At 32.5% G+C, this 72,089-nt stretch overlaps 5 protein-coding genes and 1 pseudogene across 5 annotated transcripts; 4 read left to right on the top strand and 2 right to left on the bottom strand.

Moving 5' to 3' along the window:
• LOC145575671 (putative pinene synthase pseudogene) overlaps positions 1–222 on the top strand; it is a 1,912-nt pseudogene extending 1,690 nt beyond the window's left edge.
• Positions 223–14,778: 14,556 nt separating this feature from the next.
• Positions 14,779–19,975, bottom strand: LOC145575670 (sesquiterpene synthase-like). Its single transcript, XM_081633493.1, has 6 exons — positions 19,717–19,975; positions 19,232–19,604; positions 18,920–19,138; positions 18,750–18,804; positions 17,789–18,037; positions 14,779–15,075 (listed from the first exon to the last, which is right to left on the bottom strand). Exons 1-6 carry the CDS (start codon positions 19,973–19,975, stop codon positions 14,779–14,781), a joined length of 1,452 nt encoding a protein of 483 aa, XP_081489619.1.
• A 7,778-nt stretch (positions 19,976–27,753) lies between these two features.
• On the top strand, positions 27,754–28,253 carry LOC145575669 (uncharacterized). Its single transcript, XM_081633491.1, has 2 exons — positions 27,754–27,777; positions 27,891–28,253. Exons 1-2 carry the CDS (start codon positions 27,754–27,756, stop codon positions 28,251–28,253), a joined length of 387 nt encoding a protein of 128 aa, XP_081489617.1.
• A 604-nt stretch (positions 28,254–28,857) lies between these two features.
• Positions 28,858–30,335, top strand: LOC145576832 (zinc finger BED domain-containing protein RICESLEEPER 4-like). Its single transcript, XM_081634538.1, has 3 exons — positions 28,858–29,758; positions 30,121–30,185; positions 30,296–30,335. The coding sequence occupies exon 1, from the start codon at positions 28,886–28,888 to the stop codon at positions 29,456–29,458; it is 573 nt and encodes a 190-aa protein (XP_081490664.1). The 5' UTR covers positions 28,858–28,885; the 3' UTR covers positions 29,459–29,758; positions 30,121–30,185; positions 30,296–30,335.
• Positions 30,336–35,090: 4,755 nt separating this feature from the next.
• LOC145575668 (sesquiterpene synthase-like) lies at positions 35,091–39,968 on the bottom strand. The gene is made up of 9 exons (XM_081633490.1): positions 39,965–39,968; positions 38,568–38,603; positions 37,567–37,673; positions 36,698–36,971; positions 36,197–36,569; positions 35,998–36,096; positions 35,581–35,721; positions 35,326–35,464; positions 35,091–35,219 (listed from the first exon to the last, which is right to left on the bottom strand). Exons 1-9 carry the CDS (start codon positions 39,966–39,968, stop codon positions 35,091–35,093), a joined length of 1,302 nt encoding a protein of 433 aa, XP_081489616.1.
• A 23,842-nt stretch (positions 39,969–63,810) lies between these two features.
• Positions 63,811–65,532, top strand: LOC145575667 (dirigent protein 1-like). Its single transcript, XM_081633489.1, has 2 exons — positions 63,811–63,967; positions 65,006–65,532. Exons 1-2 carry the CDS (start codon positions 63,811–63,813, stop codon positions 65,530–65,532), a joined length of 684 nt encoding a protein of 227 aa, XP_081489615.1.
• The last annotated feature ends 6,557 nt before the right edge of the window (positions 65,533–72,089 follow it).

The raw sequence follows: 72,089 nt of genomic DNA, 5'->3' as shown, positions 1-72,089 counted from the left end.
GATCCAAAGGAAAGACTTGTATTTCTAGATGACATACATCGGCTTGGAATTGCATACCACTTTGAAAATGAAATTGACGACATTTTTCAAAAGTTCCACGAGAAGATGTACGATGATAGTTCCTATGAGAATGATCTTTATTATGTTTCTCTTCGCTTTCGTCTTCTACGCCAACATGGCCTCAAAGTTTCATGTGGTTTGTCACCATCTTCATCACCATGATCATATTGCTCTTGCGTAATATTTTTAGATTATTAACACGATATTTGCTCGTATTTTTTTTTTAAAAATCATGCGGTAAGACTACACATTCACTAGCTACATTGCATTACAGTGTCATAGGAATATGTTTTACACTCTAATGAGTGCATTTTTTTTTTTAACTGTGAAGTCTCTAGAAAGTTCTAATCTATCCTTTCCAAAAGATAAAGATCAAAGATTTTGAAATTGAATAAAACTCCTCTTTTTGAAAAATCCTTGTTCTATTCGAATTCAAAGACATTCATATGTGATTTTCGTGCCTCATAATTTTTATCAAAATATTAGATGATTGGATATCCATTTAAATTATCTTTCCAATGTTATACATGATCCCAATTCCAATCTATAACGAAAAAGATATGAATGAAATACAAAACTCTATCCAAAACTGTCACTGTCCCACTATTTTGACCATAACTTTTATTCTACAAAAGATATCAATTTGATTCTAATTGGGTTGAAAAGTAGACTTCAAGATCTTTCCAACTATATATTATTTATTTTATTTTGATTTGTGGATCAAAAGTTGTGATAGAAACATAAACCATAGAAACTTTTGTCTATGGGCCACAATTGTTTTGTCGCGCTGCGATAGAACTGTCGCGCCACGATAGAATTTTTTTATTCCGATTCGGATTTTGACTCTTTTATGAACTTTTAACCCTCTTTATTTTGTAAATGGAGGTCATGTTCATGCATTTTCAATTATCAACAAGCTTGATCAATACCAATAATCATCATCTAATCCCCTCTCTAAGCTTAAGCTTTTCTCTCTCTTTTCATTCTTGTTTTCTAGCCTAGCCTATGCACATCCCAACACACATACTTAATACTCTCCCTAAAAAAAACCATACCTCCTTCACGAGCCTTGAATACTCTTATCCAATCTCGAAGTTGCCTTCGACATTGACGCGAAAGGTTGATAGTTCTGAGGGTTTGGTCCCAAATCCATATTTCAATTTATATTTGAGTTTTTTTGTTTGATTTAATCTTTCTTGAAGTTTACTAACGTGTGTATTGTTTTGATAGAAAGAGATACGAGGCATTAAAGTAAGTAATTCGATTACTTAGTTATTCTTTTGATATAGAAATCATGCTTAGAATATTATTTTAATTCCTAGTGTCATGTTAGGATGCCTTTATGATTTTTAGTATGATATTAGGATGTTTTCATGTTCCCAGTATCATGTTAGGATATTCACTAATATTTATAATATCATATCGATAGTATCATGTTTAAGCTAAAGCTTTTATTTTTATTATTTAGCTTAGTAACATGCTAGGGTTTGTTATTAATCTGTTTAGTATCATGCCTAGGATCTTGATAACCACGTTTTGATGATTTTGATTATGATGGTGATTGTTGTATCAAGTATACATTTCTTGATTATTCATGATTGATTGTTCATTCAATATCTAATCTTATCACACAAGTTGCAAACCCATAATTAACAGGTCATCTTCTGAGGTGCCTGCCTCCCCTAACCCCGCCTCCCCTATTTTATTTGTAGACATACTACAAAAGAACCAAACTTTTCAGGAAGAAACATTTCTCTATAATTCTCTAGTTATCAACTTTGTCAAGTAGGAATCCTATATGTAGACATCATAGAAAATACATCGATGGAAAGAGTGATAGAGGAAAAACTATTCTATGAAGTTCATGAATAGATTACTGATAAAGTGATACAGGTCATGTTTAAAATCCCTTATGAGTAAAAACCCTTAGCGAGAAAGTGCACACAGTTAAATCTCATGAGTCATCATCTATAGACTTCAGTTTCTAAAGTCAAGAGTATAAGCAATTCCTAAGCAAAAAGAACTTGGAATGTTCTCATATATAAGAGAGTTTTAAATTATAATCAAAATCCTACATTGATAACATTCTTGCTTTAACTGAATGCTAAAGCATCGATAACATTCTGACCCGCCATTGAACAATTAGCCATGGATCGTTTTAACATACTTCCTATTAATCAAACATTAAGAAGGATGCAAGGCCTTTTCTTTTCTTTTCTTTTCACAAAAGAGAGCAATGAACCCCCTCTATAACTCACTTTAATCTGAGATGGTTCAAGAAAATTTCTTCCAACTTACCAAGTAAAATTCGCGGTGGTTTGTAGGGTTTTTGAGTTCCGGTTTTGGGAATGGTGGCCTGTGTTTAGGGGGGTTGGCAGGGTTAAATTGTGGTGGCTGGCATGTAGGTAGGGGTAGACATGATAATCACGTAAATAATGAATCGTATCAACATTAAACTGTTTAACATTATTTCAACACAAACTTAATGCATTCTTTTTCTTATCATTCGTTGTCTAATAAATCATATAATTCTGAAAGGCTGAATATTTTACCAAGGCATTAAAATTCTAACATTTTCATTAAAATACTTTCATCAAGAAATAATGCATTCTGGTTAGCTACGAATTGCATAATTGAATATGTTGTAACGGATGTGAGAAAAAACAAATTAACGAATGCAAAATAAGAATAATTAACACACAAATTTACGTGGTTCACCAACAGTGTGTTGGCTACGTCCACGGGCAGGCGAGAGAAAAGCTTTATTGATCTTGAGGAACTTCCAGATTACAGATCAGATTTGACAATGTCAATTATCACCAGACTAAACTATGAATAAACCCCTAACTAGGTTTATACATAGCTTCCCCAAATAAGATAGATCAGATAAATGCATAAGAAAGACTTACGTAACCCTAATGAGTTGTGTGGGCTCCACAGTGCGCAAACGGAGAGCTCTCGCTCACCATTGAGCGAGTTGTCGCTCGGCCCCCAGCCGAGCTATCGTTCACCCCCAGCACACCTTCAACCTTCGCGAGCTACTAAGAGAGCTACCCGTCGAGCTCCAAATTCGTCGCAACTCCACATGCTTCAGAAACTATTGAGCTACGTCTCGAAAGCCTATATTTGCTGCTCCTAAACTCGATTCAAGGCATTATTTCAACAGAATAAGTTAAGCTTCCGCAATCAAAATTAATATGTACCAAATTAATTTTTCAATTCACAATACACAATCACCCTAGCACCCAAATTTCAGCTAACAATGTAAAATATGATAAATTAAAGAAAAACCCAATTGAATATTAGCAAACAAGAGTCTAAATTAATCAAATTCTAGTAACTAATGTAAAATTTGATTTTAAAGAAAAACCTTATTGAATATTAGCAAACAAGAGTCTAAATTAATACAAATTCACTGTTAAAAATCCAAATTAGAAGCCTGAAAAAGGAAAATTAAGATAAAATAATATTAGGCGAAAAAAAGGAATTAATTACCTAAGCAGAGGTAGGAGAAGGAAAGAGGCGTTAACCAAGGAAAGAGTTGGAGGAGAGAGAATGAGAAGTAAAAGAGCTTTGAAGAACAGCCATTGTTGAAATATTTGCAGTTTCTTCAAGTGTGTATTTGAGTGTGGGAGTAGAGTTGCGAAGTGTTGAATGATTTTTTTCCTCTTCTTTCTTCCTTTGTTCTAAAAGGGATCAATGGGCGGGTCGGGCCAAGGTCAGAAAAATTTTCCCATTCAGTAGACCGGGCTAGGTTCCACTTTCGGGCTGTGCCAAAAAAACAATTAAAATTGCATAAAATCGATTTCCCAAGCCCGCCCAAAATTTTTAAAAAATCGGGCCAGGCCCCGAATAAATTCGCCCAAAGCCTGCCAAAAATTGGGTCGGGCTAGCGGGCCAGGCTTAACTTGATCAGGTCTACTTTGTTCAGGAATCAAGATGATGATGTTGTAGATAAGAGTTTGTAAATGAGCCAAGGCCCAATAAGAATCGCCTAATTTGGATTCGTGGATTTGTGTTGGGTGATTAGGTTCCAGTCTCCTCCCAATTGCTGTTGCGGGGGATCGAGCACACGATCCTCCCTACCAAGTGTAGTCCCAACCACCACTACACCAATAGTCAACTGGTTTTTCAAGTTAATTGATGAGTGAGTCCTTTTTTTATTTTTGAACTAATTTAGCCCATCTCAATACGGGGCATTTGGTAGGGAAAATAGGGTTAAGGAGGATAAGAATATAAGATAGTGTAATACGAATAAAGAATTTCTTCTTACTAGGGTAATAATTCGGGTAAATGGTTCGATTTTACTGGTTTCGGTTTATAAAGAATTAAAATAATTAGAGAGTCAATTTAGGTCAGTTAGGTTTGGTGTTTTTTTTTATATATATATATTTATTATTGTGGTTTTTATACGGATATGGTCCTAGTTAGGTCGGGTTATAATCAGTTCAGGTTTCCTTAAAAAAAAAAACCAGTTCAGGTCATAATTAGTTTGGGTTGAACTGCATGGATCGGTTGAAAAATGGGTTTGGATTCAAAACAAGTCGGGTGAAATTGATTCAGGTCATTATCAGTTAAGGTCATAATTGATTTGGGTTGACTTGGGTCAATTTATAAAGGGTTTTGGTTCAAAAAATATCAGGTGAAATCGGGTTTGGTTATTATCGATTCAGGTCATAATCGGTCTAGGTTAAACTGAGTTGGTTTGAATGTCTATCTAATTCGAAGCAGGTTTTAGTTCAAACTCGAGCTACCATTTTGATTTAAAATCGGGTTGGATATTTATCGAGTCCGGTTAATTTGATAACGGGTAGGAATAGGTAAGGTTATAATCAAGTTAAGTCTTAACTAAGTTAGGTTTATCAAGTGGTGGGTTGAAACAGATTGAGGGCATATCATAAGTCATATTCTCAATACATTGGGCATATCATAAGTCATTAGTTCTCACTAGGGGTATCAATTTGGGTAAATGGTTTGGTTTTGGGTAGGGTTTAGATTAGACAAGTCATGGGTTGCTAACGGCTTCAATGCAACGGGTTACCGGTTGAAATGGTTTGAGTTAATAAAGTTGTAAGCTTTAAATGGTTTGTCCATAATAGGTTACGAGTATATAAATAGGTTGGTCACAACAAGTTACAGATTCTAAAAAGTTTGGTGTCAACAAGTTATGAGTTGTAAACAGTCCAGTCTCAACGGGTTACGGGTTTGTAAACAATACGCTTATAACTAGTTATGACTTATAAATGGTTCGGTTACAACGAGTTACGAGTTATAAATGGTTCAGTCCTAATGAGTTACATGTTGGAACGGTTCGAGTTTATCAGATATTTTCCAGGTTTAAACGGTTTCAATTTAAATTAATGGGTCAGGTTACTATCTGGTTAGGACATATGTAATCGGCTCGAGTTGTAATGGTTCGGCTTGATAATGGGTTCATTAAAATTATAGGGGTTATTTTATCAGTGTTAAGAGGTTACTCTGTTAGTATTATAGAGGTTACTCCGTCGGTTTTATATACGTTAATTCATTCTTTGTAGGCGGCCACATGAGTGCAACCACAAAGAAAACTGTAGGGAATATTTCAAGCATCCCACACTTGAGTCCCACTGTGATCAAACACTTAAGCATGGTGGCGTCCAAAGGGAAGGAAGCTAGAGTAAAAGAGTCGCCAACAAGTTTTAGGAACTTATAAACCGTTCACAGGGTGAAGGTTACACCCCTTCACGATCCATGAGATCCCTAACTCCATAGTGGTCTGGAACCATGACTGGATATTCGGGGGTGAAGGTACAAATCCAACCTAAAAGAGATTGAACTTGCCCTAAAAATAGGCCTCTACTTTATTCTTCTCATATTCATGTGCGCTTTCTGACTAACATGCAATCAATAGGTTAACCCTAAACCTATTTAATCTATGTTGGTTGAATATTAATGCACAAACAAATCTATTATTGGCGATCACTTGAATTATAATCATATTAGCCTAAACAAGATTATTAATTATCTTATTAAGCGTGATTACAAGTACAAATTTCCTTTAAACATGCATAAAAGGCGTGATCAAGAAATAACAATAATATATATCAAGCAACATAACAACAATCATCATCATAATAATATCAATCTCATGAAAGCATAATAATATTAGCAAGATCCTAGGCGTGATACTAACAAGATTAATAACAAATCCTAGCATGTCACTAAACAATAAAGATCAAAGCTTTAACCCTAACATGATACTAACATGATATTAGGAAAGAATAGGAAGCATCATACTTGACATTAGAAATCTTAGTTAATACCCTAAACATGGTACTAGGAAGCAATAAAACATCCTAACATGATACTAGGAATCAAAATAATCAAAGCATGATTTCTATATCAAAAGAATAACAATTAAATTACTTACTTGGATGCCTCATATCTCTTTCTAATAACAAAATACACACGTTAGTAATTTCAAGGAAAATATTAAATAATTAAATTAAATAATTGAAATAGGATTTGGGACCAAACCCTCAAAAATTATAAACCTTTCACGTCTAGGGCGAAGGCAACTTCGAACTTGGCTAGGTGTGTCTAGAACTAATGTATGTGGAATTTTGTAAGAGGAAAGGTTTAGAAAAAAGAATAAAGAGAAGAAGCTTCTAGCTTTTAGAGAGAGAAAAGAGATGATGATGATTGTTGATCATTCTTGTTGATGGAAAACGAGGAGATACGACCTTTATTTATAGAAAAATAGTCCAGAAACAAATCAAGTCTCATACGGAATAAAATTGGCATCTGTCGCCGGGCGACAGACATTAGCGCTAGGCGACAGACTCTGTCATTTGGCGCTAATTAAAAGACAAAACGCATTTGTACGGAATCCTCTTCTTAATATGATTAAGCAGCAAATTTCGTGTTTATCAAATTAAAATCAGGTTTATCATAAAACACTTATTTTATTCCAAATAAAACTCTTTAAAATATAATTATCAATCCTAATACTATTAGAATTTAAAAGAACCTTCTAAATATTCTACAAGATTAAAATCAATCCTAATAACCTTAGGAATAATAATAAATAGGCCCTCCTCTAGATCATTGGGCCACATATAAAATTCATTTCGAGCCCAATTTAGTATTTTGACCACAACTTCCTCATTATTCATCGGAATTGGGCTTATAATATATCGTTGGAAACCTCTTTTCGAGCCTGATCCAACTATACTACTATTGAACCCTTATCATGGAACAAACTAAACTGGACCGGCTATTTTCATAAATAGAGTATATAAAAAGAAATATTTTCAAAAACAGAAAGAGAGATATTTTAATAAAAACAACCGTATCACTAGACTTTCCACACTTTCACCTCGTTCGATAATCAAATGACGTGAAAGGTATTCATCATTGGATTTGGTTTTGGGGAGACACGTTTGGGTGTCTACAAAAACGTGCTGATTTTTCATTCTTAATTTTTTTTAAAAAAAATTGCTCTCTTACCACCAACCATAGGAAAACCACCATCCAACCACCTCGATCCATAGCCACCAAACCTCCCCTCCTTCTCTATAAAAAACCCCTTTCACCACCACCTCTCCCCTGTACGCTAATCGCCCCCACCAAATTCCTCTCTTTGCTTTGCCATCTGCTTTTCCCTCAAATCCACCCGAGACAACCATCTCCACCCAAAAACTTCAAGCACCAACATTGCCATCCCTTTGCAACCTTGGAATCCACCCTTATCACCCCCGTCTCAATTCTCCTTATAAGGAAAATTTGTTAGTTACAACCATTTTAAAGTATGGATTTTTCCAATTGCAACTTGTAGACACCCATTTGTGTCTCCCCAAAACTGAACCCAGTGATGAATACCTTTCATGTCATTTGATAATCGAATAAAGTGAAAGTGTGAAAGGTCAGGTGTTGCGATTAGTTTTTATTAAAAATTCTTTCTTTCTGTTTTCAAAAAAACAACTCTATTTTATGAAAACAGTCAATCCAGTTTAGTTTGGTCCACGACAAGGGCCTAATAATAGTGTATTTGTATGGGGCTTGCAAAGATCTTTCCAACGATATATTATAAGCCCAATTCCGATAAATAATGAGGAAGTTATGGCCAAAATACTAAACTGGGCCCGGTTGATCTTTACATGCGGCCCAATGATCTAGGGGAGGGCCCAATGTTAATTATTATTCCTAAAGTTATTAGAATTAACTATAGTCTTCTAGAATTCTCTAGAAGGTTCTTTTAAGTCCTAATAAAATTAGAATTAATAATTATATTTTGATAAGTTTTACTTGGAATAAAATATTATTTTATGAAAAGTACGATTTCAGTTTTCATACGGACTTTACAAGTCAATTTTGATTGATAAGTGGACTCCGTGTTTGAAAGCGCGTAGAAATCCAAGTTGTCGCCAAACGACAGGCCTGTCGCTACGCGACAAGCCTTGTCGCCACGCGACAAAGCTTGTCGTCAAGCGACAAGGTCGGTTTTGCAGCGACAGCGTGGAATTTTATTCCTTATCAAATTCTACCTATTTCCGGACTGTTTTCTTATAAATAGGGTCCTGAACCTCCGTTTTTATTCATCAACAATCCATCATCAATCTACAACAATCATCTTTCTCTCTCTAAAGCTAGAAGCTTTCTCTCTCTCTATTCTTTTTCTAAGCCTTCCCTCAAACAAAATTCCGCATACATTAGCACTAGACACACCTAGCCAAGTTCGAAGTTGCCTTCGCCCTAAACGTGAAAGGTTATAATTTCTGAGGGTTTGGTCCCTAATCTCTATTTCAATTATTTAATTTAATGGACGCCACCATGCTTAAGTGTATGATCACAGTGGGGTTCAAGCTTGGGGTTAATGGCTTGAAATATTCCCTACACAACTATTTAAAAAAATTTTACAAACTGCAACCCAAAAATACTACTAACTTGTCAATTGCAACCCAATCCTTTTTTTCCTTGATTTGTAAGTCGAACAATATCCTGTTTAGGTTTTAGGGGTCATAGTAGCGCTTAAGGATCCAAATCGAGCTCGGGATTGACAAAAAATTAATGTTAGTGCCTCATTTTGCCTATTAAAAAATATATCTATTTATGTGCAAATATTCTTTTTGCTACGAAATATTCTCGGGTAAGGTTTTATGGGTCATTATAGTCCTTAAGATACCAAATTGAGCTCGAAATTGATTAAAAAAAACGTAAGTGATTCAATTTGTGTGTTTAAATTGACATTATTGAACTCGTGATTGACATGATTGAACACGTAAAATGAGGTATTTACGTTATTTATTTATTTTTTGTCAATTTCGAGCTCAATTTGGACCCTTAAAAGCTAAAATGACACATAAAACCTTACCCGAGCAAATTTTGTGGCAGAAAAGAATAGTTGCATGCAAATCGATATACTTTTTGATATGCAAAACGAGGCACTTAGGTTAATTTTTTGCCAATTACGAGCTCAATTTGGATCCTAAAGGGCTAAATGATCCCTAAACCTTAACATGACATTTCTTTACTCAATAAATAGAGGAAAAAATTGGATTGTGTGACAATTAACAAGTTATTAGTACTTTTAGGTTGCAATTTACAATTTTTTATTAAATGGCTTTAATTTGCAAAATACAAACTTTAAATGGTTGTAATTGACAATTTTTCCCTATCAACCACCCAACAAAAACTTTCAAAGAGAAGGAGAGAGAGAGAGAAAATGAGAAGATGACCATTGAAATTATGAAAAAAATTGTGTAGAAAGTACTCACTATGAGTCCGCCTACAAAAATACCCCCTTCTGCTATCTTCTTCCACCACACACTTCCTACTTCCTCACTTTCTCTCTCCTCTCAATTCCCCCAAATTTCATCATCGTCATTCACGCAATTTCCTCGTCCATCGATCGATCGCGTACTTTCTCTCTCCTTTCAATTCCTCCAAAATTCATCATCATCATTCACGCCGGAGAATCGACGCTATTTTAAAGCAACATAAAAACATTAAGATTAATCCAAAAAGAGCAAGCAGAAAAAACAATATGAGGAGAGAAAAACTTAGCGGGGGATTAATTGATCTGCAATTAAACACCCAAAATTGGAGTAAATTTTAGGTAAAAATAGAGGAAAATAGAAGAAATAAGAGGAATTGAGAGAAAAGTAGGGAACATGATGATTGTTAGGTGCAGGAAGTTGTAGTGGTGTTTGATGATTGTTACTGCTGGTATGACTACTATGACGAAGAACGTTGGTATGACTACTGGTAATGCAATGAAGAACACTAGAAAACGAAGACGAAATAATGCAGATACTCGTATTAGATTAATGGGGATAGATATTAGATTATTTATGTCATATATTAGATTACTATTGTTAGATATTAGACTACTAGTGTCATATATTAGATTATTATTGTCAGATATATTGGACTCGCGGTGAGTTTAGTCTCACGCAAAACATTTCCTTGAAATTAAGGCCCCAAACAAATTAGGGAAGGGCCAACGGCTGTCCTCACAGACCAACACGAGTCCTTCCAGCGCATTTTGTCCTAAGTCATACGCACCTCGAGAAAAGTTCCCAGGAGGTTACCCATCCCAAGACTACTCCCAGCCAAACACGCTTAACTATGGAGTATCTTAGCATATGAGCTCCCTAAAAGGAAGATACATCTTGTTGATATGAGTAGTATATCAAATCCTTTTAAAGCAATCATGAGGGTTATTACATACACCCCCACTTGAGAACGACAATGCCTTGAAAAGTTAGGGACTCCAGTATTACGTCTAACAGCAACTGGGTAGCCAAAGTGTTACATCCAGTCTGGTTATGGCAAAATAGCCCCAGAATTCTCCCCCGCTAGGCGACTAACATAGGATTAATTATCCACGATCAGCACGCGGTCGCATGGTTGCTCTGATACCATTTGTAACACCCCAACCCCAAACAAATTAAGGAAGGGCCTATTTTCACGAAATGCGCATCAAGGACCAACAACTGTCCTCACAGACCAACACGAGTCCCTCCAGTGCATTTTGTCCTCACTCATGCGCACCCCGGGAAAACTTCCCCGGAGGTCACCCATCCCAAGTCTACTCACAGCCAAGCATGCTTAACTATGGAGTATCTTAGAATATGAGCTCCCTAAAAGGAAGATGCATCTTGTTGATATGATTAGTATATCAAATCCTTTTAAAACAATCATGAGGGGTATTACATTATTGGTGAAGACTCAAGAGCAAGGGTAATGAGGTAGTGACGGTAGTGAATTGGTGGGTGAGGAAAAAGAAATAATAAGAAAAATGGCGTGGGTGGTGGGAGGAGAGGAAGAAGAAGGGGGACAAATGCCACGGAAGGAGGAGAGAGAAAGAAGTAGGGAGAGGAAGACAAAGAGAGGAGGATAGGAGAAGTGTTTTTTTTTAATATTGATTATTAGAATAATAAAAATAAAATATTTTTTAAATTTTAAACCAATTAGAACGTGACACGTGGATTTCCAATTGGTTAACAAGAGGTGGTGACCTGCTTGTGTTGCTACGAGTAAATGGGTATCAAAGGTTGGATTATTATGGAATAATCAAAATGTGAGATTATTTGAAGAGAATCGGGGCAAAGGTTGAATAATTCTAGGCTAATTTTCCTTTATTAAAAACTAGATTAGTACCCGTGCGTTGCACGATGGTGATAAATAATTTTTTCGTATTTCTTTTATATATTTTTTTATTGATAATTTTTACTCCCTCCGTATTTTAATAAGTGTTACAATTTGACCGGCACATAGTTTTAGGCAATTTAATTGACTTAAATAAAATAAGAGGTAAGTGGGGGTAGTTGGAGTATTAAAAAATTATAAAAGAAACATAGTGAGGTTAATAGTTTATTGAAAAGTAATGAATGTGAGAGGAAATATATAATAAAAAAAGTATTAGTGGGTTTGGATGGGGACCATGAGAAGAGAGAGATATAAATTTATATATAGCTTTTTGCCAAAAAAGGAAGTGTAACACTTATTAAACACACGGTCGGATTTGGTAAGTGTAACACTTATTAAAACACGGAGGGAGTAAACATGACTTGACACCCTTTTTTTTTTTTTAAAAAAAAAAACATGTATATTATCCCTTTTTTAAGGTTACAATTAAATGCTATAATATTATTTTTTATTATGTTATTGAAAATATACTAAAATGATGTTTAGACAAAATATGTTAATATTGCATTATGTAATAAGCTTATACGTTTAGAGTGGAAGCACACCAATATTGATGTCAAAGTTAAGTTTCGGATTTTTAGTTTCAACCTACTTGGTCCTAGTTTTTAGCAAGTAAAATGAGAAGGGAAAAAAAAAAAACAAAAACAAACAATTTATGACATCATATGTAAATTTGGAGGAATTTTTTGACTTTTATCACCAAAACAAATCACAAAATTGTTTTTTACTACCAAAAATTTTAAAAGTTTTATTGTACCAACAAAAAAAATTAAAAGTTGATTTTACCACTCGCCGTAAAAAACCTAACGGAATATTTTACATTCTTCGATTTTCGTGCCAAACACATCATCTTTAGGGGTTTTGGGGGGGCATTTTGGTCCAATGGAACCAATTTGAGGTCAGAATTGACAAAAAATGATTGCAAATGCTTCCTTTTGCGTGTTTTAAAATACCTCAGTTTGCGTGAAACATGCAAAACGAGGCATTTTCGATCATTTTTTGTCATTTCTAACTTCAAATTGGATCCGTAGGGCCAAAATGCCGCCCTAAACTTATGAACAACATGTTTTGCGCACGAAAATCGAAGAATTTTTTTTAACCGTTAAATTTAACAATTTTCTTAACAGTAGGTGGTAAAAAACAATTTTTAAAATTTTTTTTGGTGGTATAATAAAACTTTTAAAATTTTTGGTAGTAAAAAACAATGTCGTAATTTTTTTTGGTGGTAAAAGTCAAAAAATCCAATTTGGAGGGAATTTTTTTAATGAGAGTTTGACACATAAGATATTTTAGTAATTGATGACATCAACATCTTTTGCTTTAGTAACTGTTATTACTAGATTAGACCTGTGCGATATATGGATTCATTGAAATAAAATTGCTTATTTCTATTATTATTTTCCAGTATATACTTATAAATTAGATCATTAAAACTAGGGGTGAGCATAACAGGGTACCCTATAAAAATTTCAGGAACCGAAACCGGAACCTGTTGAACAGGTTCCTAGGAATTGGGAACCGGAACCGGAACCTACAGGTTCCGGTTCCGATTTAGGGTACCCTGTATTATAAGATACTCACTAACTTTTTGTAGATTTTTTAATAAAAAACCGGTTAGTCACTAATTTATAATGTTTACAGCTCGCAAATAAGACAAACTAATAGTAGTTATCTTACAAATTTAATATATATATTTTTATAATTTCAATTTTGATATATATTATTTAAAAATTTTGTACAAATTAGTGTATAATTAAAAATTAAGTGATATTTTTATCAGGTACAGGGTACCCTACAGGTTCCGGTTCCAAAAAATTGAGAACCTGATCCGGAACCTGTTACAACAGGTTCTCCAATTTGCTACCCGGAACCGGAACCTCTTGTACAGGTTCCGGTTCCGGAACCTGCGGTTCCTAACAGGTTCCGGTTCCGATTCAGGGTACCCTGATTTTTTGCTCACCCCTAATTAAAACATATCGATCATCATAAATTACATGAGCTATAACAAAAAATAAAAATGAATGTCAATCTTATTTAATCAAACCATATGCAAACGAATTTATATACTCCATCTAATTTAAGAGTTCAAAATACAAAATAAAAATACTTGTAATTTAAAGATCCTTGTTGAAGGACCAACTCGTCAACTAAAAGATTAAGCTAATTGTTGAGGCCTAGGATTATATTTTTATACTATCAATTTTAATTTAAATAAATAGAAGCACCTTGAAAATACAAAACAATGATAACACTTATTGACGACATTAATTCATTTTTATATAACAAACATCCATATTATTAGTACATGACTTCATAGCTATCTAGGTTGCTTGCACAATCCTTTGTAAAAGTAGTAAAAAAAATAAAAAAAATAAAATAATAAAATAAAAAAAAACTCGTAGTTACCAATTACCTAAAAAGTTTAAGTTTAATATTAATTTTTTATCAACCAAAATATATATATATATATATATATATATATATATATATATATATATATATATATATATATATATATATATATATATATATATATATATATATATATATATATTGACACAGTCAAAAGATTGAAATGAAAATGAATGAAAAAAAAAACCAATTCCTAAAAAAAATAAAAATAAAAAATAAAAAAATATATGACATCATAAGTGCATTTGACGGGAATATTTTTTATGAGAGAGCGACACATATACAGTTTGGGGAGAGGATAATGTCATCAATTTATGTTTTATTAATAGTTAATAGAATAGATAAATAAAAAGTGAATAACCAAATGCAACGGACATTGACACATATAATAGGAATATTTTACTTATATTACATTATTACAACTCAAATCATAAACCCAAACTAAAGGTAAATTACTAAATCTGCTTCCATTTATTTACAACGATTAGATATTTTCTATTCATACTTTGTCAAATAGTTGCAAATAATTTGAAACAGAGGTAATTATTTAACATACACAAAAGTATAATGCATAGATATATACATGAAATTAAAATGGCATGTTTGACTAAAAAATTATGCCATAATAATAGGATTAACAAGAATAGTGGCAACTTTTTCTTTCAAGAATTGGCCGATAGTATAGCCATCTTCATCGGGGTGATAAAAGTCATATAATGTCCTTGTTACGTTGACAACTGCGAGTAATATACAGGTTGGAACAATTCTTGTCCCTATTATTTCTTCATTCATGTCCTTCCATGCTTCTTCAATGTGTAATTGGAGCTCCTTCGTAGCATCTTCCTTGGAGATTCCAAATTGATCCATGTAACAATCTATTGCAGATGAACCATGACTTCTAGTCTTCTCGAACTAAAAATTTCCATCAAAATTAAATAATAAGATTGGATTAAAGGCATTCGAGTATACCCATTATGAAAAGTGGTGGAACTTAGAAAGACAAAAAAAGTTAATAGAGTAAAATAGTAAACTTTTGAACTAATTTTTCATGGACATGATTTATATTTTAAGTAAAATATAATCACGTACGATCTTGGTGTTGTAAGTTAAAAGAAAATTAGAAAGTATTAGAAAGTGTTATAAACATTGTTGCTACATGGTAGGGATTAAACATGTGACCATTTACATCAAAAAAAAAATGATTTTAACCATCATTTCAATATAAAATCATTGATAAGTGTTTTCAAATAAAGGTAATAAAGCCAAATTTCCTTGTATTTCTTTAGTATTATTAGACAAGTAGTTATACGTCCGCTAGCTTTATTCTTCACAAGCAATATTATACCTTAGTTCATTGCAAAACTTGGGACACTCGGGACACGTACTCACACACACACATATATCGCGATGAGTTGACTTGGGCAATAAAGACATTGAAAATTGTGTGACCATCAATGAAATGGTTGTTTTTGCATGAGTTGTGGGTTAAGCTTAATGAAAATCCTAATGAGATCAAAACTTGTCTCGTAAGGCGACTTGTGGTTTAAATGGCTTCTCACTTGAGATAAAAGTGATTCGTGTTTGCCATGAGTGTGGTTTTGCTTGCATTCCCTTCCTCTCTTGTTGCCTTTCTTTGCTTTGATCCTAGCAAGTCCTTTCTACCCCTATTTTGGTTTGATATAACTATTTTGCTCGGAACGAGCAAAAGCTTAGCTTGGGGGGATTTTGATAGCATGCTATTTGGTATGATTATATAGTGATTTTTAGCCTTGAATGTATGAGGAATCAATGTCTTAGCTCATAAATCAATTTATTTTTATGTGTTTTTGTGTATTACATGCTTCACAGGGTTATTGTTTTGATGCATTTAGGTCCTAAAGAATGAACTACAAAGCATCCCGAGAAGTAAGCAAGGAATTTAAGATAATAAGGAAAAGAAGTGAAGCAAAAATGAAGAGGAAGAAGAAAAATTGAAGAAAGAAGGAAAGATAAGGCCAAGAAGACCCTGCACGGCCGTGCCATGCCTTGCACATCCGTGTTGGGGTAATCCAAATTGTGAAGTGCTACTGCCCAGGTCTGCACGTCCGTGCAGGACCTGGCATGCTCGTGCTGGAATACTACACATCAGTGCAGGATGCCCTGACCCAAATCAATAGCTATTGATTCTACATTACAAGGCCTACACAACCGTGCATAATGTGGCACGTTCGTGCAGAATGCCCAGCTTAAAACGGTAGCTACTACCTCCTTTTTTCCAGCTAGCACGGTCGTGCTTAAACCTGCACGCCCGTGCAAGAGGTTGCACGTCCGTGCCAGACCCCTGCATGTCCGTGTAGACTTGCTTTTGAGCCCGACTCTTGTTTTCTCCATCCTTTTTATTTGGGGGTCATATAAACACCTCCATTGAGCTTCTTTGTACAGATCTTCTTCTCTCCTAACTCCCTTAGGCTTATTCTCTTAGTTAGTGCATAGTTTTTCTCTCCCTTAGTTTAGATTTCCAAAACTCAATCATTGTACAAGAACTAATGGATGTTTGTTCTACCATTTTCAACAATTGTTCTCAACTTTGAAGCATCAATTTTAGTAATTTCTTTCCTCTCTCTTGTCAATTAATTTTCTGTTTTTCATCTTTGTTTAATTCTTGTTCTTGTTCAATCTTTATTAATTGTTCTTACATGTTCAATCCATCCTTGATTTATCTCTCTTCTAGTTTAATTGAATTCATGAAAACCCTAGATATAATTGTTAGAGTAATTTCCACCATGTTTAGTGAGTAGTTTCTTAGTTAGGGATTGGGTGAAAATCCAACCAAGCCATGGTTGATTGATTTAGATTCCTTCATGTTTTACTTTGGGTTGATGTCTCTTTGTGCTTGAATTGATTATTGCATGTATGTGTATTTTGGTGGCCACTTCATGCTCATGTGTTCATTCTTTTACTCACATTGAAAGATGGGGTTTAGTAGTGAGTCCTTTCTTGTGCAATTGGATTATGCTATTTTCATGACTATGGATGCTTGGTTTCAATGAATAGGATGCTTTAGTGTGGTAATTTCGGTAAGAAATCTCAATTATTTGTGCTTCATGCTAGCTTGGAACGATTGAGAGACAAACTCGAGCTAGAAACCCACTTCCTATTATTGAGACTTACTCTTTATCATGTTAGTGTTTGATCTAGGGAATACTTATGTTGTGACTTTGAAAGAAGACAACGTTAAGTTCCTATTCTATCACCCATGTATGTTCATGATTTATCCTTGTTATCGATTATTTGGTTTGGTTGGTGTTGAATCTCGTCTCCCCCAAATTACACTTTTTTTTTCGAAATGGGGATGCAGGTACGGTGCTCCCTATATGGGCTTAATAGGTCCGCCACTGGTGTGAACCTTAAGGAACATGCCAGCGAATACAATTGAGCTTCACCCACGGTTGCGCTAGAATTTTGTTTTCAAGTTAATGATTTACATAACGGCACACCGAATTTGTTCCATTGTTTATAATATTTACTTTTTAATCTTTTGGCTATTTCTTACTCGTGGCCTTGTAAACACCTTATTTTACAACATTTTTATTACTACTTTACTGATGATTCTGAGCCGCTGGTAAGTGAGAGTACATGTACATACCTTGTGGCTACTAATGTCATTCAAGACCCTGGCAAGTATGCATGAAGCTTTTAGAGCCTTTGTATTTTCGTCAACCCATTTGAAGACATGTTTTGATGCCAACTTCCCCATTCCTTGATATGCTGCAGTAACAATATAGAAATAGCCGGAGCTTATAATGCCATTTTTCATGTATTCTTCGTATGTTGGAACAACATTTTGATGATGCCAAACAGATTGTTGCAAGTAAGATTGACATATAGCTTTCATCTATCAAATAAAATAAGACATTGATTAATGTTAGTCATTGCTTGAATAATTTCACAAGGATACCCTTGTTGATGTTTGTTATCGTTCTGGGATTTCAGCGAGAAAAGAGGTTGACATTGGGTTGGCTGGAGGGAACGACGAGGCCCTCAGACCTGCGGATGTGTTACTTTATTCATGGGATCGTGGTCGCGATGTCTGTGTTGATTTGACAGGGTCTTCTCCTTTGACACAGTCAGGGCTATCTGACTTTATTCCTGGGCGGGTTGTGGCTGATGCTGCTCATCGGAAGCGGGTTAAGTATGAAGCTCGATGTCAGGCTATTGGATATGGTTTCATACCCTTCTCCTTTTCTTCACTTGGGGAATTAGAGAAGGAGGCTGTTGCGTTACTGAAGCGGATTCAGAGGTTCTCGACGACGCAAGACATTGGGGCTCGTGCTGCAGCTCATATCTTCACTAGGGTAGGTTTTGCTATAGCTAGAGGAGTGGGGGCCCAGATTGTATCTCGGCTTCCCACTAATTTATTGTAGGTTGTATGACTTTTGTTTTTGAGATATAATAATAATAATAATAATAATAATAATAATAATACGAGTATAAAGATTATGCTTTAGTATGTATGTACGTACTTCTTTTTTGAGATAATAAACAGCTTATGATCGTTGCTCCAAAGCTAAATCTTGCTCAATTTCTTCAACAGTATCAAATATAACTTGAGAAATTGCTCTCATGTAGTTTGGAAGTTGATCGATGCAATTTTTGTCCCACCTATTATTTCATCAATTAAGTTAAGATTCTAGTTAGTTCAATAATTAGGTAAAAATATAGATTTAATTAGGAGGACTATATATAACTTTCATATGGTACATTTATGCTAACGAACCTTTGAATCATTTCAGTGAAGGTTTTTAACTCTTCAATGGTTCCATAAGCATCATAGATGTCATCTAAGACCGATATAATGTTGAACATTTTGTTAAACAACATCCTTGCATATGAGTACTTAGGTTCGTAGTACATACCCAAAATCCAGAAGGAGGCCTCTACTAATCTGTCTCTCACAAAAGGGTATTTTGTGACCATATCTAAACTTCTCCACCACCTTAGCAGAGAAAAAGAGCAGTTTAGAAATTTGTCAATTATTGACATTAAAAAGATAAATCACCTTTATCTATAAGTTACTTGACATATTTACCTAGTATGATCTCTTAGCTCCTTGTTATGCAATATTTGAAGCAAGTTAAAATCTAACTTTGCAAATTTAAGCAAAGTTTCATTTTTGCAAGACTTTGACTCGTAGAATGAGATTTGATACCATGATTCTAGCCTTATACTACGTCGATGAAGGGGTAGTTTCAAGGCATGGGCTACTTGTTCGGCCATGGGAGAGCTTAATTGTGTTGCAAAGGAGGTTAGATGAGTAGTAGCAAATGCACGAGCTTCGTCGAGTGTTTTCTCTCTATGTACTTCTAGATATGATGCTTCATACAAGCTCAATAAGCCTTGAACATCAGTTGCTAGACAATCCTTAAAGCTTTTGTCCTCACATTTGAAGTTTTCAAATACATCTGTTTTTTTATACAAACAAATACCGTGTTAATATACGGAGTATTATCTTCTAATGTACGAAGCATATATTTGACATAAAACTATGCAAAAAACAATGTAATGGTGACATACCCCATGAAACATTGAATCCATGTTGTCGTAAGAGACGAAATCGTAGAGAAACATAGTAAAGATCATCCTCATAGGAACTATCATCATACATTTTCTTGTGCAAATTTTGAAAAGTGTCATCAATTTCATTTTCAAAATGGTATGCAACTCCAAGTCGAAGTATATCATCTAGAAATATAAGTCTCTCTTTTGCGTCTTTGTCAACGGCCAGAATTTCTTTGCGCACCACCTCTTTAAGCTCTTCTGCCTCTCGCTCCATTAGACCTTGGGTAACCTAGGCCAATAGTACGTAAATCATTTTTTTTTTTTTTTGAAAGAGTAAATCATTTTTTGGTATACGAACAAAATTAATATTACAATAATTAGTAATTGCTTTTCAAAAGACTTCAATGGTCTTCATTTCATCCGTTTCTTAATACATTCACACTCCGTTCTAAATTAGATTACACTTTTTTATTTTTTATTTTTTATTTTTTATTTTATTTTTTATATACAATAGCTAATATGAGATTTAATCTGTTAATTATCTCTATTTATCAATAGGAAAATTTACAAATTGCAGCCATTTAAGTTAATATTTTGTAAAATTGCAGCCATTTTAAAAAAAAAATTGCAAATTGCAACCCAAAATTTGTTATAAATTGAAATTGCAACCTAATTTTTCATCGGTTTCCGTGTCAAAAATTGTTCGGTTAAGGTTTTAGCGGCCATTTTAGACTTAAAGTTCCAAATTGGTAAAAAATTAACCTAAGTACCTCGTTTTTAAAAGCAAAAAATAGTTTTCCACAAGTCGATACATTTTTATAATGCAAATGGAGGCACTTACGTTATTTTTTTGCTAATTCAGAGCTAAATTCGGACCCTTAAGACCTAACATGTCCCCTAAAACCTTAACTGAATATTTTTCGACACGCAAACCGATAAAAAAATTGAATTAGTTTCATTTACATTTATAAGAACTTTTGGGCTGCAATTTGCAATTTTTTTTAAATGATTGCAATTTACAAAATACTAAATTTAAATGGCTGCAATTGACAAATTTTCCTTATCAATAAGTAAAAATTGCACTCCCCTAAAAATCTATTCGAATCTTTGACATCATGAATGCATAATTATCGTCGATGTTAATAATCTAATATATATATATAAATAAAGTAGGCTTTTTTCAAGAGTATTCGGCGCGCCACATAAGAAAATGTATTATTTTGACCAATTTAATAATTTATTTTAGAATTAAAAAATTCACTCGCCACCTAAGCAAAAGTGACGAATGAGATTTAAGAATTTTGCCACATAAGTAAAAACAACGAATAGTGAATAATTAAAATTTAACTTATTTAAACAACTAATAATTATCTTTTTTACATATATGATGCAAATATTTGATTGCAAATATCTTTAATCTCTCCCTAGAAAATATTATAAAAATTAGATATTAATAATGTACCCATCGAGACGAATAAAGCTTAATCTCATATGACTATCGTTGTCCTTATATATAGAGAGAAATTTAGAAGATTCTCCCTAAATAATTTTTTATAGTTAAAAGATTCTAAATGGGACTAACATTTTGAAAAAGAACGAGTATAATAAAAAAAAAATAATGTCATTTATTTTTGAATTAAAATTTAAATTGTCACCTAAGCAAAATTAATGAATAAGGTTTGAGATTTTATAATCAAGCGCCACGTAAAATAAATAAAACAAAGAAAGATAACTTTAGTGTTAAAATTAATATATATATATATATATATATATATATATATATATATATATATATATATATATATATATATATATATATATATATATATATATATCTTATGATACTAGGAATTTCATTCAAATATTTAATTAGTGATCTTCATAAATATACAAAATCTTGAATTAAATAAAATAATTTACTACAATCGTGCATCGCACGGGCTTACATCTAATATAATATCTATATTAATTCATCAATCTACTCATGAGTAGGATATTCATGGATAATTAGAGACATTATCCTTTTTAATTTAGGATATTTTGTGGTAGGATACCATTAGTTTAAGCAAGAATAAGAGCAATCAATATTATAAAAACATACTCCGTATGTGAAAACAACGGTGTAATTTTTATAGTTAAATTAGTATAATCATCTCTAAATTTTTCAATATGCTATCTATGAATTAATAATCAGCTAATAATTAAATTTGTAAAATAAAATAAAAAATATTACCACTGCAGATGCATAATTATCCTCGATGTTAACAATGTAATATCTATACTAATTCATCAATCTACTGATGAAAATGATCACTTAACAATTTATTAGTAAAATGTAAAAACATCACCATTAGTAGTTGTAAAAATAACACATTTATAAGATTTTTTTTTTTTTACTAATAGTGATAATTTATTTTATGCTTCCTATATTTTAAATATTAAAATTTTATCGAAAATAAAACTCTTAAATAACTTTTTATTTTAAAAAACCTATTTGAATTTCGCTAACTTAGAATCATACTAGTGCTTATTTGTCGTCTATATGGCGTGACACGTGGTGAAAATTTGAAACGTCAAGTATCAATATCTTATTTTAATCAATTAGAGTATACCATAAATGAATCTTAGTTTTGAAAAAACAATTTAAAAAGAATTTTATGATGTAATAATTGAACATTTATAAAGATATTTATTTAAAGATTATTTTGTTTTATCCACTAGATTAGCCCTATGCGATGCACGGTTTTAACAAATAAAATTGTAGTGTTGAACTCGCATATACTCTACAAATAATCTTCTCAAGTGAGACGTTAGATAACTAATTAATATATTACTTAAAATAGTGTTAAGTTTGTAACGATGACAAAATCACATATTAATCGGGTAATTAATGTTAATTGCCATAGATAAAATCATAAGCCTATGTTGTTAAGTGATATATTACTAATAATACAATCAATGCTTTCACTATAATTGAATTTATCAATCTTTGAAAGAAAAAAAAAACAGTATCATCAACAACAAGTTCAATAGTATGAGGATTAGTGAAAGTTGAACTAAAGGAAATATAGTAGTGGATGTTAATGATAAATTAATGGAATTGGAGTGAGAATTTGAGAGCATTGGATTTGGTATTAAGGAATTGAGGAGAGGGAATGATAAATATCTTAAATCAAAAGAAAAGATAAGTAGAAAAACAACTATCCATTAATATCCCTACCTTTTAGGAAAATAGTAGTCAGTTTATTTTTATTAATTTAAATAATTGTTTTATGTAAAATGTATCAGAGATTGGGATAAATACAAAAATAACAGTACCAATTCATATCCCATTATTTTAGGAAATAATAGTTTACTAAACTATCACATGATAATTTTTTTTCTTCTAAAATAAGCCATACACTTTTGGGCGGGAAATTTTTTTATAATAAGTTGACATGTGTATAGGTTTGGGGGAAAGATGACGTCAGCGGTTGTTACTTTAGTATTATTTATAGATATAAAATGTAGAAGTGTTTTAAAAATTAAATCTCTAAAATTCCATATTATCCTAAAATTACTTTTTTCATCATACTTAAATTAATAATTTTATCCGAATTTCGTTGTAGCATCATACATTATATTAATGCTTATTTGTGGCTTATGTACTACGACATTTGGCGAAAAGTTAGAATGTCAAGTGTCGATATCTCGTGGTCTGGCTGCGATACTTGACTATATTTATTAATGATATGATATATAAATTTACATTTTATTTTATACATATGAAATATGAGAAGTTTTATCGAAAATAAAACTCTGCTCTACAATAACATCTTATCCTAAAATTAATTTTTTTTAATTAATCCAAATAAATTTATCCAAATTTTTCTTATGTAGCATCATATCATATAACTAATATATAAAGCTAAACTTTTAGCCAGGCCACGAGACAGCGACACTTGGCATTCCAATTTTTCGCTAAGTGTCGCGTCACGTTGGATAGATTTATATAGACTTCAATTCGTAGGATAAAAAAGTTAGTTTAGAATTCTGTTTTCAATCAAATTTAGATAGAATTTTAAGATAAAATTTTTAGTTTAGAGTTTTATTTTCGCTAAAGTACCAATATTTCATACGTACAAATTAAATTATAATTTTGTTCAAAAAATAGTTACATTATAACTCTCAATAATTATCATATAAATTTTTTTTTGTATTATAATATTTTTTGGAGTGAAAGAAGTAGTTCAAAACGTATTGTACCACATCCATTTATAATATATTCTAATAAATTATAATATAATATACTTCACAATATAATATAATTTTATTACTGTGTGTAAACCTGTCAATCGGGTCGGGTCAGGAGTCATTTCGGACAGGGTTATTTAAGGTTACGGGTCTAGAAATGTTCAACCTTAGCCCAAGGTTTTGGGTTTGGGTCGACCCAATAGGCTTAGAACAGTTTTTTTTAGTTAATTTTTTTTGCTACTTTTTAGAACTTTCTAATATTTTATGCTTACTTTGCTATTTTTTGAAATATATTTAATCGAACATTTTCACCAATATTATTATTAGTCATTACATGTCTACTACATAGATTAAATAGTCACAAAAACACATCAATTTCTAACTAATTTTGTATCAATGATACATTTTAAAATTTGACATATAGTATAAAAATTTATCTTAAAATTTAATAAACATCTCGGGCATCGCACGGAGCACAAAACTAGTACATATATTATATTAAATATTAATGCTTACTTGTCTCCTTGTGACACTTGGCAAAAATTTGAAATGCCTAGTGTCGATGTCTCGTGGCTGCGGGACTCATCTTTATTTATTAGTGACTAGTTTTGTGCCCGGGCAATGCCCAGATGGTTGATAAAATTTTGGAATTTTTTTTTGGCTTAAATGTTAATTACGATCATATAATTCCTTTGATAATGCAGGATATTTAGACCTATAATATTATATCGCTTATTTAAATGTTAGTCTACTTTTTGTAGTTCTGTTTGTAAATAAAAATCTATATTATTACTGACTTGAAATATTTTATCTTACAAAATATATCTAAAATTCACTTGCTTAGCATCATATATATCACAATAATACCTATTTGTTGCTTACGTAGCGCGACACTTGACAAAAAAATGTAACGTCAAGTGTCGCTGTCTCGTGACCTGATTGCGAGATCTGGCTTTATTTATTAGTGATAATAGATTAGTCTCGTGTGATGCACGATTTGAAAAAATATTTTTTTTTTTAATTTTTTGATATCAAAATTAAAAACACAAAAAATCCCATAATAAATCAAATATTAAAAAAATTTAGACCTCACAGAAAAGATTAAAGGATAAAATGGATAAATAAGGGGAAAAATTATTATTATCATTAGAGAAAATTAGATTGTTTGTCAGAAATTGATACTACTCCCTCCATTTTTAATTATTTGCTCCATTTATCCATGTAGAGTTTTAGGAGAAATTGGAGAAATAATAAAATATGGAGGTAGTGGGGTTGGTGGAAGAATAAAAAATTATAAAATGAAAAAATAGTTGAGAGAATCAGAGGAGAGAGTATATATGAAATTAATAAATTAAAATATGATTTATGTTGGATCCACTAATTGAAAAAAATTAATTAAATATTGTAAAAAGTTTCCAAATAAGGAAATGGAACAAGTAATTAAAAACGGCCAGAAATGGAGATTGAAGCAAGTAATTAAAAACGAATGGAGTAATTTAGAGTAATAATGAACCTAACTAGAATTTTAAAGGAAAAAAGTAAAAATTATAAAATGATGACATCAGCCATAGTTTTAGAGGGAATATTTTTTAATGACAACTTGATATATGTCTAATTTTATGATAGGATCGATGATGTCAGCGGTTGTTATTTTAGTATTAATTATAAATGATATGATTACTTGTATGAATTTTGTTGGTTTACAGAGTTTTGAGATATCCATCAAGGAGGCTTGGAGAGTTTAGTACATTTACAAGGCTAAAAGAGCTGAGATTTTGTAACAAATCAATTGGTGATAGTGTGAATAACTCTTCATAGATATGTAAACAAGAGAAAGTCATTCTAACAAACTAAAACAAATTACGGTTAGTCCTTGGTAACAACAAAAGGAGTAGTAACACACTAACATTTTTTTGTTCAGGAATAACACACTAATTAACATTAATAATAAGGAATAACAATAATTATTTAAAAAAAAAAAAAAAAAAACTAATATAAGAATAAGAATAAGAATAAATATAAACCAAAACTAATAATAAGAAGAATAAATAAAAACCTCATTCGGGGGAGCATAGTTAAGGAAGTGATCGCCCCATAAGTTAGGAGGATAATTAGCAAGAGGACGAACAATTTCTGCTGTTTCATTCATACACTGCACATTATGATGCTTTGGGAGATTGTTTGGTTTACATTCCTCATGTTTCCAACGCTTAGGCTGCATAATGGAAAAATAAATGACTACATAGCGCAATGAAAAATAGTAGGGTGGCTTAAAATCTAGGCCTGAGCAGAACTATCTGATTATCCGATAATCCGATGATCCGATCCGCACCCGATCCGAAAGTTTAGGATAACCGATCCGAAAACATTTTCGGATCGGGTACCCGATCCGAATTTTTCGGATATCGGATCGGATATCGGATATCGAAAATTTAAATTTCGGTTATCCGAATATCCGAAATAAATTCGGATATCGGATCGGATATCCGACCCGAAATCCGAAAATTATCCATATGCCCAACAACAGCCCAAGCCCAACAAAAACTCAACTTACCCTAAAGGCCTAAACCCTAATTTCTAATCCGCCTCTCTCACCTCTTCTCAGTCTCAGTCTCACTCCTCTCACTCCTCTCGATCTCTTCATCTCTCCTCTAGACTCCTCTCTACTCCTTTCTCGGTTTCTCCATCTCCGACCACCTTCAAAGACTCAAATCCACCACAATCTTCCCTCACTCCTCCACCAGAAGCCGCGACGCCCCTCACTCCTCCACCAGAAGCGGCGACGCCCCTCACTCCTCCACCAGAAGCGGCGACGACGCCCCTCACTACTTCACCAGTAGCGGCGCCCCTCACTCCTCCACCAAGGTAACCCTCACTCACTCAATGTTCTACTGACATTACAATCAAAGAATTATAGATCTGTATATGAAACAAAATACATAAATCTTCCATCTTACCTTTTGAATATGTATGGCTATTAGACAGATAATGTATACAACTATTGGTTCTGATTCTATAAACCTTATCTCCTCGGTTTCGCTTACTTGGCATAACACATTACCTACATTCCTAATGATGCAATGTTAACTTTCAAGGCTGAAAAATCAATCAAATTAGTCTTAATGAGTTTGTTATATGGCTATGTTAATGCAAAGATTGTCATATAGCGCGACATTGTCAGAAAGGAACAATGTTCTCAGACAGATTGCAGAGGATTATTAAGTTGGGCATAAATCACATAATTTGATGTAATGTAGTGTGATTAATTTGGTAATTAAATTAGCAAGTTGGAATTTATTTGGCTATATTTGTGCAGAGTAATGAACGAAAAGAACAGAATATGTCATTATGTATTTATGTTATGGTGTTGTAATTTAAATTAGCAAGTTGGAATATATTTGGCTATAGTTGTAATTAAATCTTATTTTATTTTGTTATGGTGTTGTTGAACTGTTAATTTTCTGTTGTTATCTTGTGAGAAAATGTCATTATGTATTTATGTTTCTGTTCCTGTCAATCTGTCATCCTATGCTCCAGTATTGCTCCTACTTCTGCTGAATTGCTGATTTAAATTAGTCTGTGAAAGAACTTGTGATTGAAAAAAAAAATAAAAAATAAGTGAATCAGTTTTATTTTGTCAACTAATTTACATTTTGATTTATGTGTTTTAGATGGATGATGCTACTGTAGAATCTGCTAATGTAGCAAATCAAGCAAGTGAAGAGGAGCCCTTGGCATCAACCGCTGCCAATGAGGAGCATGCTGGAATTGAAAAACCACCACAGCCATAAAAAAAAAGGCCTTCAACCACGACTAGTGATGCTGATGAAGCTGAAAAAAAAGGTAAAAAGAAAAGATCTTGGCTTTGGGATCATTTTGAGTTAATATTAAAAAATGGGGATAAAAGATCAAAATGTGTGTATTGTTCTGTTGATGTTACTGGTGACTCTAAAAAGGGTACAAGTGCTATGAAAAATCATTTAGAAAGGTGTAAAGAATACCCTCCTAATGTAACCAAATCCCAAATGCTTCTTGCTTTTCAAACTGAACAAAGTCAGCAAACATTAGGAGATGTTAGTGTAGGTGATAATGCAAGTGGGGAAAAAAAGGGTAAACTAGAATTTTGGAAGTTTAGGCAAGACGAGGGTCGGAAAGCTTTTGCTAAAATGATAATAACGGATGAATTACCCTTTAGGTTTGCTGATCGTGAGGGTTTTCGCAACTTCATGTCTGTTGTTCAGCCTAATTTCATTATCCCCTCTCGTTTTACAGTAGCTAGAGATTGTTATCGTGTGTTTTTAGATGAAAAAAAAAACTGAAAAGTTATTTTAGCAAGTGTTCTTCTCGTATTTCTCTCACTACTGACACATGGACCTCTTGCCAAAATCTGTCATACATGTGTTTAACAGCCCATTTTATTGATAACAATTGGAACTTGCACAAAAAAAATTTAAATTTTTGTCCAATTAGTGGCCATTCAGGTGAGGCTATTGGTAAAGGGGTAGAAAAATGTTTGCTTGAGTGGGGTATCACTAAAGTAATGACCATTACCGTAGACAATGCAAGCTCAAATGATGTAGGGGTCCAATACTTAAGGAAGAGGTTACTAAGATGGAAAGATGGGACCGTTTTAGAGGGTAAATTTGTGCATATGCGGTGTGCGGCTCATATTCTTAATTTGACAGTAAGAGAAGGTTTGAAAGAATGTGATGAATCAATAAAAAGAATACGTAATGCTGTGCGATTTGTTAGATCTTCACCTGCCAGATTGCAAAAATTCAGAAAATGTGTGAATCAAGAACAAATTGTATCAAAACGTCAGCTTTGCTTGGATGTTCAAACTAGGTGGAACTCCACCTATTTGATGTTGGAGTATGCTTTGATTTTTCGTAAGGCTTTTGATTTGATTGAAAATTCTGATGGTGGGAAATTTTTTTCTGAGTTAACAAAGATGTCGGGTGTTCCAACTGATATAGATTGGGATCGTGTTGCTTCTTTTATTCCCTTTCTTAAGATTTTTTATGATGCTACTTTGAGACTCTCGGGATCTTTGTATGCTACTACTAATGTGTATTTTTTAGAACTTGTCACAATTGGCAAGATGATTAAAAAAAAGTGTGAAAGTGTTGATGTTAAGGAAAGGTCAATGGCTAATGGGATGAAGAAAAAGCATGACAAGTATTGGGAAAATGTGGATAACATTAACTTGATGTTGTATGTTGCTGTTGTGCTTGACCCTAGACGCAAAATGCATTATGTTAAGTGGGCTATTAATGATCAATATGATTCTGACAAGGCCACCCAGTTGTATAATATGGTGATGGAAACTGTGACTTCTTTGTATGAACATTATGCTGCTTTACAATCTCAAAATGTGTCGAGTGTTTCTGAAAATATTGATTTGACTTCAAAAGACTTGGAAAACTACAATGATTGGCATGATGTTGCTGATTTTGAGTTTGAGAGGGATATTGGTGGACAAACAGTTTTTGATAAAAAAAATCTGATTTGGACAAGTATTTGATGGATGATAGAGAACCTAATATTATCGGTAAGAGTTTTGATGCTTTGGGATGGTGGAAAAAAGGGGTGGATAGATATCCTATAGTTGCTCTAATGGCTAGGGATGTATTAGCCATTCCGGTCTCCACGGTTGCATCCGAATCTGCATTTAGCACCGGGGGAAGAGTACTTGATCCATTTCGTAGTTCACTTTCCTCACATATGGTTGAAGCTTTGGTTTGTGCCCAAGATTGGATGCGCACTACACGTGGTCCGCTTTTGATTGAAGAAAGTATTGATGACATACAACAAATTGAAGAGGGTAATACTTTTCCCTTTTTTTTTATGAATATTTTGAATGTTTATGACTGACTTCAGTTTATACTTTATTTGCTCTTTGTTTTTTTTTTTTTTTTTTAGTTTTTTTTTTATTGTCAAATGGTCTGATTATACTTCAGTATTATTATTATTTTTTTTTACTTCAGTTTATACTTCAGTTTATACTTCAGTATTATTTTGTATGTTCTGATGAATCTGATCAGTTTTATTATTGCAATTGTATGTTCTGATCAATTCAATTTTTGCAAGTGTATGTTCTTTGAATAATCTGATCAATTTAATTGTTATAAGTGTATGTTCTTTGAATAATCTGAACAATGTATTTTCATTGTGTTTTTTTTGTAGAGTTGTCGTCTCTTGTTGATCCGCCTTCGGTTTCCGTCATTGATGATTACTTTTAGAATTAGAAGGTAATACTTTTTTTAGTTTGAATATTTAAAAAATTATAGTTTAATTTTTGCATCTTTTTTGTCTATTTATCTTATGATTATCTAATATTTTGATAACTCATATTTTGTAGGGTTGTTGACTTGCCCCCTTCGTTGATCCGCTATCGGTTTTCGGCGTTGATGACTTATTTTTAAGTATAAGATAAAATGCATGTATTGTTAAGTTGTTAACTATTTGTCTATTTGGACATTAATGTATCTGTTAACTTTAAATTTTCTTTGTTACATAATTTGTACTTTTGTAGCAGACTAGCAGTTACCTAATTACTTTGCAAAAAATTAGTAATTTTATTTTGTATTTTGTAATTTTATTACTTTGTTTTTTTCAAAAAATTAGTTGTGGACAATATTTACAAGGATAATTAATTAATTATTTTTAATAGGATAATTACACATTTATTTTATCTCTCTTTGTTCAGGTTGTGAGTAACAAGAGGATAAAATGGGACAAAAAAAAAATAAAAAAAATCAATTTTGCCATTCAAAACAACTAGTAATCAAAGTAGTCAAATATAGGATATCCGATATATCCGATCCGAAAAGTTCGGATATCCGGATCTTCGGATATCCGAATTTTTCGGATCGGATACAAATAGCAAATATATGAATTTTCGGATCCGGATATCCGATCCGAAATCCCCTTTCGGATCGGATATCCGATCCGTGCTCAGGCCTATTAAAATCTACGTCACTGGAAATTATATAATCCTAGTAAAAATTAAAAAAAAAAAATTAAAACCCATTTCAAATTATTTATTATATTATGGGTTAACAAATAAATTGGAATTATATTATGGGCTAACAAATAAATTGGAATTAATTTTACATCCCTTCGGAAATTGATGGCAAGACGCCAAGACATAATTCAAACAGGTAACAAACAACAAGCATGAGTTTGAATAACCAACCTTCATGATATGACACTATATAAGATACGGTGGATGACCTTTACTTCTAACTTGCAAGTAAGAAAGCCATAAGGTTAAATAAAAACCATCCATATTCACTAATAACATGTAAAGCTGATTTCTGCACCAATCTACGAAATAATTAACTACACTTGACATTCCACATAGGCAACTAATAAGCACTAATAAGCCAGATAGTTAAATAAAAATCATCCATATTCACTAATATATTAATGCTTATTAAATTAGGGATATATATATATATATATATATATATATATATATATATATATATATATATATATATATATATATATATATATATATCAGCATATTATGTTATTCATTTATCTTCTTGGGCCAAACAAAATTATTTATGCATTACAAGGGTACACATAGGGGCGGAGCTACAGGGGGCTGGCAGAGGCCCGACCCTTGTAGCCCAACCCAGCAGCCCTTATTTTTGTTAATTGGCCCTTGCAATTTTTTAGTATATTAATGATATCATATAATTAGTGCTAGAATTTTAGGGGCTTAGTGGTAAGTGGGCTTAGAATTAGTCCTCTAGGTCTAAGGTTCTCTATGCTACTTAGCTTTGATTTTTTAATTTTTATTTATTTATTTATTTTTTGTTGATGTTGAGAACATTAAGAAATTACCCAATGGTGACTCTTTAACTCCCTAGTTTTAAACCCATAATGTTCTTTGTAACTCCAATGATATTAGATCTTTTATCCTATTCTTTCCTATTTTTTCTTTTCTTTTCTTTTCTTTTTTTTTTTTTTGTCCAAATTCTCTACTAAACTTCTTCTACAGTGATTTATTTTTTCGATTATTCGATCTTCTACTGTATATTACCGCCTTTATTTTATAAAAATTAAAAATTTTACTTTTTTTTCTTCTTCTTCTTCTTCTTCTTCTATAGATCACTTTTTTTTTCCTATGATATTATTAGTATAACCATGAAGTAAAAAACTTTTAATTTTTAAAAGACAAAATTGGCCACAACACCCACCCTGAACTTTGCGTAGTAGCCAAAACACCACCAACTATGGTGTTAGGTGTAACTCGTGACATAAATGAAAATTTCTGGCAACTTATTTCATCGAGATGCACTGAATCTTCACTCTTTAGAACAGTTATGTAGTCTTCCATCCACTTAGCAAGCATGGATTCACCTCCTCCGATGAAATAAATGACCATAAATTTACATTTAAGGCACGTGGCGCACCTAAGACCATAGTCAGTGGTGTTTTAGCTACTAAGCATAGTTCAAGGTATTCAGTGCACCTAAGCCACACTTCAGGATGTTGCGGCCTATTTTGCCTTTTTAAAACGAGTAATTGATAGTCAACAATTGGATTTAACATCAAATTTATACATAGAAAAATAGATTGCCAATAATTTTAACATGTAATCTATTATTGAAATTTTTTTAAAAATGAAAAATCATAAAGTATAATTTAAAAAATTGTTAGAATAATAAGCTATATACCTATATATTGATTCATCGTCGGTCCCCCTAACTTAAAAATCATGACTTCGCCCCTAAATACACAACTTTGAATACATTATGTATGTGTATTCTCTAATTTAGTCACGGAATATTAACTTATAGTTTCCAAATTTTTTCTATATAACCTTCTAGAATATCATATTAGCTAGTGTATTTGAGCAATTCCAATGATTGTAGATAGGGACTTGCTTGCATTTTAGAAAATACCCTAATTATTAGATTGGTCGATGGAGCTAAAAACGTTCGCCAAGCTAATTTGTTTGAGAAAAAACTTGCTGGCCAAAATGATAGGCGAATATATTCATAAAATTAAAATGTAAAAAGTTAGTTGACAAAATTAAGGCTCAATTAAATCACAAACTAGTAGTTAACCAATACCATTATTGGTGCACAAACTAGCTATACAAAAGAGATAGGCTTAAATCTTATGTGGCATAATAGCTAATTTGCTAATTAACTTACCATTGAAGTTGCTCTAATCTATCTGTTAGTTTAGATCTCGTGTCATGCACAATGATTTTCAGTATTTATAATTAATTTATCACTATATTATTAATTGGGAAATTTTGTTTGAAATTACCCTGACTAAATTTTCCAAAATATATTTATTTTCTACTTATTTCATGTATTTAATAAAATATACTATGAGTTATTCAAAAAAAATGTGAATTATCCAAATGATCATTTTGAAATCACGAATTTGGCCCAATGGGTATGTACAAAAATTTCGGCAAATAATTGGCAACATTTCCTTTCTGTTTCCTAGTCTAGTACTTTAATAAAAACTATCACATTAGATATATAGTTTGATATTTTAAAAAAAAAAAAAATAGGGAAATTGATATTTTTTTAATTTATTAATCAGGTGAATAAATTAAGCCTCCCTTTTATTTCATCTTTGGCTCTTAAATCAAGTTATAATATTGTCTCACATTTTATCATAGATCTTTTACTAGATGAAACCTGTGCGATGCATGGTTTTTCATATAATATTTTGTATAGTTTTTAATACCTTAATTCCTATGATTTTTGAAATATACATTTTTCAATAAAATCCAAATTGAATTTTTTTATTTTATTTTTTGGTATGTATTTTGAAAATTGATAAAATATGTTGTCCAATCTAGTGAATTTTTGAATTTTTATTTGTAAATTATTTTAAAAAAATAAAATTTATTTTTTAAAATAAATTTCTATGATTTTCATTCCTCGAATATTTAAGTAGATGAAATCTTTAAATTAACAGATAATTTTTTATTTTATTTAATTTAATTCCTGAAATTATTGTTTGTAGTTTTTTTTATCCCCTTTATCAGGTAATTTTTAATTTTATTTAATTTTTGAGATTTTCATTCCTCGAAATATTTAATATTTAAGTAGATGCGTGCGTGAATGATTTTTTGAAAACTTAAATTTTTTTTTTTTTTTGTGACTTTGACACATGACTTTAAAAAAATCTATTTATTGTATAGCGTAAAATGCAAAGTTAGTAAAATTTGGAGGGAAAAAATATCAAAAATAAAATGGAAATTAAAAATTAAATTGGAGTCAAATGGTTTTTTTTACATAAAGAGTTAAATGTTAAAGGGAAACATGTAGTTTATACTATCTCCGATATTAAAATATATTCTCATAATAAATCTTCATATATTTTAATGCAAATGAAATCTGATATTCGCTCGATACTTGTATAAGATATTGTCAATCATGTCTAAAGGTGATATATTCTCGTTAAAGAATGTTATTGTTAAACTATGTGCGTTTTAAATTTGCCATTTTACTTTGTCAAAAAAAAAAAAAAATTGCCATTTTACTTGTTGTGGTTGTTGTTGTTGTTTTTGTTTTTTTTTTTTTTTTTAATTGATTTTTTTTTGTTTTCCAAAATACAGTAGCATTCAATTTAGAGCATTCATTTTCACCATTTTAGAAATTCCCCTTTTCATCAAAATTGATTGATTGATGATGATTATTTCTACTAATTTTCCTGTTATATATAGCTTAATTGGAGTCATTAATTAACATTATTTAATTTTAAGGGGCAATTTAGGTAATTCAAAATTTGGACATACACCAACTTTTTACTGTCCCTCTCCCTCTCCCTCTCCCTCGGCTCATATAGTAGGAATCTTATATAAATTTGATCGAAATTCCATACACATTATTTCTTGTCTTGGTGGATAAAAATCTTTCTTAAAATAAAAAATTTTCATCAAGCATACAATTTCTTAATTAAAAGCTATAATTTTTCCTTACATAGCTAATAGCTTAATGTGTATGAATCTAAAAGGCGTATACTATTTACTAGATTTTCATTTATCTGAAGTTAAATGGACTTATCTGAATTTATTAAAAAATTATTTTAGTGTAATTTGTACTTGGTTAATTCTTATCAAAACTTATTTTTTCGCAACATAATTTATCTAGACTTATTGCTTATTAAACCTAAAATAAATGAAAATAAACATAGCCAGAGCTTACAATGCCATTTTTCATGTATTCTTCGAATGTTGGAACAATGTTATGGTGATGCCAAATAGTTTCTTGGATGTAAGATTGAAACATAGCTTTCATCTTGCATATAGAATAAGATATTGATTAATGTTTTTGTATGATTTCTCAAAAAAACAAATAATTATTATGGTGTATATAAATTAAGCTAGTTTTAGTATGTATGTACTTGTTGTTGTTGATAATAAACAGCATAAGCACGTTGCTCCAATGCTAAATCTTGCTCAATTTCCTCAAATGTATCAAACATAACTTGAGAAATTGCTCTCATGTAGTTCGGAAGTTGACCGATGCAGCTTTTGTCCCACCTATTATTTAATCAAGTTAGTTTTCTAATTAGTTCATTAAATAATAAATAGGTCGAATGAAAAAAGGTTAAGGATTACTATGTATATATTCAAATGGTGCATTGACATCAACAAACCTTTGAATCGCTTCTGCGAAGGGTTTTAACTCTTCAATAGTTCCATAAGAGTCGTAGATGTCATCTATGACGGATATAATGTTGAACAATTTGTTTAGCAACATTCTCGCATACGAGTATGATAGAGTATAAAATATATTCCTGGGCCTCAACCATCAGCTTAAGCTTTTGGTTGAGTTGGTCCTTTAACATGGTATCAAGAGCCAACGTGACACAAAGGTCACGGGTTCGAATCTCATCCACCCCCCACTTTCAAGTGGAATATTAAGCGCTGGGTATGAGGGAGACCCATGCTGCATCAACACTTCTAGCCCAAACGAGCTCTCGTGTGAGGGGGCGTGATAGAGTGTAAAACATATTCCTGGGCCTCAACCATCAGCTTAAGCTTTTGGTTGAGTTGGTCCTTTAACAGAGTACTTAGATTCATAGTACACACCCAAAATCCAAAAGTAGGCTTCTACCACTCTGTCTCGAACAAATGGGTATTTTGTGACCATATCAAGACTTCTCCACCACCTAATAATTTAGAATAAACAATAATTGAAGTTAAGATTTTCAAAGCATTTCATATTTAATTAGTAATTATTGTAGATTGAAAATAACTCCACATATTTACCTAGTATGATCTCTTAGCTCCTTGTTGTGCAATATTTGAACCAAGTTGAAATCTAACTTTGCGAATTTCAGCAAAGCTTCATTGTGGAAAGCCTTTGACTCATAAATTGAGATATAATACCGCGATTCTAGCCTTATACTGCGTCTATGGAGGGGTTGTTTCAAAGCATGGGCTATTTGTTCAGCCATAGGAGAGCTTAATTGTGTAGCAAGGGAGGTTAGGTGAGTAGTAGCAAATGAACGAGCTTCGTCCGGTGTATTTTCTCCGTGCACTCCTAGAAATGATGCTTCATACAAGCTCAATAGGCCTTGCACATCACTTGCTAAACAATCCTTAAAGCTTCCGTTCTCACATTTGAAGTCTTCAAATACATCTATATATAGGTTGTATCCAAACAAATATCGTGTTAATATATAGTCTTCAAGTATAAATAAATTTGACAAAAGACTTGGCAAGAACAATATAATGGAGATGAAGATGCAAGGTGATTATGTGACATACCACATGAAACATTGAAGCCATGTTGTCGTAAGAGACGAAAGCGTAGAGAAACATAGTAAAGATCATCCTTATAGGAACTATCATCATACATTTTCTTATAGAAATTTCGAAAAGTGTTTTCAATTTCATTTTCAAAGTGGTATGCAACTCCAAGGCGATGTATGTCATCTAAAAGCACAAGCCTTTCCTTTGGATCCTTATGAACGTCTAAAATTTCTTTGCGCACTAGCTCTTTGAGCTCTTCCGCCTCTTGCTCCATTCGGCCTTGGGTAACCTAAACCAAGAAATGTTTTTAGCATAAAAACAAAATTTAAGAATTAAGGATAGTCTCTTCTCAAAAGACTTAGATTGTGATATTAGGGAAGAAAATTATCCCAAGTCTACCATTATCATATTAGTGAAGAAAATTAGCCCAAGCTAGTCTAGAAAAATGGTACTATGTATTATATATATATATATATATATATATATATATATATATATATATATATATATATATATATATATATATATATATATATATATATATATATATATAATAATAGTAGAGTCAGTATGGGACAACTTATGGCATTTTTTAGTTTTATCTTGCTTTTGAAATTCAATACCATATTTAATAAAAAATTTATAATATGTAAATGAAAGAAAGTGAAAAACCAATCTCATAAGCTACTTGTACAAATAATGAATAAACCCTAGTAAAAACCAAATGAATATTAATGATGATAATAACAATAACAAGCTATAGCTAGAGGAGTGAAGTGGAGGCCCAGATTATTTCTCGACTTTTTACTAATTTTATGTAAATCTTTTGAGTTTATAATAAAATTATCTTTTCATAATAATAATAATAATAATAAATTTGAAACCTCGTCCGGGGGAGCATAGTTGAGGAAGCGATCACCCCATAAATTGGGAGGATAATTAACAAGGGGACGAACAACTTCTGCTGCCTTGTTCTTACACTGCATATTCACTCAAATGATTTTGAAAATTGAAAGAGTTTATTCTTAAATCTTTAGAATGAATAATTGTGTTCTATGAAGCATTGAACTCTAAATCACGTACATTTATAAGGGAAGAATTCTACCCCTACACGTTACATCTTTGTCATGTATTGCATGTATTTTGTACGTTTAAGCTGAAATTTAAGCATTAAAGTGATTAAACTTCACTTAATTTATGACTATTACGTGTAGTTTTTTCAAAGTCGATACTTGTGGAATAATGGAATATAATGAAGTAGCAAGTTGACAAGTTGTTCTTTATTAAATGTAAAAATGTTGACTTTTGTTTAATTGATCATATATAGTAAGTGGGCTAGATTCCCATGCATGGCATATTCATACAAGTTTGTTACTCCCTTAGTGACTTCAATTTATACTCCCTAGCTAATTTTTAGCATCAGTTTGGCTTTTATGACCAGTGTTCGTGTTTAATGCATAAGATTAAAAATACTGATGTATATGTACTTATTAGAGTTATCTCATTGTAAAATTTTCAAATATCTATCTTTTATAATGATAATGTACTTATTGATACATTTTTCATTTCTCAATATTTGCATTATAATATAAAATATCAATGCACTATTTTGCACATCAATATCTTAATTATGCATCATTTTGTTGTTTGCCTTACTTTCTTTTTTGTACATTTAAAATTTTCTCATTTATACTTCATATAAAAGAATGTGCATCATAAATTTACTTAGTCCTAACAATTATATATATATATATATATATAGGGTCGGGATCCGGTGAGAACCACCATTTATGTGAGAACCCACACCTTATGTGAGGACAAATCTCAGCCGCTAGATTAGATGAAATCTAACCGCTGAGATTATAAGCCTGCTTAACAAACTAACCTTCAGCCTCTACTTTATCGCTCTCCTCTATTCTGTCTGCAAATCAAAGCTCATCAATGGCGATTCACTGAGTATGCTCTTCTTTCGGCAAATTTCAACGGTTTCTTTCTGCAAATTTCAACGGTTTCTTTTTGCAAATTTCAACGGTTGCAATTTCATCCATCATTGAGGTTTGTTCGTACTTTTAATTTTGAATTGCATGTTAATTTGAATGTTAAAAATATTTTGATTTTACATCTCTGAAAATTTTGGAATTGCATGTTAATTTTCGAATTGAAGTACATGTTAATTTTCGAATTACATTAATCGAATTGAATGTTTAATTGCATCAATTATTTGATTGAATTGAATCAATTATTTAGGTTTGATTAATTTGATAGAGATTTAGGTAACTACAATTAAAATGAGCAAATATTAATGACATTCATAAGTAATTCAAGGATCTATAAGTACTCAGTGTTTCGGGTAAAAACACTCAGTATACAGAATTGTGTATGTATGTGTGTGTGTGTGTGTGTGTGAGTGTGAGTGAGTGTAACAGTGTGTTTGTGTGTGAGTGTGAGTGTGAGTGAGTGTAAGATTTTATGTATGTGGGCATTGAATTGCATGTTCATTTGACAAATGAGCAAACCTATCCCCCCCTGCCCCCTCCTCTTTCTGCTTGCAATTCTGATTTCAGAAACTGATTTCAGTTCTAATTATAGATTCTGAAATTATTGTGTGTGTGTGTGTGTGTGTGTATGTGTGTGTGTGTTTGTGTGTGTGTGTAAGTGTGTATCTATGTCTGTGTGTGTGTAAGTTTGTTTAAGAATATGATTTCACTTCTAATTATTGAGAGTGTATGTGTGTGTGTGTGTGTGTGTGTGTGTGTAAGTGTGTTTAAGGAGGTGCATATTCACAAATGATGAGCAACAACGAACAAGTTGAGAGTCAATCAAGTACCATCACAAATGTGCCAACTACTCCTACAATAGTAGTTTCTCCTAAAGTAGCACCTTTGATCACACCTGGAGGAACAAAAGAATGGCTACAATATGCCCCAATGAGTTGAAACCAGCTATAGGGATGAAGTTTAATAATCTCGAAGAGGGCCTTGAATTTTATAAAGGATATGCATTTGCTTCTGGTTTCAATACAAGGAAGTCTACAACTAAAAGACAAAGAAGAAGCAAAGAATTGAAATATCAGTATATCTTGTGCAATAAGGAAAGATACAAAGAGAAAAGAAAGACTACTGTAGAAAAAGATTTAAATAACAAGGAAGGGGAAAACAATGAAGAAAAAGCTTCAATCAAAAGGAAGAGACTCGTTACTCGTGTTGGGTGCAAGGCACATATTGTCCTAAAGCATTGTGATGATAACACATTCATAGTGACACAATTTCATGAGGGACATACTCATGCACTTTATACACCTAGCTGCAATCTATTCCAAAAAGAAGGAAGGAAAATGAACATTTTACACAAAAAAAATAATTGTGAATAATTCTAAGGTAACACTTTCAAATTCTCTTATGTTTCATGAATTCTATGTATGTTCTAATAAAAGTTGTTTGCTCATTTGACAAATGAGAAAATAATTTTTTGCTCATTTGCCAAATGAGCATTGAATTGTTTCATGAATTCTCTTATGTTTCAAATTCTCTTATGTTTCATGAATTCTCTGTATGTTCTAATAAAAGCTGTTTGCTCATTTGACAAATGGGCAAATAATTTTTTTCTCATTTCACAAATGAGCATTGAATTGTTTGCTCATTTTAAAAATGAGCATTGAATTAATTGCTCACGTGACAAACTGTTTTGTTCTTTAAATAGGTGAATATTGGTCTCGTTACAACTTTTCGAATGATGAAGGAAATTGTTGGAGGATATGAAAACATTGGTGCATCTAAGGAAGATTTCAAAAAATTTCATAGAGATTTAAAAGCATACATTCAAGGAAGCGATGCTCAAATGTTCGTGGATAACTTTACCAACAAAAAGCTAATGTGGAACGCTTTTTTCTTTGATTTTGAGATGGATGAAGAGTATTGCCTTTGTAGAGCATTGTGGGCAGACCCCCTTTGTAAAAAGAGTTATGCTCTATTTGGTGATATGGTATCCTTTGATACCACATACCAAACCAATAGGTAATTCATTTATGTGTTATTACTAGCTATGGCTTAAATTAATGACTTTGTTTTAAATAAAATTAGTTTAATTGCTCATTACTTCTATGTGAAAATTGAATATCCCCATAAGTCTAATATTCTTTGATAAGAGTATGTATATGGGCATTGAATTGCATGTTCATTTGACAAATGAGCATTGAATTATTTGTTCATTTGACAAATGAGCATTGAATTGTTTGCTCATTTCACAAATGAGCATTGAGTTATTTGCTCATATGACAAATGAGCATTCAATTATTTGCACATTTGACAAAAGAGAAAAGAATTGTTTGCTTATTTCACAAATAAGCATTGAGTTATTTGCTCATTTGACAAATGAGCAATCGATTATTTGATAATTTTTCAAATGAGTATTAAATTATTTGCTCATTTAAACTTTATTTTGTATGTGTAAACAGGTACAACATGGTGTTTACTCCATTTACAGGGGTTGACCATCATAAGAATTGCATTAATTTTGCTGCTGGTTTCATAGCAAAGGAAGATATCGTGTCATTTGAATGGTTGTTCAGATCATTCCTCAAGGCAATGGGTGGGAATGAACCTAATTGTATGATCACAGATCAGGATCCAGCAATGAAAATTGTTGTTAGAAGTGTGTTTAAGAAGACTGAACATCGGTTCTTTATGTGGCACATAATGAAAAAGTTACCAGATAAGGTGGAGAAATCAATCATGCAAGAAGAAACTGGTTTCCTAAAAAAATTATGTGCTTGCGTTTGGCACCTTGAAATTGAACCCGCTGAGTTTGAAGAAAGGTGGAACAAGGTGATGATTGAATACCACTTGGAACAACATGAGTGGTTAGGTTATATGTACAAGATAAGAGACAAGTGGATTCCGACCTATTTCAGAGATGTGCTCCTTGGAGGAATAATGCGTACAACATCAAGATCCGAAAGTGAAAACAACTTTTTCTGCTCCTTTATCAATCCTCATGTGTCACTTGTTGAGTTTTACTTGAGATATGAAGCTGCAATTGATGCCTAGAGACACACTCAAGGTCAGAATGATAATGATTCAAAGCACAAATATCCTGAGTGCAAAACACCACAAGGGATAGAAAAGCATGCCTCACATTTATATACTAACTCTGTCTTTTATGAATTTCAATACGAGGTTGAAATTGCTTGTTTTTCTTGTGGTGTTGATGAATTGAAGAAAGAAAATGAATTGGAAGTTGCAACAGTAAGTGAAGGAAATCGGACTAGAACATTTGATGTTGTGTTTAATCCAACTAACTATGACACCACATGTTCTTGCAAGCTATTTTATAGGCAAGGAATTCCATGTAGACATATGATTTGGGTTTGGAAAGCAAAAAGGTTTGAAACCATTCCTGAGCAGTATATGCTACACAGGTGGACTAGTATGGCATTAAAGAAACCAATTTTTGACTTGGGAGGAAACCTGTTGGAGCAATGTGCTAATATAATAGACAAGAAAAAATTGTTAAATGATTTATGGTCAAAGATACACACTTGTGTAAGTTTGGCAGAAGGCAAAGATGAAGATATTCAAGACCTTGTGATAAATCTTCAAGGAATAAGAAAGGATTTGGAAGCAAAGAGGATTGCAAGAAATAATGAAACAACAGCTGGAAGTACAAAAAACAAAGAGCAAGACATTGAGCTATTGATTGGAGCTAGTGTGCCAACTGAAATAATTGTCAAACCTCCAAAAGTTTCAAAGAATAAAGGGACTGGAGTTCATGTATCAAATGAAGAGACTTCAAAAAAGAAAGCGACTGAGATTGATGTGTCAAATGTTGAAACAAGAGGTAGAAGTGCAAAAAGGCTTAAGAGAGAAAAAGAAAAGGCTGTAGAACAAAACCAAAAAAAGAAGAGATTATGTAGAGGTTGTGGTGAATTGAGTCATCATGATATTAGAAATTGTCCAAAAAAAGTGTAATGGTACTTTTATATACATATAAGATTTTGTTGAATTTTTATATTTAATAATATATTATTAATTTTGTACTAATCATAGTTTAATGCTTTGCAAATATTGTTGAATTGAAAATAGAACATATTCAAATGAGTGACTAAATATTTGTTCATTTCTCAAATGAGCAATAATTCCTTGCTCATTTATCAAATGAGCAAATACTTAACTACTCATTTTGTCAAATGAGCAAATAATTATTTGCTCATTTAGCAAGTGAGCAAATTAGCTATTATATGAACTTGGAACAATTGCACTCCTGTTTCATCTCCCAGTCCAAAATCAGCTCTTCTCAGGTCAAATGAGCAAACATATCTTTTCTCAATCATCAAATGAGCAAGTAATTCCTTGCTCATTTAGCAAATAATCAAAAAGGTAAATGCTCATTTCTTAAATGAGCAAAAATAGTTGCTCATTTGTGAAATGAGCAAACATTTCTTTGAACATTTATCAAATGAGCAAGAATTCATTGATCTATCATTTAATGAGCATACATCTGTTTGCTCATTTAACAAGCGAACGAATATTTCAAATGAACACTGGCTGTATATAACAAGGTATGTGAAGTAAAAACAAATAAAAGATTGAATTTTAATTCAAATATAATCATCACTATAATAAAAAAGGGTAGGCTTCTGTTGGTAAAATCTGTTTATAAATGAGTTTTACATCATTCAAAGACGACTTAAAAGTAGATAAAATCTTAATTTATCCAATTCCCTAAACCAAAAAAGACAAATCATCACTACTAACTATTTAATTCCCTAACATTCAGCTTTCTTCAGTCTTTTGCTCTTTCTTCCTTGAACTTTTTCTTCTTCAGGCTCTTCTTTTTCAGCATTTTCTTCTTTGTCAGCAATAGAAACTTTTTTTTGCTTTTTCTTCTTCTGAGGAATTTCTTTAACAGATTGAATAGTGTTCACTTCACTTGTAATTATTCCCAGGGTGTACTTTTCACGAAGTTTAGCCAAGATTATCAGCTGCAAAACAAATAACATAATCAAACCCTATACAATTAAGAAGATTTCAATAACATGAGCAAATATTTATTTCAATTAACTTTTATAAGACAGTAACTGAAAGGATTAAGGGCTCAAACTAATTTCAATTAACCCACAACAATGAGAAATAATGTATTTTTTTAGGCTTGCATTTTGAAAGTTCAGCAATGAAAAGGATGATTTCCTGTTTGCTTTGTATCATTTATCATGCTTTATTGCAGGCCAAGCTAACCATTGGTAATATCCAGGAATTCTCATGTTTTCTCTACACAACAAATGGGCTCAGAGCAATTTGGTTTATGATCTAAGATGGAATAAATGCTCACTGAAAATGCTTTCTCTTGACCTTGCAGGTCCAACAGAAACTTAATGAGTCGGAGTACAAAGATTTTGTTGGTTATTTGAAGGCACTGAAGTCAAAAACTATGAAAATAGGTTATGTTTTGCAATCTATTGCAAAACTGTTTTCTGGGCAAGAAAAACTTCTCCAGAAACTACAGTGCAAAGGAGTTCAAGTTTTTCTACAAAAGTGCATGCCCAAACCATTAATGTCACTAACAAACAACACCCTCAAGCAATAAAGCATCAAGTTTTCCATAATTCAGATGTAAATCATCATTCTCTGATGAGCCAAACCATATACAGTAGCAGAAATATGAACCCGTTAAGTATTTAAAATCAATCAAGTTGCGTAACTGCGTAAGGTCCAACAACCTAATCACAAGTTTCCTCCGTGACCAGTAAAAGTAACACCACAAGTTGCAGTTGTAACTTGTAAGGCAATGGCCTAAGGTATTGCTAGATTAATGGACCATAGACCTCAAAATTAAAGTAAACATTTGATAGGAATCCTTGCTCATTTATGAAATGAACAAGTAAATCCTTGCTCATTTCTCAAATGAGCAAACATTTCTTTGCTCATTTGATAAATGAGCAAGTAATTTCTTGCTCATTTAGCAAATAATCAAAAATTTAATTGCTCATTTCTTAAATGAGCAAAGAATTAGTTGCTCATTTGTGAAAGGAGCAAACATTTCTTTGTTCATTTATGAAATGAACAAGTAAGCAAATAGACCAAAACATCTTATTATTAATGAGACTAATCTGAAAGACTTATATTATTTTTCTTCAAACCAGGATCCCACTTTGCAAAACCCATGTATGTTTCCATGAGTCTCATCACCGCAACTCCACAATGCAAATGATTTTTATCCGAAGACTTCCATGAACCATTAATCACAGAAATTTCCATCCACTTGATATCATTTGCCAAAATAGAACTATGTACATTTCCTTCACATTGAATAAAGTTTGAAAAAGCAGTTCTCTGAAAATAAAAACATCAAATAAGCAAACATAATAAAATCTGATCATTCAAGTAAAAGAAACAAACATAATGTGAATAGAGATTAACTTTTAAGCCATACCAAATGTTTTAAAAGCTGTTTATGATCTCCAGCATCTTCGTTATAATCAAAAAGCTCGATATTACCATTCAGTGTGGTAGTGTTAAAACATACCAAATAGTAATGATCTTCTTCATAAACTGGGAAGAAAAAAAGCTAAATATCCTTGTGTGGTACAACTGATTTCATGTACAAATTCTTAGCAACCTCAAAAAAACATCTTATTCCGATGGGCAACAGAATCTATCTCATAGTGAATAAGACAGTCCTACATGTTAAAGAAAAAAAATTAATTACAACAAAAAAAACAAAATAATTCAATAAAACAAAATAAATGAAAGAATTTGAACTTACGGTAGCACTAAGGTCAAAAAAGAAACGAGCAGGAGAATTTGGATCTCTAAACTGCTCATTATAATTCAGAATGCTACACCAAGCATTAATGATCTCTGTATCAACTTTATTTTTATTATAAAGCTTCTCAAGATGTAATCTCAAAATTTCAAGACCATTCTCTCCATTAAATACTGGTTCACTGCATAAAAACAATAAAGAAAGTTAGTATGACTAAAACAAATGGAAGTTAATGTACAAGATAATAAATTCTATAGATAAAAAAAATACTTACAAACGATTTTTATCATCAGCAAACATTGCTCTCAAGACACTCATCTGAACTGGTGATAATGGATTGTAAATTATCATAATGCGGGACTTAAAAGGTGATCTAAGAAGCACTGATGGCTGAGGTTTGCGTTTCTTTGGAATAGAACTCTTCTTTTCAGTATCACCTTTTCTCTTATGCACAATTACAGTTTCTTGAGCATCAGAAATGAGATCTTCAGGATTAGCATTCAGAGCATCACCAACAGCTTGAGAAGCATCAGCAACAGAAGCACCAACTTGTGCACTGACAGAAGCAACTACAGGTTCAGTAGGCGCATTGCTAAGGGGAGAATCAGTTTCTTGAGAAAAGACTCCTAAACTGAATGTAGGAGTTCCAGATCCTTTGGCAAGTGAACGTCCTGAAGCAGATTTGAAACTTGAATCTCCAAGTTTTTTGAACACATTTTTAGCAGCCCTATCTGAACATCCAACATCAGGAATACAACTTGCTATTTGAACACTTTCAGAAGCAATCTTAGTAACATCAATGGGTTCCGATTCATATGGATGAACAACCATTGCATTGATTGAAGATTCAGCATGTTTTTTGTTGCTTGAAATCTCAGAAAACCTATCCCAAGCTTCAATTACTGCCGGATCTTGCCAATACTCTTCATCTTGGCTAAATGAAAGAGTATTATCTTCAGTCAAAGTTTTGGAGCTCATCTTATGCTCATCACAAATGCCCATGGCATCTTCCTTCAACTTTTGTATCTTCTCGTTGTTTGGAAAATACTTGATGGCAGCTTCATGTTTTTGATTGAAATCCATGTATGCCAAGACCAGGTTTGTAGATGTTGTTGCAAGCTCCATAAGGCATTTCTGTAAAAAAAAAAATACATAAATAAGATAAATATAAATGAGAAAAGTAAATATGAAATGAGCAAAGTGGATATGAAATGAGCAAAGTGGATATGGAATGAGCAAAGTCATATAAAAATGAGTAAATTGAACTTTATATGAGCATTGAAGTTTTTGCTCATTTGACAAATGAGCAAAAAATTAATTGCTCATTTGACAAATGAGCAAAAAATTAAGAACTATAATGCTCCTGCTCACAAGAAATATCCACATATTTATCATAAATGAGTTTCACAAGATTGCAGTAACCAAAGACCAACATTTACATAAAATACTTTTTCTATATTCATGAAATGCATATGAGTAATGCAAGAGCACACATATGAACAAAGAATTAATATTGGTTTCCAGAAAACTCATATAAATACCTTCTTTGGATCTTGTTCACTTTCTTCATTTTTTGTACGAATTGGATCAGATTGTTCCTAAAATCAAACAAAAACAAAACAAAAAAAAGAAAAAGAAAGTTAGAACAAGTTGAAAGCAAATATCCTAACAAATATAAACCAAGCTTACTTATAACACATAACCAATTGCATAATTTGCTCATCTGTCAAATGAGCAAAAAATTATTTGCTCATTTTAAAAATGAGCAAGTAATTGCTTGCTCATTAGACAAATGAGCAAAAATTAGTTGGTCATTTCCAAAAAGAACAAAGAATATTACAGTATATATGATTACCTTATTGGCAACTACTTGAGTTTCCACTTCAGAAGGAATGAATTTTTCCTAAATATAAAACAAAAAAGTTAAAAATGTAGGATAAAAAGGAAAAGAATAAAACAGAAAATTATAGTTAAACACCATTTTAGGTTGTGTCATGCTAGAAGAACCAGCATCAAGCTTTTTAGCTCGAATATTTCCAAGTCTCCCTTTAAAGAGTTCCAATTTCTCACGTGTTGACAACATAGTTGTTGTCCACCCTTTCAAGATTGGAATTTCACGTGCAGCTCGAACTTCCTCAAGTACAAATTGATCAACATATAATAACTACAAACAAGTAAGAAAAGAAAAATTAGTCAATTAAAAATCAACAAATAAGTAAGAAATACTACATTAAAAATAAACAAAAATTATAGTAATACCATAAGAAACAATAAAGACCCAGGAAAAGAACGAGTTGGACGTTCTTCCCAGAAAAGCTTGCCCTTCACGAGAGAATCAAGGATATACTTTGACCAATTCAAGTCCTTGATTTTATCAACATCAGAAAGAAATGTAAGAATATCAGAATTAATATCATGTTTTGTTTCCCTGACAAAAAAATGAGCAAAACAAAAGAGAAATGAGCAAAATAAAATAGAAATGAGCAAACTAAATTGAAAATGAGCAAATTGAAAGTAAAATGAGCATAATAAAAATAAGAAGACTACTATCCATCAGTGTAGACACACAAAGAACTACAAAGTTCCGTTTGAACATAGCACCAGCTGACTTATGCTCCTTCAAAAACTCTTTAAGCTCCCCTATTTTGATAGAGAGTGAGTTGCTTTGGAATTGCTTTTTCCATTGCTGAATGACTTTTTTATTTCTGGAAAAATTATTTTTATCAATCTCTATACCCCCTATTGGCAACCCAATAACTTCATGCACATGGTCTTCAGTAATACGGAAAGGATTAGAATCAGGAATATTTAATGAGCACGTCTTAGCATCAAAATGTTGCACCAACCATAAACCCAAAGGCAGTTGGGTCACCTTCAAAAACTCCATCGACCCAAATCCTATATCTGTAACTACTTTCAACTGATTTTGTGAAAGTAAAACTGATTCCATAACTTGAACAATGGATGAGGGTGACATCCGACTATGAAATGTCCCATGAATGTGAGACTTCAAACCTTCCACTTCATTGCCTGATTTCAAACCTTGCAATTCATTGCTGGATTTCATCTCCACTACCTTAATCATCTGTTTTTCTTTCTTTAATGTGTCCTTTAAAACCATTTTTTCTTTGTCATTAGAAGATCCTGTCTTGAAACTCCTTCCTTTATATTGTGGCTGTGTAGAACCACCAATAACTCCTAATTGTGATGGCCCTGCTGCATCTTGGTCACCACCAACAACGGCTGCCCTTGATGCATCTTCGTCACCACCAACAACTCCTAATTGTGATGCCCCTGTTGCATCTTGGTCACCACCAACTCTTAACTGTGCTGCCCCTGCTGCATCTTGGTCACCACCAATAACTCCTAACTGTCATGCCCCTGCTGCATCTTGCTCACCAACATTAACAGCAGAATCTGTCTCAACAGATGTCCTGCTCAACAAAATAGATATCCTTGATGTCAAATGAGCAAATACTTAGCTACTAATTTAACAAAATGAACAAAAACTTAAATGCTCATTTCTCAAATGAGCAAATAGTTAATTGCTCATTTCTCAAATGAGCAAATACTTAGTGCCAAAATGAACAACAAAACATAAAATGAACAAGTTATCAACTACTTTCAAAGCTGTGAAGAAATTAGAGAACTTGTTTTTAAACTCAAATTCTTTCTCACTGATATCTACTTTAAGACCTGATGTGCAACATAATGAACTAACTTCTAGGCTTCTGATGTGAAAAGCCGAACAGTAAAACGCCTTCAAACTATCAGCTTCTTGGCTTCTGATGTGAAAAGCCGAACTAAGTACACAGCGAAGTTGGTAGCTTTGTGGTGACGATAGTAATAACATTGCACAGGGAATTTTGATTGTGAGAATTTCTAAGACAAACAAAAGAAATGAGAGCCCTGTACTCCCATCTTAAACAGTTTTTTTCCTATTTGCTTTCACATACAAGTATTAACCTATGGCAGTTTTAGATGTATTGAAAATTACTTCCCAACATAATCTACAACTTTTTATTGCTTCTAAGTTGTGGAAATTTCGGAGGTACTCTTACAAATTAGACTCAATAATCTATTTTCCTGAAACAGTGTCGTAGCACCTTCTCCCAATACTCTCTTGAGCCAAAACTTCAAAGAATTCTTGTGCTAGTGGAAATTTCTCTTATATAAAATTGTTATTCTTTACAGTGGTACACTTTAAATTATTATGTTATAAACTAATGACCATGCCTTCTGGTAAACATCAATTAATAAACACACTATACACCAAATAAGAAGTATTTTGTCACACTTATCATGTTATAAACTAAGTGAATGTGCTCTTTTGAGAAATGTCTGCAAACACCAGCATTAACAGCAATCAATTAACCAACATCTACAAACATCTTATCAAGAAAAGGAATCTTATATTATCTCTATATAAACGCGCCTTCAATGTATACACAATGTAAATAGATGATGTGATGCCATCACCATTAAAGCACACAGTAAACTGTCAATTAAAAAGCTAATATTTCATAAATGAACAACAAAACATAAAATGAACAAGTTATCAACTAATCTACAAGAACTCCCATACAAGTAATACAACTCATCAACTAATCTACAAGAACTCCCATACAAGTAATACAACTCATCAACTAATCTACAACAACAACAAAAATAATAATAACTCAAATAATAAAAATAAAATGAGGAGAAACACATACATTGTATTTTCTTGAGGAACATTTGCATTTGCAGAATCCATAGCAATTACTTCTAGGTTTCCAAAAAAAAACAAAGAAAATGTAAGATAATTAATCAAATGAAGCAAAATTAAAACTAAAATCAACTAATAATTACTCAAATAAAGCTATAATCAAACAAAAAATAAGATAAAACTAGAAAATAAAACATAATTGAGAACTAAAGTAAACCAAAAATCAAATTAAAATACCTAAAATCAAATTAAAATACCTAAAATCAAGCTAAAATCAACATAATAGCACAAATTATCAGTGATTTCTAGGTTTCCAAAAAAACGAAAAAACTGGACAATAACGAAAATAAGGCAAAATCAACTTGATAACTACTCAAAAAAACGAAAATAAAACTAAAATCAATGAAAAAAACAAAGTAAAACATTATCGACACAAATTGATAAACAATGTGAGCTGAAATCAGCGAAAATCAAACGAAAATCAAAACGAAAATCAACGATGAATGTAACTGAATGTGACCTAAAATTAATTGAAAAACACAAAAATATAAACAATAAACTCACCTTGACAAAGAATTGATGAAGATTGAAGAAGTAGTGATGAAAAATCAGAGAGAATAGCAGAGAGAAAGAGAGTAGAAAACAGAGAAATTGAGTGAGGAGAGAGAAAATAGCGCGTGAAAGAAGAAGGAGGAGAGAGAAAAAATGCGGAAGTTTTGTTTGACCAAGATTTAATTGTGGCCGTTGGATGTAATTGATTCAACGGTTATAATGAGTCCTCACATATAATAGGGTTCTCACATAAGGGATGTGGTCTCTTGTGATCCCATTTCTATATATTTCTATATATATATATATATATATATATATATATATTTACGTCTCCACCCAATCAAAAATACTTTGTAGTAATGAGAGAAATTAATTAAAAGGGGCAAAAGGATCAGTATTAAAAATACTTTTTGCTTACTAGCTAGTCAAGTCCTGTTTTCTCATTTAGATGATTATTGTTCCATTAATCATCAAATGAAATACAAAGCCTAACCTTTGGTTAATTAGGTGCACCGTGCACCTTAATGTATATAAAAAATTTCAGCTATCGACTTATCAAGTGTAGAAAAATCAGAAGGTTTTGGCATGTCACCAACTAATATATATTCTCACTAGACTATCACTATTTACCCTAGTCCATCCACGCAAGGGCAATAAGTTCAGAATAACCCAGCACAATCCAAGTATGGAAGCATTTGAAGAAGAGAAGAAATATATTGCAAGATCAATTAAGAAAATTTAAGTAAGGCAAGACCAAATCAAGGAAGATATGGGATCAATTAATAATCAATCAAGATTGTTTCCTTAATTTTAATTTTAGAAGAAATGTACAGAAAACCCTAGCTGCTATACATAATAGAAAAAAAAAACATATAAAAGCCTCATTCACATTTAGGACTAGTTTAGTTTTTTATTTGTCTGATCTGATCTAATCTGGTCTTCTGATCCAATTTAATTGTCTGATTTTACCAAATCTTGACCTTATGTACTGTGTATGATAATCTTAACCGAAAACATATACCATGTTGGGTCTTGTTAGGTTCCTACGGAGTAATAATGTTTTATGAATATGTAATTTTCACAATTATTTTCATTACGAAATTAAAGACATTTAACAATAAGAAACCGCACATAAATAAAATGATAAAATGTGTCAAAACTTATTTTTCCTGATATGATATGAACTTATTTTTTCTAACTTAAGTAAAAATAAGGTGAACTAAACATGGCTTTAATCTCAAATATTCAAGAGCTATTCTTATCATTTCTCAGTATTGTAGCGCAACTTCAGATATGTCTCTTACTTTTTGTCTATTTTCTAGATTAATTCCTCTATTTGTATTAATTTCTTAAATTAACATTGTACGTCCTGGTCTAAACTGAATTATTTTTTAATAATAGCGTATTAGTATGTTTGTTTATTATTAAACCACTCAATTCCTTACTTCTAAAGGACTTTTCGCCCAGTATACTTAGCACAACATTTGAGAAAATATAGCTCAAGTCTTACTAGACTATTCAACTCTAACACTGTAAATATATACTTGTATAACTTGAAAGTTCAACTTTATAACTTTTTTTTATTTTTTTAAATCCAATATTCTTCAATGCACGATATATGATTAGATAGTTCAACTGTTTACAACTAATTCCGCTGGATAAATGTGACTTTTTAGCGGATAAATGTGACTTTTTTTTTTTTGCAACATTTGAAAATGCTCCTTTAATAAAAAAATATTTATAAAAATAAAAAATAAATAAAAAAAAAACTTACAGTACTTAAAACAAACACCTGGACTATACCTGTTGAAAAGGATTTTAAAAAATCAGGAATAATTTGACTAGATTTTCATTAATTTTGAAAAGAGTCGGTAATCAATTTATGAAACATATTAGAAAAGGAGAGGAAGTAGTAATACAGTATGAAAATGCATATATTTCCTCCGTTTTTAATTTTACCACTAAAAGCTTATACTTCCTCCGATCCGTTTTTTAAATGTTGCATAACTTACCTATTTCCTCCGGTTTTTTTTTACTTGACCTATTTCTTTTACCACGCTTGTCAATGCAAAACTTTAACGGTCAATAACTTTATTTTTTTATACGTAAAAATTATAAAAATTACATATTATGATAGTAGTTATTGAGACGAACCTAACAACATCCTACATGAATATGTTGTAACTTATATATAATTCACAAAAAATGGTCAAAAAAGGGCGGTGAATAGTGTAAAAGTCAAAGCGAATCAAGTAAAAAAGAACGGAGGAAGTATTAATAAAGTTTTACAAATATTGCACCATATCCATTTTAGGAAACAAAATGCCTCTGTTCATACTGTAAATATCCAATATACTTTTACTTTTAACAATTGATTCTTTACTTATTGTTTACATCACAAAGATAATCATGTATTTTTACCTTTCTCTATCTTCCTTTTCCCCACCACCAAAAAAAGTGTGTCCAACCCCTATGGTGTGATATTTAAAGAGCCAAAAAACTGTAATACATTAGATATTTAGTGATAATATAAATGCACTTAGTTAATCCTCCCTCCGTGTTTAATAGGTGTTATAGGTTGAACAACACATATTTTTAGACAATTTAATTAACTTAAATAAAATAAGGGAATTTCTCATTGATAGCCATAAAGAATTGCACATTCTCAATGGTAACAATTTTTTTTTTTTTTTTAACAAATTCTCCAAAATAACATTACTTTTGTTAAGTTTACCTAACATGACAATATTTTTGTATTTAACAACTAATTAACTTTATTAATTAAACAATAACTAACCTAATAATTAAAAAAAAAAAAAAAAACAGACACCACACCCAAACCCACAGTCACGGCCCCCACCTCGGCCACCCTACTCCCCACCTTAGCCACCACCCGTCAGGGCAAATTAACCCTAAAATCGCGCGCTAGCACCGGCAACACCTCACCTCGACACACGCTACAGACACCATCCCGTCAATAACAGCCCGATACTAGCAGCTTCTACTCGCCTCCCCTGCTCTCTCAATTCACCAACAACACACAGCAGCCTGCAACCTTTCTTCACACTAGTCGGCTCCAAAACCCTCTCCTCGGCTCCGGCGAACACGATTCGCCCCAACCCCTGCCGTCTCTATTTCGTTCCTCCCCTTAAATCACCACTCGAAACCCTTAAACCCCCAAATAATAAATCTAGGTTTCAATTTGCCGCCGATCGTACCTTCTGTTGCTTCGAATTGTATCTTTTTCATCGTCGGTTAGGTTTCTTCCTCCTCTGCTTGCCGAAACTACTAGACTTGACGCCATTGTTGCCGTCTTCGAAAGGTGTAATTTTTGTTGCGGGTTGAGTTTTTCTTGGCCGGGTTTTCTCTCTTTTCCTTTTGGGCGTTTTGGCTCATTATTAGTTGTTTCTCCGTGTGTTAATTAGTGAGGGGGGAAAGATGCTTCAGGGGATGGGGGTCGAGGTGGGGGTATCGTCGGCATCGGCGAGTGGTTACAGGGGTAATACGGCCAGCAGGGTGGCCAAGGTGGGGAGTAGGGCGGCCGGGGGGGGGGGGGGGGGGGAGGGTGGCCCGCTGATTTTTTTTGTTGTTGTTAATTATTACTTTATTAGGTTATTTAATGTTTAATTAAGTTATATATTTGTTAATTACAAAAATATTGTCATGTTAGGGAAATTTATCAAAAGTAATGCTATTTGGGAGAATTTGTAAAAACATTTGTCACCATTGAGAATATGCGTTTTTACATGGCTACCAATAAAAATTTTCCTAAAATAAGAGGTATAGTGGGGTAGTTGGAGTATTTAATTATAAAAGAAAGATAGTAAAGTTAATAGTTTATTGAAAAGTAATAAATTTGAGATTAATAATAATAATAATAATAAAAAGTAGTAGTCGATTTAAGTGGGGACCATGAGCGTAGAGATATATAATATTTAAATGTAGTTTTTTGCCAAAAAAAAAAAAAAAAAAAAAAAAGTATAACACCTATTAAAACATGGCCGGATTTGATAAGTGTAACATTTATTAAAACACGAAAGGAGTACCACTAAATGTATATATAATAACACTACATACATAGTACCACTGAATATTCAATGATATTATCATTATTATTTGATCACCTAATAATGGTACTATACTCAATGATATTACTCTAAATTCTGAACATACAATTATGTGTAATTACACACTTGTCCGTCGTTATGCAATTATTTGTGCATAACAAGAAGGGTTCTAACCTTTTAAGGAAAATTATGTTGACATCGTAATGTTGTATAATACTCCCTCTGCTTTTATTTAAGTGTCCCAATTTGATCGGCGCATTACTAATGCATAACTTTGATTAATAATATCTTTAATTATCCATAATTTTAAATTATAAAAAATTGATATTTGAAAAGTATGCATTAAGACGATTATATCAAGTATCCAAATGACAATATTTAATCTTATTTTTGAAATTTTTTCTAATTCCAGCCATTTAAAGTTTGAAATTTTACAGATTGCAGCCATTAAAAAAAATTGCAAATTACAGCCCAAAAGTATTAATAACTTGTGTAATTGCCATGTACCCAAATGAATTTTTTTGTCGATTTGCGTGGTGAAAAAAGTTTAGTAAAGGTTTTAGGGGTCATTTTAAATTGTTAAGGGACCAATTGAGCTCAAAATTAGCAAAAAAAATTAACATAAGGGACCGATTTGTGTGCAACTATTTTTTGCCGTAAAAACGAGGTACTTACATTAATTTTTTGCCAATACCGATCTCAATTTGGACCCTTAAGCGCTAAAATGACTCGTGAAACCTTGACAAGATATTTTTTGACACGTAAATCGATGAAAAATTAATTAAATTAGGTGACAATTTGCAATTTATTAGTAAATTTGGGCTGCAATTTGCAATTTTATTTAAATGGTTGCAATTTGCAAAAATACATACTTTAAATGGCTGCAATTGACAAAATTTTCCCTAATTTTTTAAAAGTAAAAACATTGGTTAGGTGCATGTGAATAGTGCTAAAGTCAAATTGGAGCACTTAAATAAGAACAAAGGGAGTAACTAGTAAGACGTTCGTGCTGTTTCTTGTAACCTTTTCTATTACGGAGTACTTATATACTCCCTCCATCCAAGAATATCTGACACAGTCAACGTCGCACATATACCAATGCACTAGCTTGACTTTATTTAATATAATTAAATATTAATAAAAATTATTTTTAAATATTATGAAACTTTATACTTTTATTAATACCTATCTAACAATATATTTTATGATAAAATATATTTATATTATGTTAGTAAAAAATTATGGTCAAAACTAATACATAAATAGTGAAAAAAGTCCAACGTCCCAGACATTCTAGGATAGAGGGAGTATTATTACTTCATATTGTTTTTTTCACATTAGAAGTGTTAAAGGGGATCATAAGAAAGAATTTGAAAGACTATAAGCGAGTGAAAATTTTAAGGTATGGCCACTTGTACCTTGCTTGGTACAGACAAAAAATGCGAAAAGAACATGTAATTGTTTTGTAAAGAACATATAGTTGTTTTTGTAAAAAAAATTTTTTTTTTTTTAATCTAAAGAGCATTTGTAATATTAATAAGGAATTTTTTAAAAAAAATAAGCCAACCTTTGTGCGGTTAACTCAAAATAAGTCAACCTTTTGATTAATTAAAAATAAGTCAACTTTTATAGAATATCTTCTCAAAATGAGTCATGACCTGTTGATTTTGAGGTTAACCGGTTGTTTAGGTTAAGTATGCCACGTGTTATAATATGATTGGTTCATACGAAAATTATAATTAAAACTATTTATTTAATTAATATTGACATTTTTGTAAAGTAAAAACCCTCCCTCCCCCAACTGGCAACCGTTGAACAACCTCCACCTTCCCGCCCTGACCACATCACTCCAACTATGCCACTGCCGATTATCCTGATGGCCACTGTCGATGCCTTCCTCTCTCTTTCTCCCTGCCATCGCCAGTATTCCTCCCCTCTCTATATTTTTTTGAATTTCTTAGTGATGGTTTTTTGGGTTCGGGTGGATGTGGTGGGTTTCGGTGGTTGGGTTTTGGGGTAGATATGGTGATGTTTTGGTGGGTAAGGTAGGATTTGAGGCAGGTATGGTGGTTTCAGGTGGGTGTTGGTGTAGGGTCTGTAGATTTGGGTTGGTCTCAGCCGATGAAAACTGGCTATTAGAGAGGGGGAAAAGTAAGATGTCAGATGGGGAGAAAGGGGTTGGCTTGGGCTCAAGGAGGAGGAAGAGGAAATGGTCTCGTGTGGTGGCCAGTCGGGGGTGTTGGGGTGGGGAACTGGTCGGGGGGGACTGGCTGGTCAACCGTGTGGTGGTCGGTTAAGGGGTTCGGGTGGGCCGGAGGGGACTAGTCGGTTTAGGCGTTTTAAAAAAAGAAAATTAGATTAATAATTAATTAAAATAGTTTTAATAAAAAATATTAAAGAAAGTGACAAGCTTATTTGATAGTTCGTAGGTCATTTGACTTATTTAAAGACAATACGCTGTAAAAATCAACTAATTATTCGTTAATCGAAAGGTTGACTTATTTTGAGCTAATCACGCAAAGGTTGACTTATTTTTGACAAATTTTCCTATTAATAAAGAACAAGAATAATATTATGTAATGAACATTATTTATATATACCCACCATAATTTACAGACAAAATTCAAAGAACATTTCAGAATAAGCCATGAACATTATATCACAAATAAAAGTACATTACACTGACAATCAAAGAACATGGACATATGTTCTTTTCATTCTTTTTTGGCCAAATATGTTCTTTTTACTTTAGGTATATGTTCATTACATTTTCATAGTATGTTTTTATATTTATATAATATGTTCTTTCCGCAAAACGTCTGTACGATGCACGACTGATACAAACGCTTGTAGGAATCACACACTGCACTGATAAGAGAAAGAGAGAAACAATAAAAAAAAATGAGTAGTGACAATTAAAAAATTATAAACGGATACCAAATTTAGAAGTCAAGTACTACATATTTATTTATAAACGACTTAATTAAACAAGGGATGCATTTATTTAGAAGGAAAAACATTTACATAAACCCTCCCAAATGTATACTCATAGAGAAAGATGGCTCTGGGCTGTGCCGGATGTGCTTCGTGCCAGGTTTACGTGCTTTAGGGCTAGGCCCGGTGCATAGCTCAGCCTACAACTTTCATGTCGTGCCTTGCCGGGCCGGAGTTTTCAAAGGGTTGGCCCGTTGCCTTCGTGCCGGGCTTGCGTGCCTTAGCAAAATTGCATTGATTGTAACATCCTTTGTCATGCCGAACCCGGCTGTACTGTGCCTTATCGTGCTTCCCCCAAATAAAGGCGGCACAAGCCTGACCCACAATCCGCATATGCAGTATCATGTCGTGCCATGTTTTTTTCATGCTGGGCCGTGCCGAGCTTCGGGCCGGCCCGGTCCAGTGCCATCTTTGCTCATAGACTCTTAGTGTCTTGTGTATGTGTGTGTGGAAAACACTCCAATACCCTAAACTCCCTTTCCTTGGTCAGCCATCTAGGTCCTTTATGGGCCTCGGTGTTTCTCTCGTTTAAAACCAATAGTTAATGTGTGATGGGATCCAATTGAAGCTAGCAAGCAACAAGCCCAAAAATGATAGCCCACATATCTTAGTTGATTTATACCAAAGCACTAAGACCACTTTAAATGACCGAGTTAGTTACCTCTTAATCAATCTTATTTACATATCGTAATCACGTACTTGATCGAACAGCATTATTTTTAAGGACCATACGCATACGGCACACCTAAACTGAAATTGCATCTACGGAGGTAGCTTAGTATTTTGATGGTCTAAACAATGTGTTTTGGTTCAAGTACGGGGATTAGAGAAATAATGAAGGTAAAGAGAGGAGAGATAAGGAATAAATTCATGTTAATATAAGTAATATAGACATTATTTATAAGCTAAGGACGAGGAATTGGTGTTCATGATCATAATTATTAGGAAAATTTTTAAATTACAACCTAAAAATGTATCCATTTTCAAAATAATCACCCGTTTAATTTTTTATTTTATTTTAACACTCCTTAAATTAAAAAACTACTCAGATTACCACCCATTTTAAATTCCGGTGGATTTCTGTTATGTGGACCCACCCAACGACTAATAACGGCTATGTCTAAGCATTACAATCAGCCCTGTCTTCACTCCACCTCCCCTTAAACCAGTTTATTGAGTATAAAATAACCTAAAACCAAAAGAAAACAACTAAAAGAGCTTGCTGTCTGAATTACCACTACAACTGATCATCTTCTTCCTGCCACCACTAAGAGTCATTGGATGGGGCCTATATAAAAGAAATCCACCAAAATTTTGAAATATATGGTTTTTGAATTTAGAGGGTGGTAAAATAAAAATAAAATTTTAATGAGTGGTTAACATTTTTGGGTGGCAATTTAAAAATTAACCTAATTATTATTGTAGACACACTAGAGGCTAGAAATTTCAACCTTAACTAAAGTGGTCATTACTTGGAATACTAAACTTTACTAGCAGTATGAGGATGTTAATGTTGACGATTCTTGCAAAAATGCAGTAAGTTCCACAACAATGTTGAATGGCTTCTTTACTAAATGGCCAAGAACGGGTTAATTTACCAATGTGATCAACGGCGGATCTAGAATTTAAAAGATGTTGGGTCACCTTCACTTATTGATCTTCAGTTCATCACCCATCGACTACATAACTATCGGTCCAGGAGGTGGATTTTGTGGAGGATGATTTTGTGATAATGGATGCATTTTGGGACTAAGAGAAACTTGTTATATAACTTTTTTTTTTCTTTTTCATTATAAAAATTAAGTCACAATTTCAATTAAATTAAACAATCCAATATTGTTAAAAATACCCGAGTTAATATTTTTTTACAAAAATAAAAATACCCAAGTTAATCATAAAAATATAAAATTAAAAAAATCCATACAACACAAATTAAAAGAAAAATCACTTAATGTAATGTCTTAAACAACACAAACATAACAAAATAACAGCATTGAAGGATAATCAAATTAAACACATGATAATCAGATTAAATAATCATAAGTTCATAACTATTTAAAAGGGGAAAAAAAAGCACAAACCTATTGCTACTACAGTGAATTGAAGAAACAAGAAAAAAAATTCAAATAATCACATGTAAATCAATAAATCACATTACTATTGAAAAAAAAAAGTAAAGTAAAAGAAAAAAAAATTGATTTATAAGTCAGCTAAAGTGGAAGAGAGAGAATGAGAGGAAGAGAGAAAGAGAGGAGCGTGAGAGGAAGAGAGTCACTGAGCGATTGAGCATGAGGATTTTTATTTTTTTCCCTAGATCACGTGATCCAGCATGATCAAGGATGGGACCATCACTGAATGTGATGCACTAGGATTCTCAATTGCTTGCGTTACATGTATATATATATTATATAGTTGAACTTTTATTCCTTAACACTTTGTTTGGATAGAAGAAAATGAAAGGAAAAGTAGGGAAGAGAAAAGGAAGGGGACAAACTCTCTTATTTGAAAAGAGAAAGGCAAGAAAATGGAAGGAAGGGGAAGGAAAGGGAGGGATTCAAAATTGGAGAGATTTGAACACCTTCCCTCCCCCCCCCCCCCCCCCCCAACCCTTCTTTTCCATTCCCTTCCTCCTCTTTCCCTCCCCTTTCTTTCATTTCTTATTTTCTATCCAAACAAAACATAAAGGCATACAAGTACTTTTGAAAAGTAATAGGATAATTAGTGGTAATGGTAGATCGCCCCATTTTCAAGAAGTCTTGTTCACTAACATGAGTCAGGTTTACTATTACAAATTTTTGGTCCAATAAAATGTATCTTCTTTCCCATCTTAAAAATAATGGCAATGATGGATCTTTGACAAAATAAATGTATAAATAAATAAAGAGAAAAAGGGTTTGAACCATAAAAAAAAAAAAGAAAAAAAAAAAGAATAAGGTCACTACACTTTTAAATTGTATCCTCTAGTCTAGTATAAAAGTTTATGAATCTCACCTTAAGGTCACCACACTTAATATTATTTTATAGCACATTTTTATGCTTCTTTTGTTATTTTAGTTGTAATCAGTTTAATTATTACACTATTCACATACTCTACTTTGAGTATTTGACTATTTGTGTTTAAGAAATAATATGATCATTTTGGGTCAAATGTGTTAGTAATAACACATTGGTGAACGTTAAAAAAAAAAAAAAAGCCTCTCAACTTAAATAAACTGAAGAAGTATCTAATAAGTCAGATAAAATTAGATTGTAGACTCAACAAAGATCCTCCCCTTACCAATGAATTGTTTTTGACGGACAAGAGCGAGACCACATATAAGGGTAGAGGTGTCAAACCCGAACCGACCCGAAAAAATTATCCGTTTCGAACTGTAACCGATCCGATTTGATCCGAGAAATTCAAGACCCAAACCCGATCTGTAACCGAACCGAACTCAACCCGAATCCGAACTTGACCCGATCTGAACTCAACCCAGCATCGATTTGATCCGACCTGAACTCAACCCGAATCCGATTTGACCCGACCTGAACTCAAACCGAACCGATTTGACCCGACCCAAGCTCAACCCGATCCAAAATTGACCCGACAAATAACCGATCAGATCCGATCTATTTTGACCTGAACTGATATTAACCCGACCCGATTTTAACTCGATTTGATTTTTACCCGATCCGAATTTAACCCGACCATGATTGATTATTGACCTTTTTATTCAAGTTCTTATACTAATATTTTATTCATTATTAATAAGTTAACTTTTTTACTACAAAGAAATAGTCTGAAGTCTTAAGTTTACTACAAACCCATCACGTGAGACAATCTGACCAAAAAGTAGGTGGGGTCCATATAAAGAACTCTCTCTTCCTATCTCTCTCCTTTTTTCTCTCTCTACCATGTGTTTTTAGAATATTTTAATCGTTGTTATGTATTTACAAATACATAACATTCCTTCATTACTACTTCCTCTACAACTGTGCATTATCCTAGAATTATAGGCATTATACATCGTACGGTTATATACACACTACATACATATGCAATAATTTATGCTCAAATAAAAAGAATGTACATAGTAACAATTAACTATCACTATGTATAATGTCAAGTTTTTAATATAAAAATTGAATTAGTAATAAAGTAATTCTAACAACTCTAACAAATATCTTATACAAATTGAATTAGTAATAAACTAAACTAATAGTACAGAACTCATAACCTCGCAAGATTGTACAATTGATGAAGAGTTGTAGCCTTGTAATAACCATAAAAAATTGATATTCTATTTTGTATACATCACCATATGTAACTATTATTACTCATCAATCACTAGCTCGGTCTCACTTATATAGGTATGATAAGTTATCGATAATTATTCAATCTCAATTTTCTTTTAAGATAAAAATTATACATAACTTTATCAAATGAGTAAACTAAAACTTCGTGCTTCATAATTAATAATCATATTGAACCAATAATAAGGTAAAAACTCAATAGTATCTCTAGATTATTAAAAATAACCTTATTTGGATATGAATTTGGTCAGCTCAACCAAAATCCAGCCAAACACAAAAAGGAATTGAATCGAAACTGACCATTTAATGAATCAACGGATCAACCTTATCTTAATCAAACCGAACTTGACCGAACCGAAATCATCCGAACCGAAATCAACCCGACCCAAATTCATCCGACCCGAAGTTATCTGGTTAAACCCGTTTTAACCCGATCCAAATTTATCCGAACCGAAAGTGAACCGATCTGGAGTTGACCCGACCCATATCCGACCCGGACTCGATAGACCATGACCCGAATTTGACCCGACCTGAATTTGACCCGACCCGATCCGAGTTAAGAGGATAATTTTGATCCGAACATATCCTACCCGAGCAGACCCGACCCGAACAGACCCGACCCAAACTCCATCCGGTTATCCGAATTGACACCTCTATATAAGGGTGGGTAATCTCGTGAGTCATGACGCTAAAGTGATAATGGGACAATGCGCTGCATGACCTCTTTTTTGCAGTTTAATCCTATTGAACAAGCATGTAAGATACAATTGAGACTGTTTAAACTAATAATTACTCTCGTCATTAATGACGATATCTAGTGTCTATTGATACTTTAAACATTGTATCAATATGAGATTTAAGAGCTGGTTATTGATACTTTTAGATCTCATATTAATATAATGTTTACACTATTAAGGTTTAATAGTATCCGTGAAAATAACATTTGTTATTGTTATTGTTATTGTTATTGTTTTTTGACAAAAGTAATTATTGACATTGGAATATTGGATCTACCCGCTCATTTATTTTTTGTTTTTTACTTTTTGTGGCTTACGAATGTCGTATTAGGACTCAACATATATCCCTTGGCCACAATCAAATCGAACACATACTGTAGTGTTCATGTGACAGCCCGCCAAGCAATTCACCAACCTCTCTGCTATTGTCCACAATAGCTGGCTTGCTAATAATCAAGCCCAATAGGACAGCAATATTTTATATTATTACTATACTACTCCACTTTTTATTTTTTTAGGATATTTTAGAAAATAACGCCACAAATTTTAAAACTTTTTTTTATTATAACACCACATTATCTCAAATTTTTATTATAACACCTCCAAAAAAACCAAAAAATTGATTTCACCACCAACTAACGGAATTTTTTGGATGGAATCCATTAGTGGGACCCACCAAGTACACGTGACACTCATTGATTAGTTAAAAAAAAATAAATAAATAAAAATAGAAATAGAAAACCTGAACCCTAACCCAGCCAGCCCCACCACCGCACCACCTTACCCCCGGCAACCCAACTCCAGTCGAAAACCACCACTGCCCCCATCTTGACCGGCGAAACCGAGCGACCAACACCCCTACATCGGTGGCTCTACCTGTTCACCTCTTCCCCATCCCTGAAAACAGCCCAACTACTTCAAATCACCGCACAAAACCACTGCGAAAAAACCACCTCCTTTTGCCCCACCCTTTGAAACGGCCAAATCGACCACCAAAATTTACCATTCTGGGTTTCCATGGTCGATTCCGGCCATTTTGAGGGTGAAAGGGTAAAGGAAAGGTCATTTTTTGCCGGTTGGAATTCCGTCCATTGGGGTTTAAACGCCGATTCTCGGTGGTTGGGGTGTTTAGAGGTTGGGTTAGGTGGGTTTTCGGTGGCCGAGGTGTTTCAAGGTCTGCTCTGGTGGGTTTTTCGGTGGCTGAGGGTTCTGACGGTGGGGATGTGATGGGGAGAGGGGTTGGCGGCGGTAGTTGCAAGGTTGCCGATGGTGGGGCTGGGTAAGGGTTTAGGTTTTTATTTATTTATTTTTCTTTTTTTAAACCAATAAATGAGTGCCACGTGTACTTGGTGGGCCCCACTAACGGATTTCATCCAAAAATCCGTTAGTTGGTGGTGAAATCAAATTTTTTTTGGTTTTTTTGGGGTGTTATTTTAAAAATTTGAGATAATGTGGTGTTATAATCAAAAAATTTTAAAATTTGTGGTGTTATTTTCTAAAAAATCCTATTTTTTATTGCTCAAATAGTTAGAGTTTCTTACACGGTTTTAGGAGATCCTAGAATCGATTCTCTCTTCGCCCTTGTAGCTCTCTAAACATTAAAAAAAAAAAAAAAAGTAATCGAGAAATTCCGAAAAAAGGACTTTCATTGTTTTCTTTGTTCTTCTGGTATTATTTGTTGGAATATTTAATCGTCTTTCTTTTTAAAATTGTCCTACGTACAAATAGCATTTTTTTTTTAGAAATTACCTTATTTTAATTTATAATTATAAATATTTATGTGTTATATGCGTAATTATTTATGTTTTCTACTAGCCTAGCCTAGCCTAGCCTAGAAGTATGCTTTTCACTTTTTTAAACTAAAATTTTATTTTCTCAATATTTTAAGGGAAATCTCTTTTATTTATTTATTTATTAAATTTGATTTTTCATTGATTTATTTCTCCATTTCTAACACGGAGTAGAAAGAATTAAAAACACGAATGAAGTACTCATTACAGAGTAGTAATATTTTATTATTATTTTTGGATGAGTTCACGACCAAACCCTAAGTCTTAACCTTCAAATTCTATATAAACTTGCCATTTGTAGCTTCAAATTCTTGTACCACTTCCTAAGAATAGTACAACCGTTAGTATTACTTATTTAAGTAGTACCATGGCTATTTCTTTCTTCACTATTATTATTCTTCCTCTATTCTCTTTGTTATTAGCATCCCCTACCTCCCAGCTACAACTACACGAAAAGCACCACCAACGCCACAGCGGGGGTGGCTTAAAATCACTCCGTTTCTCCCTCTACCTACACGAAACATTCAACAAGACGTCCTACTTCATAGTAAAAGGTGTCACCGGGCCAAGTGGTATAACCACAACATCCAACCCCTTTGGCTCTCTTTTCGCCTTCAATGACCCCCTTAACGAAACACCCGATCCAACCTCCAAGGTGATTGGCTACACGGAGGGATCCGCGGTCACATCGAGTTTCGATGGGGAACGCACCACATGCATTTCAAGGATCACGTTGAACTTGAAAGGCTACAAAGGTGAACTCTTGAATGTTGGTACTGCCCATTACACCCAAGTTTCGGAACTTCCTTTTATTGGTGGAACAGGAGATTTTAGGTTTGTACAAGGTTACATGACTACAACTGTTGTAGATCTAAGTGGTCCCACAACTTGTTACAAGATTGACTTTAATCTCTTTTGGCCTCCTTATGCGGCTCTAGCACACTACTAGATCGACATACTAGTCGTACTCTAGTACGTTCGTAGTTCATCCAATTTTTATTTCTATGTAATTTTTTTTATTTTTTTTTCAATTCTATTGTTGCATTTTCAATCTTTGAATAAAGAGAATATAATTGATTGGGTAATGCCTTATATGGATAATTTAGTTAAACATAAGTACATAATGTTTGTATTGAGCAGAAGCCTAAAATTTTATCACTGCAAAAATACTTTCTTAAAATAATATGATATCCAAAATCCCCATATGCAATATACTTCCTCCGTTTTTTTAGTTGCATCACTTTGTAAATTGCGACTCTTAGACAATTTTTAGAGATGAGAGAGATAGAGAAAATGATAAAGTGAAACTATGTGATCGGAGAGAAATAGATCTTACTAGGGAAAGTGACGAGTGACGCAACTAATTCATAACTTCCGTTTTAGAAAAGTGATGCAACTAAAAAAAATAGAGGAACTACGTATATTTGCATAGCCATTATATACAAACCATAGATATATTGTGATGTGAGACCGTTTAATATGATACTTTAATTTATTTGTACTACCAGTAGTACCAATGTTGTCAAAGCTACAATTATTGAATTGATCACCGATAATGCATTACGTCTCTTGTTTCTCGCGCAATGTATTCCATTCGTCTCTTATTTAGTGGCTTATTTGGATTTTTTCACGAGAATAAAAAAAGTTGTAGATTCTTCAAAATTAATGATTGGGAGTACAAATATATACATATGGGGTTAGAGAGAGATAGAGAGAAAGAAAAAATACTCCTTTTATTTTTAAATATTTGCTCTACTTTTCCTTTTTCGGTCGTTTTTAAAATACTTGCTCAATTTCTTTATTTGGAAAGTTTTTACAATATTTAATTCATTTCTCTCAATAGTGAACCCAACATGAATCATATTTTATTAATTTCATATTCTCTCTCCTTCAATTCTCTCCACTACTTTTTGTTTTTTACAATTTTATATTCTTCCACCTACCCCACTACCTTCATATTTTATTACTTCCTCCGTTACACATTATGTGCAACAAACCTTGCTTCACGTTTCCCAAGACAAAACTTGTTAATGGTTGATTAACAAAGTGAAAGGTGTGTGATTAAGGGTAGGAGAGAGAAAGGAGGATAATTAATTAATGGCCACCACTACCAATTGCCATGGCCACCCTGACACCACCTACCAGCAGCAACATCCACCACCACCCGCATTCAACCACTCGCCGCTACCCCGTAACCACCACCACCCTATCCCGTAACCACCACCAGCACCATAACACCGAAACCCCAACGACCACTACCTGAAACATACAAGCCAGCGAAATCCCGAAACTCCCACCACCAGCGAATTGAAATCTCGAAACCCCACCTTGCATTCACCCTCTTAGCAGCAAATCGGAAGACACCCCGCGAAAGGAACCCAACCTACCTCACTCACCGTCCTTGTAGGGCGCAGCGAATCGAATTCCACCACGAACAACAACCCTTCGATTTAGATCTAATTTCCGTCACTTTTCTAGCATCGCACACCATTTCTCTCTCTTTCGATTCGATCTGAGATCCTTGTATTGAGACAAAGAAGAATGTGACTGGTGGTGGTTTCGACGGTGATAAAGAAGATGAAACCTAGAAGATTAAGAAGATGGTGTTGGTGGTTGTAATGGTGGCCTTGGTTTCGATGGTGTGGTGTCGAAGGTGTTCATGGTGTTGGTGGTCTGGTGTGGTGGTTTTTGTGGTGGTCGGTGATGATGGTGGTGGTGGCACCATGGCAGTAGTAGGCAGGAGAGAGAAGGAGTTGTTTAATTATTAATGTTAATTAACTTAAATTATGCTTGTAGTTCTTAAACAGCGGTATTATAGGAATTTCATTTAAAAAAACTTACCAAAAAAGGGAAGAAAAAATTTGTTGCACATAATGTGAAACATCCATTTATGGCAAATGTTGCACATAATATGTAACAGAGGAAGTATTTTCTCCAATTTCTCCTAAAACTCCGCGCATGGAGAAATGGAGCAAGTATTTAAAATAGAGGGAGTAGTTGGTAATTATTACTGAAGAGATGGAGAGAGAAAGTGTTGGAAAATAATGTTAAAAGTATATAAAAGTAAAAGAAAAATGATGACAACTCATAAAAAGAGTGTAATTTTGTCAAAAAGTACATTTTTTTAAATAAAAATAGGCCTCTTCCCGTTCAAATAAATAAATAAAAATAGGCCTCTAATTTTGACTACCTAAAAATGAAATACAGGCCACCAAACAAGGGATGGAGGGAGTATTATGACTGAGCATGCAATATATCCATGACGATTTGTTGCAGCAATGAAAGTTATTCATATAATATCAGTCTGATTATCCTGATGGTACTTGCAAAATTGACATATGTATGTTGCGATCACGCATAGGTCTTCATCAACGACTCTATTGTTTAACTAGGGCAGCTAGCGCACGGCATAACTAGCCATGTTTGGGAAAAATTTTCAATTGTTGGCGACATTAATGATGGAAGATACGTAAATAAATATTGTTAGGGGAATAAATGTCCGCATATTATCATTACGAGTTTAGAAAAATGAAGTAATTAACATTAATGAAGGCAACTAAATAAATAAACATTTTAGAAAGCGTAATTCTCCAAAAACTATTTGTAAGGGCTATATCAAACTTTTAAAAAGAAAATAGGGATAATCAATGATTGAGAAAGAAAGAAACAAACTAACAACTTAACAAACACTAACTCTATCATAGGAAGATGGACTAATAAAGAGATACAGCCGTTACCAGGTATGGACCATACTAAGGAGCGAAAACATTATAAGATCAATCTTAATAGTATAAAATCAATAATAACTGTATAATAAAAATATATCTTCCCACTTTTCCTCTCTCTCTATCAGAAATCTCGCTGGAATAATAACAATACAAAATAAAAAATAACAGTATAAAATTAACAATAACAATATTTTTTATCAATAATACTCCAGTTTTTTTTAAGTGTTACACTTACCAAATTCGGCCGTATTTTAATAAGTGTTACACTTCCTTTTTTTTGGCAAAATGCTACATTAAAATATTATATATCTCTCCTCTCATGACCCCCACCCAAACCCACTATTACTTTTTTTTATTATTATATCTCCCCTCTCACATTCATTACTTTTCAATAAACTATTAATCCCACTATCTTTCTTTTACTTCCTCCGTTTTTCTTTTATTGCACCATAAGGACTTTTACACTATTCACTTAATCTTCTTTGACCATCTTTTGTGATTTATCTATTAGGAAAAACATAGTTATGTGGGATCTAGTTAGATTCGTCTTGAAATCTACTTTTCAAATATCAATTTTTTTTATAATTTTTACAAAAGTATAATTAAACATATTAATAACTAAAGTAATGCATTGATAAGCGTGAAACCCCTTATGGTGTAATAAAAAAAGAACGGAGGAAGTATAATTTTTTAATATTCCAACTACTCCACTTACCTCTTATTTTATTTAAGTCAATTAAATTGCCTAAAATTATGCGTCGGTTAAACTATAACACTAAAAAACCACGAAGAGGGTAATATTATAAATAAAAAATAAATAAAAAATAAAAATTGGGTATGAATTATGGAATATACCATGTATGGGCCTATACAACTATATTGAGTTGATTTAGTTGTCATATTCATTATCCTTCTTAAAATATACTTGTATGACAATGTATCTGCTCAAGGTATCTTCTAGTCGGTGTTCTTTTATACTGTATTATGGAATAAAGCAAAGATTGAAGCCTAAGAAAGAATCCATCTCAATGTAATCTAAAAAGTTGAGAGAGATACGAATAATTTATTGGTAAAATTGGTCTTATTAACATCAATTATGATTTTAGTACAGTGAGTAGCAATCGCCAATAACTTTTAGCTACTCGTATTAGCCAAAATAGCACCAATTTTGACAGTGGGTGTGGCTATCGTGATTCGTGAATGATATCGTTGACTATAAAAAGACGTATTTTGTGTCATACTAGTAGAAATAAAAAAATTTATGATAAACGTTGCAGCCATTTTAAAAGTTAGTGTTATAGCCTTATAGGTGGTGAATCCCGGTGATGTTGAGTCCTTTATTATTTAATTTGTACTAGTATTCCATTCGTTTTTAAATGCTTGATTCTTTCTCCATATGCGGAATTTTTGGAAAAATTGGAGAAAGTAATTAAATATGGAGATAATGGAGTAGGTAGAAAAATAAAAAAAATTTAAAAGCAAAAGTAGTGGAGAGAATTGAAGGAGAGAGAATATAAAATTAATAAAATATGATTTACGTTGGATCCACTAGGTGAGAGAAATAAACTAAATATTGTAAAAACTTTTCAAATAAGAAAATAGAGCAAGATCTAAAAATGATCGGAAAAAAAAATGGAGCAAATATTTAGAAATGAAGGGAGTATCATTTATGATAAACATTCAAAAATGTTGATGGTTTGATTAAAAGTGTTATATACCCCTATGTTCCTAAAGAAGGTTATATTTATCATTCTAAACATCTTTCTTTAATGATTACCTTTCAATTATTTACGGAGTACTCGATTAAAATAATTATTTATTTTACACATTTTTCTATTCATACATTTCATACAACTATTTTTATAATTATTTGCATGATCTCAATGCAACTACAAAAATACTACTCCGTACTCGTACCTACTACCACTGTAAACAATGCTATTTGTCATTTGTGTCATTGTGGAAAGAACAATTGAGATGTATAATTTAACTATTCATATAATTATGGAAAGAACTCAAGAACTTGAGTACTTGATTTTTGCAATTTTGAACTCAACTATTAGCATTTATGAAGTTCGCTATTAATATGACACTTATTATTTTGATCACCAAGAGCTCGAACTAAGCTTGACCTCGAAAAGTTGAAAGTTAGAACAACATTAAGTATTAGGGTCTGTTCTCGTTGACTGAACTGAGTTGAACTGAACTTATTAGAACTGAAGTGAACTGAATATTTTATGAGAGAAGGAAATTAGGAGCTGAACTGAACTGAATTGAACTGAAAATAATCTGATGAGAACAGGGTCTTAATTAGTCTAGACTCGAGATCGAAAAGTTAGTCCAACAACTTGGTCAAGCATCTATTAGGCCAATTATTAATTTTTATTTTAATTTTTAATTCCTCAGTTTCACAAATATTGCAATAATTATAGAACGGACCATTTTAAAAAGTTTCACAAATATTAGAGTAACTTTTGTATACATCCGGTGTACATTAATTTACTGTACATCGAGGATCACTTGTATCAAATTTAGGGTCACTTTTACAATTTTTTGGGTAATGTAACTTTTATCAATAAAGCATAAATACTTTGTAACTTTTATTTATGTTAAGGTAACTCTTATTCATATTAGGGTAGCTTTTGCTCATTTTAAGGTAACTTTATAACGGATGTATAATATATTATTGTAATATTTTATTGTACATCCGATTTTTTAAAAAGTTAATCCAAATATTATACTTGTAACATCTTACGGAGTATTATTTGCACTTGTTTTTTCCCTTTCTCTTTTTTCATTACATGAATCCCTATCTTTTTCCTCTTAACCTCTCTCCTCCTTTTAAAATTCTTGTCTCCCACTCATGTTGCAATATTAGAGGAACAAAGGAAGTACTTGTTTAGCTCAAACAAATATATATTTAACTAGACTTGACTCTCTTACAAGTTACAATGATATGACACATTAGGAAGCCTAATACAGTAAGAATACAAAATATATTTGAAATCTTCGACAAATACTCCGTATTATCTTAATATAATACTCCTATCCCTTTATTAGAAACCTGTATTCCATTTCAGGGTGTTTAAAATTAGAAGCCTATATGTAGGGAATATTTCAAACATCCCACACTTGAGCCCCACTGTGATCATACACTTAAGCAAGGTGGTGTCCAAAGGGAAGGAAGTTAGAGCAAAAGAGTCGCCAACAAGTTTTTGGAAGTTGTAAACCGTTCACAGGGTGAAGGTTACACCCCTTCACGATCCATGAGATCGCTAACTCCATAGTGGTCTGGAACCATGACTGGATATTCGGGGATGAAGGTACAAATCCAACCTAAAAGAGATTGAACCTGCCCTAAATAAGCCTCTACTTTATTCTTCTCATATTCATGTGCGCTTTCTGACTAACATACAATCAATATATTAATCCTAAACTTGTGTAATCTATGTTGATAGAATATTAATGCACAAACAAAACTATTATTGGCGATCACTTGAATTAAAATCACATTAGCCTAAATAAAATTATTAATTATCTTATTAAGCGTGATTTCAACTACAAATTCCCTTTAAACCTGCAAGAAAGGGTGTGATCAAGCAATAACAATAATACTATCAAGCAACATAAAAATATTAGTTAATACAACAAATCATCATCACCATAAAAAATCTCAATAAAGCATAATAATATTATTAGCAAGACCCTAGGCATGATATTAACAAGAATAATAACAAATCCTAGCATGTTACTAAACAATAAAGATCAAAGCTTTAAT

The sequence above is a fragment of the Chenopodium album genome, chromosome 13 (genome assembly GCF_948465745.1).
Source record: "Chenopodium album chromosome 13, dcCheAlbu1.1, whole genome shotgun sequence".
Taxonomy (NCBI): domain Eukaryota; kingdom Viridiplantae; phylum Streptophyta; class Magnoliopsida; order Caryophyllales; family Amaranthaceae; genus Chenopodium; species Chenopodium album.
Note: the sequence above shows the minus strand (reverse complement) of the source record. Positions and strands in the feature narration are given on the sequence as shown.

Bases quoted from the DNA above. Each gene is read 5' to 3' on its own strand.
- LOC145575670 (XM_081633493.1), bottom strand. From the start codon at position 19,975: ATGGAGCGAGAGGCAGAAGAGCTTAAAGAGGTGGTGCGCAAAGAAATT. The intron at 19,139-19,231 runs GTAAATATGTCA...TTCTCTGCTAAG, and splicing joins GAGCTAAGAGATCATACTAG to GTGGTGGAGAAGTTTAGATA. The intron at 15,076-17,788 runs GTATGTACATGT...GGAAATTTTTAG, and splicing joins ATGACATTAGTAGCCACAAG to TTCGAGAAGACTAGAAGTCA.
- LOC145575669 (XM_081633491.1), top strand. From the start codon at position 27,754: ATGCTGATGAAGCTGAAAAAAAAG. The intron at 27,778-27,890 runs GTAAAAAGAAAA...GACTCTAAAAAG, and splicing joins TGATGAAGCTGAAAAAAAAG to GGTACAAGTGCTATGAAAAA.
- LOC145576832 (XM_081634538.1), top strand. From the start codon at position 28,886: ATGTCGGGTGTTCCAACTGATATAGATTGGGATCGTGTTGCTTCTTTT.
- LOC145575668 (XM_081633490.1), bottom strand. The intron at 36,570-36,697 runs GTATGTCACATA...ACCTATATATAG, and splicing joins TGGCTTCAATGTTTCATGTG to ATGTATTTGAAGACTTCAAA. The intron at 35,722-35,997 runs GTACTCTGTTAA...GTTGAGGCCCAG, and splicing joins GGTGTGTACTATGAATCTAA to GAATATATTTTATACTCTAT.
- LOC145575667 (XM_081633489.1), top strand. From the start codon at position 63,811: ATGGTCGATTCCGGCCATTTTGAGGGTGAAAGGGTAAAGGAAAGGTCA. The intron at 63,968-65,005 runs GTCTGCTCTGGT...CTTTGTTATTAG, and splicing joins GGTGGCCGAGGTGTTTCAAG to CATCCCCTACCTCCCAGCTA.